Source organism: Hyla sarda, chromosome 3, assembly GCF_029499605.1.
Source record: "Hyla sarda isolate aHylSar1 chromosome 3, aHylSar1.hap1, whole genome shotgun sequence".
Taxonomy (NCBI): domain Eukaryota; kingdom Metazoa; phylum Chordata; class Amphibia; order Anura; family Hylidae; genus Hyla; species Hyla sarda.
Window position 1 is genome coordinate 134,780,653 of NC_079191.1, and position 72,089 is coordinate 134,852,741.

Below are 72,089 nucleotides of genomic sequence, written 5' to 3' on the forward strand. Positions count from 1 at the left end.
TGAGACCCCTACTGATCGAAACTTTTGATATATCACTATGTCTGAAGCCAAACTGTCTGATTTTACCTATAACAACCAATCACAGCTCAGCTTTCATAGGTCAATAAGCTTTGGTAAAATGAAAGCTGAGCTACGATTGGTTGTTATAGGTAAAAATAGACAGTTTGATTTCAGACATATTGATATATCAAAAGTTTCGATCAGTAGTGGTCTCAGTTTCCTTTACTTCTTGGCTTGCAGTGACCTCCATTACACATGTGCAATTTATTTAGTAAAAAATAGATTTTTCTATAATTTTCAGACTTTTCATAGATTCGTATCCATCCATCCATAGACAATATGAATAAGACAAACAAAATTATTAAAATACAAATGATGTAGTAAACTATAATGCTGAAAATAAAAACTGTCTAATAGAGAATACATTCAAGTAATTTCATTACATTTCTGCAGAGCATAATGAAAATATATTTGTATTTAGTCAATTTGTTTTGGGGATGGGCGGGATTATTGTAATGTGTACTTCATTAGCCAATAAGACTACCCCTTCTGTGTTTCTTTTAAGTCAGACTGCAGACAGGGAGGGGTTTTTATTAAAACCTGTGCAGAGGAAGAGTGATGCAGTTCCTCATAGCAACCAATCAGATTGCTTCTTTTATTTTTTAGAGACTTTTAAAAAAAAATTAAGAAGCAATCTGATTGGTTGTTATGGACAACTGCTACAGGTTTTTATAAATCTCCTCATTGAAACTTTAACAAAAATAATGCAATTACAATATGCCGTGTTGGCCTAAAAAGATAATTTCACTCCAGACGAACAAATAGTTTAGAATAACAAATAATGTTGAAAAAAAAAAAAGAACGAAAAGAGGATTTTAATAAAATTTAATGAAGAGAACCCAATTTTTTCAATGTGTACAAGTCTAATTTTCATTGCGGTGCATGGTCTCCGCCACCCTGCACGTCTTGGTTTTGGGTGTTAAAGGTGTACTTCAATGGAAAACATATTTTTTTAAATCAACTGGTGCCAAAAAGTGAAACAGATTTGTAAATTACTTCTGTATACAACAGAGGAAGTTGAATAGATATTTTCTGCCTGACCACAGTGCTCTCTGCTGACACCTATTTCTGTGCCACGAATTGTCCAGAGAAGCAAAGGTTTGCAGCAGAGAGCACTGTGGTCAGGCAGAAAAGAACTATTCAGCTTCTTGTGGGACATACAGCAGCTGATAAGTACTGGAAGGATTAATATTTTTAAATAGAAGTAATTCACAAATCTGTTTAACTTTTTCGCACCAGTTGATTTTGAATTTTTTTTTCCCACTAGAGTACCCCTTTGATACCTCAGGTGATCAATGATCACAGTGGTGTTCTGCCTCAGTCAGTTTGATGTGTTGTTGACCACAGCACCAGAAAGTGCAGTGCAGCAGAGACCACAAACCACATTTACTGAGGCTGTTGGAGAGTGTGGGAGGTAAGTACAGACTTTATTACTTTTAGCAGGGAGCATGGGCATATTTATGACAGATAGCCCCTTTAATACCAGATTTGAGTTCTATTTAGACATTGAGATTGTTATGTACTACACATTTATAAGGAGGAAGAAGAGGACTGCCATTGTTGACCTGGCACAAACGGAAGGGAAGGTGAGTGTACAATCTTTGTTGTTTTTACTGCACAATTATTTGTGCCTTGAAAAGCCTTACATCTACTTGTCTCGGACACTGAACGTTAGATCATAAAATGTGAAAAAGTAAATCGTTTTCTTTTTGATAAGTCCCTAGTATTGTACTTTTGAAGAATTACTTGTATTGGCATCTTGGGGCAAAGGGCTGTTTAACAATAATTATTGTTATTGATGGCTAGAGATGAGCGAACTTATAGTAAATTTGATTCATCACAAACTTCTCGGTTCGGCAGTTGATGACTTATCCTGCATAAATTAGTTCAGCTTTCAGGTGCTCCTGTGGGCTGGAAAAGGTGGATACAGTCCTAGGAAAGAGTCTCCTAGGACTGTATCCACCTTTTCCAGCCCACAGGAGCACCTGAAAGCTGAACTAATTTATGCAGGATAAGTCATCAACTGCCGAGCCGAGACGTTTGTGATTAATCAAATTTACTGTAAGTTCGCTCATCTCTATTGATGGCCATCTTTGTGTATGGAGCCCTGTATTATTTTCATATGCCCTAATGGGGTAGAATATAGTCCCTATGGTTCCACACTATGAAACAATTGGCATTTTGTGTGTTGCTGTATTGCGTATTATTAAGTGTCTGTATTATGAAATTACCCTTTCTGGGAGCCACATACATACATATTGAGCAGTCCTAGACAACATTCAAACAGACAGAGACCCAGACAATCCAGAATACCCCCCACTTCCCATATATACAAATATGCTTTAAGAAAAAATAAAATAAAAGAAAAAGAAACAGTGCAATTTACATCTTAAAGGGGTGCTCCGATGGAAAAGAAAAACTTTTTCAAATTAACTGGTACAGGAAGTTTTGTAAATTATTTCTATTTAAAAATCTTAATCCTTCCAGTACTTATCAGCTGTTGTATATTACAGAGAAAATTGTGTAGTTCTTTCCAGTCTAACCACAGTGCTTTCTGCTGCCACCTCTGTCCATGTCAGGAATTGTCCAGAGATTTGCTATGGGGATTTTCTTATACTCTGGACAGTTTCTGACAAATATAGAGGTGGCAGCAGAGAGCACTGTGCTCAGACTAAAAATAACTACACAACTTCCTCTGTAGTATACAGCAGCTGATAAGAACTGGAAGGATTAAGATTTTTAAATAGAAGTAATTTACAAAACTTTCCGGCACCAGTTTTTTTTTCCCACTGGAGTACCCCTTTAAGTCATTTGCACTGCTGTTGGCTGTAACAAAGTCATCCTGCTCTGCTTCTCTACATCAACTATTAACCTCTTAAGGACCAAGGGCATATGGATACGCCCTCTCACCCTGGGCCTTAAGGACCCAGGGCGTATCCATACGCCCTGGCGTTTTCCGGTCTCTGCCGCTCGCCGGGCAGAGATCGGAGCCGGATGCCTGCTGAAATGCTTCAGCAGGCATCCAGGGTAAACGCCGAGGGGGGCCATGTAGGCTAGGGAAATTGCCCCTGTGACCCGACCGCCCGATAATTTTGCATGATCCCGGCTGTCACAGACAGCCAGGACCATGCTAACGTATAGGAGCGAGGTGGCAAGCCTGCCACCTCCTCCGATCCCCTGCGATTCTTCGGTTAGTTAACCGACCAATCGCAGGGGGGGGGGGGGGCGGTTACTTCCTCCTGCCCTGCCCGGCCCCTGGATGTCCGGAGAGGATGGGAGGAAGACCGGAGGATGCAGCAGGGGACTGGGGAGTGCTGGGGCCCGGCCCCGGTACTTACCTCGTCCCTGAAGACCCGGATCCCGGCGATGAAGACGACAGCGGCGACAGGTGAGTTGATCTTCAGCCGCGGTCGGGCCCTTTACAGCAATGCACGTCGCCGTAAAGCAACATGCATTGCTGTAATGGGACCCTGTAAACTACAACTCCCAGCATGCCCAGACAGCCCTTGGCGTCTGGGCATGCTGGGAGTTGCAGTTTTGCAACATCTGGAGGTCCACAGTTTTGGGACCACTGTGCCCTTCCAGATGTTGCAAAACTACACATCCTCAGCATGCCCTTACTGTCCAGGCATGCTGGGAGTTGTAGTTCTGTAATATCTGGCCCTTCAGATGTTGCAGAACTACAACTCCCAGCATGCTTGGACAGTAAGGGCATACTGGGAGTTGTAGTTTTGCAACATCTGGAAGGGCACAGATTGGGAACCACTGTATTAGTGGTCTGCAAACTGTAGTCCTCCAGGTGTTGCAAAACTACAATTCCAAGCATGCTGGGAGTTGTAGTTCGGCAACATCTGGCTCTAAAGATGTTGCCAAACTACTACTTCCAGCATGCCTGAGAATGTTTGGGAGTAGTGGTTTTGCAACAACTGGAGGCACACTGGTTGGGAAACATTGTCTGTTTCCTAACTCAGTGTTTCCCAACCCGTGTGCCTCCAGCTGTTGCAAAACTATAACTAGCAGCATGCACTGATAGACTGTGCATGCTGGGAGTTGTAGTTTTGCAACAGCTGAAGTATACATTTTCTCCTTTTACTCCTCGTAAAAATTCCAAAATTGGGTCTACAAGAACATGCGAGTATAAAAAATGAAGATTTTGAATTTTCTCCTTCACTTTCCTGCTATTCCTGTGAAACACCTAAAGGGTTAAAAGGCTGACCGAATGTCATTTTCAATACTTTGGGGGTGCAGTTTTTATAATGGGGTCATTTGTGGGGTATTTCTAAGATGAAGACCCTTCAAATCCACTTCAAACCTGAAAAATTGGAAAATTGCTACTGAACTTTGAAGCCCTCTGGTGTCTTCCAAAAGTAAAAACAGGTCAATTTTATGATGCAAACATAAAGTAGACATATTGTATATGTGAAAAAAAATATATATATTTTGAATATCCATTTTCCTTACAAGCAGAGAGCTTCAAAGTTAGAAAAATGCAAAATTTTCTAATTTTTCACCAAGAAAGGATGCAAGTTACATTTTTTTTTTTAACCACTATGTTAAAGTAGAATATGTCACGAAAAAACAATCTCGGAATCAGAATGATAACTAAAAGCATTCCAGAGTTATTAATGTTTAAAGTGACAGTGGTCAGATGTTCAAAAAATGGCCTGGTCCTAAGGTGTAAAATGGCTGGGTCCTTAAGAGGTTAAGGGATAATGTGAATTAGACCTTCATTGCAGCCTAAATAACCAGGAATGCACTTATTAACCAAAGTACAGCCTTAAAATCTTAATAGTAGAAAAAATTGAAAAAAGTGCACGTATTAAAAATGACCAAGGGCCGCCATCCACATATTTTGACACAACAACCAAAAGGTGAGTACTTGTTATATAAGGCTATGAACACAAGTCAAGTTTTATAAAGTAAACACACCTTTGACCAAGGGACAAGCCCAAGGTCACTAATACCCTTATTATTTCTCACCCCTAAAACTTAGCTTTTATTAAGCATTCATAAAATGTATAGTAGAAAGTCTCATTTAAAACCACAATTTGTGTATTTAGTGGCTCACTGTTAGCAAATAAGCTTCTCAGATAAGTTACCATTAGACAACCAGTGGTCTGCAGCACCACTGATTTATGCACACACTAGGAAAATCACTGTTAAAACTATATCAATAATGCCCCCTCCACATGTTTTGTTGCTCCAGCAACGTCATCAGGAGGGAAACGGGCATCAACCAGATTTGCCAACTCACCCACTATTTATGGGCTGATGCCCTCCTCGGCACCTCCACTAATCTGCCACCTATCCAATCTAAAGTACGGTCTTAATCCACTTATTCTAACATACCTTAGTCTCCCTATCATCATCTTTCCGTCCATGTATTAATTTCATCCAATCACTCCCTGTCCTCCGGACACCTCATCAGTAGCCACTGCCTACCGTGCGCTGCCAGTGACCCTTTCAACCTTGCGCAAGCGCATCACTCCCAGCTGGACTTCTACGTTTGTGCATACGCATTTGATCAAAGTCGGCACTTAGTCTCTTACAGACGATTTCAATACTGTAACCAGCACATGCGTACTGGATCTTCTAAGTCTAAAACTCCAGATGGCATAATTAATAGCATAAAGCTATTAGGGTATTTTAGAGTGTTTCTATAGGGACTTAGATAACAAAGGGTATCAGGTTATATTTCTAGATAAGGGACAATTAATATTGTATAAGACCTTAGACTATTTGAGGATTTCATACTATGTCTACAATTTACATTTTAGGTAATATTTAAGTAATTGTCCCAATATATGCACGCATACCATTCTGAGTGACACTGTAGATAGTCTTGAGCTACCACATTATGTACATATATGATGTTATATATGACATTATACTTGATATTACAATTTGTCATTTAAGGCACTCTGCATACTTAGCAAAGAAGGAAGAAAGTCGATCCAGCAATTCCACTAAAACATCGATTTATTGGTTATTCAGCAGCATAAAATATCCTGCATGGATAGAATTCACCACACACCACCTGGCCAGTGATTCACAGCAAAATGGACGCGTTTTGGTGATCAAGAGCGCGCATGCGCTCGAAACGCATCCATTTTGCTGTGAATTACTGGCCAGGTGGTGTGTGGTGAATTCTATTCATGCGGGATATTTTATGCTGCTGAATAACCAATAAATCGATGTTTTAGTGGAATTGCTGGATCGACTTTCTTCCTTCTTTGCTACATGTGTTAAGCCAGGCCAGGCTGAGGATCCGTGCAAGACCAGTGGAAGGTGAGCTGAAGATTACTATCTTTTCCACTCTGCATGCTACATATACTAATTTATACTAATAAATATGTGCACTGATTTAACCATCACCTCCAATCTTACATTCCTACAATTGATGTTACAATGGATACATAGAGGGAAAAATTAGAGCCAATGCTACTGATAAAAAAAATGATACTTTATTGATATCAGGGTAAAAATCACATACATGTGACTATAGTATAGAAATAGGGCAATATTAAAAATGTAAGACACAAAGCAATGGGAGTATTCAGACTATTAAACCCAGTACATTGGTGGGACAGGTAAAAAAATCTAAAACTTGTCAAAAACTTGGAGCCAAAAAGTAATATCACATAAGTAATTTTGAGGTGGAACAGCAGTTAAAGGCTCCTATTGCAGATAGTGTAGCTTGAAAGGTGTCAGAGAATAACCCTCTAATGAACATCTAGCTGTAAACTGTGATCTACTGAGGGTGAATCCCCTATATACTCTAATGTATATAACATATCACAAACAGCCACCTCACTTACCCATAGTAAAAGCCTGTCTCCACCACCCCAACGTATGTTCCGTCACCCAGACTTTCTCAAGGGACGCTGATGTTAGAAGTAACATTAGTTACCATTAGACTGTCACCAGATATCCTAACATGCCATTTCAGATGACATAATTGATCATTTTAAGATGTCAAAACCTGGCTACATGTAGTGTGTTCATAGTATAATGTCTGCATTATAATTAGTATCACAGTTACAATTATTTATCAAAAACACTCTGTATGCTACATCACGTACCTATATTGACATACTTATCCATCACCTCTAATTAAAATTTGCTGATAATTTTTGTATCACCATATCCGATTGATCTATATGGACTATCCATTAAATCCCTATATTTCTATTCTTATTTTTATTAGTTTAGTGTATTTCTCTGTGTCTCAATACCGCTAAATTCACTCCTATCCGATTTTTTTTTAAATATTCCACTATCTTGTCACCTCCATTTCTCAATATCATATTATGTGTGTTATAAGGACATACCTATTTCTGAGTTTGGTATCTCTCCTGTTTATAACTATCAAAGATTGTGTATGGCAAAACAGAGATTAGAGTTCTACGGCAAACTTCTGGCATAAAGGCTTAAATCTTCCAAAATGATTCTATGTATTGATAATGGGATTTGTCAAAATGCTTATAGAAAGGCTGTGAATGACAATCCTTCATTCAGGCTATTAGGTGACAGGCTTTTGAGCCTGTAAATCCACCTAGCTTCTTGCCTCAGGAGGATCTTATTAATATTGACCTTCTTCAGGTTCAGTTTCAACAGGCACAGCCCCCAAAACTTCAAGTCCTGCAATCTTCCTTCATGTATTTCATGCATATGCCTGGCCACTGATGTATCTGCCCCCAACCTGATATTGCTGAGGTGTTGGCAGATCCATCTCCTGAATTCCTGCATGGTTTTACCCACATATAATTTTGGGCACCCACAACACGCGATATATACATTGTTTTTTGATTTACAATTAATGAACTGTCTTATTTCAAATTCCCGATGGTCTACTGGGTTTACAAATTTCTTCACTTTAGGTAGATATGGACAGTAGCTGCATTGTCCATAGCTTAAGGATGGAGTTGTCTTATTGCTCAACCAGCTTATAGGTTAATTTCTTTGTGACAGATGACTCCTCACAAGTAATTTTTTCAAATGTTATCCTTGTCGAAAGATCCCACATGGTTTTCGACTTACTGCATTCGCTATGTCAGGATCCCCTTTCAGCAAATGCCAATGGCGGCAAAAAATTTGCATGATGGCATCTGTGTGGCCGTCAAACGTACCAATACAATGGATCTTCTGCTGTGAAGGCATACCATTAGGTCCTTGTCTCCATTGCTCTTCACTAAGGAGATTGCTTCTCTGCTCTGTGAAATGCAGATTTCAGATGTTTCCTCAGATGACCTCTTTGTTGGAAACGATTATACAATTCTCGACTTTCTTTCTGATGTTTCTTCCGAACAGTTTAGTTTTGCCCTCAAGGTACTGGCCAACTGGTATACTCCTCCTCAAGGATCCTGGATGCCAGCTTCTGTAAGTAGTTGTTTGTAACTTATGGTCCCCATCCACATAAATATGGAGATCCTGGAAATTTATATCCCGGCCTCCAATCTCATGAGTAAAAGCCATACCTATCTCATTACGGTTCAGTGCAGTAACAAACTCAGAAAATAAATCCCTCTCACCATCCCAAAAAATGAGGAAGTCATCGATATAATGTCCCCAAAATAAAATGTGCTCTGTGTAGAAACTAAAAGTGTCACCAAAAACAATAGTGTCCTCCCAGCACCCCAAAAATAAATCAACATAATTAGTTGCACACAAAGCCCCCATGTCGGTGCTTTATGTCTGGTGATAGTGTTTACCATTAGAAGAAAATAGTTGTGTTTCAATACGAATTCCAAAAGTGCATAAACAAATTCATTGTGCTCCGTGAAATAAGTGCTCAAAAAATGCTTAATTACTGTTAGACCTAGCTCGTGACGGATATTGCTGTACAAGCTTTCTACATCTAGGCTGGCCAAAATCATTGTGTCTGTGATGGTGATATCCTGAATTTTAGTAAGTGTATCTTTAGTATCATGTAAGTGTGAAGGTAGTGAGGTGACAAAGGGTGCAAAAACTGAATCCAAATACATACTTGGCCCCTGTGTCAAGCAGTCATTGCCAGAAAAAATCGGGCATCCCCTCATGGGTTTATTTGGCTTGTGCATTTTGGGTAGAACGTAAAATGTGGCTAGTGTGGGGTGAGGGTTGTACATAAATTTATATTCTTGTTCTGAGATAAGTGATTTACTTCTGGCTTCACTCAACTGTTTTCTAAATGTGTCCAAATCCTCCTTTGTGGGATCTGATGATAATACCTCACATGTCCATAATTACAACGTTTCCCTCTTTGTCTGAGGGCTTGATCACTATTGAGGCATTATCCCACAGACTCTCTAAAGCCTGTTGTTCATCACGGGGTAAGTTATTCATCTCCATGTTTTTCTTTGGATGGATATTCTCAATATCATGAGTCACTAGTTCCACGAACATTTCTACATTCAGAAACTGTGAAAATTGAGGAGTCATTTGTGACCTTGGTTTTAAATCAGTGAATGGGGCCATAAATCGTAATTGGTAGCCTTCACTCTACAACCACAATTCATGGAGATTAATCTGCGTTTTTTCATCCCTTTGTAACAGGGATTGAGCATCAGAATCCCGTTGTGCATACCACTTGTGAAGTGCGAGCTTTCTCGCAAACATATTTATGTCTTTAATCCAAATTTTGGTACTGGTGTAAAAGACAACCCATGATATAAGAGTTTTTCTTCTGTTAGACTCAACTCACATGAGGAGAGATTATAAACCCGCAGTTTGTTATCAGGTTCCCTTTCTATGTTAGGTCCATCCTCTCTGGTTGTGTCAGCAAGGACAGACCTAAAAAAGTCATTCCTACTTGGGAAAGGGCCTGTGTAAGGAACATAGGCATCATAGTTTGACTTGATGCTATGCTCCCTTGTCGGGACATAAACTGTCCATTTGTGATTATTTCTCCATTGATTGTTGGTCCCACTGACCCAACTGATGATGAACCACCAACGCCACCAGCTAATATAGTTGGTATATTTGGACCCAGCGGGATATTTGAATTTGTCAGAACCTGTCTGGGACATGGCTGATGTTGTTGAATCCTTGTATTAGGTATGTTATAGGGTCTGGGTTGAAAGGCCCTTTTATTACCCTGCTGTCTACCCCTATAGTGTTTGTCCTTCCTCTTTCCTTGTGGTCTCTGCGATCCACTTATATCAGAGGAACCTCCTTCTGTACCCAATGTGTCTGATTTGGAGTATGTCCTACACAAGTTAATCTGACTTGGTGTATTGGGAGGTCTCACCTGTCCCCGATTCTGCCTTTTAAAGGTATAAACCTGATCGGAGGCAACATCTGTGTAGTCCCTTACAAGCTTTTTGTGTTTTTTCTCTTTTATTTCACTCTTATATTGCTCCAAATGAGTTTTAAGTTTATATTCCAGTGAAGTAAACTCAGGGTTTGTTGCAAAATTCTTGATCTCCCTAATGTGACTTTACAACTCCGTATTAACTTGTGCCAGATATTTCTTCTCGTACTCAAGAAGATTTGCAATGAGGTGGAGGGAGTTCTCAGTTTGTAATTGTTCCCAACCCTTCAGGAATGTGATATCCTCTCCTTGAGAGTTAGGCTTGATGTGAATCCTGAGACTGAGGAAGGGCAATATTGAAAAGATCCTCTTGAGAGAAGAAGCTAGGTGGATTTACAGGCTCAAAAGCCTGTCACCTAATGGCCTGTATGAAGGATTTTGACTCACAGCCTTTATATAAGCATTGTGACAAATACCATTATCAATACATAGAATCATTTTGGAAGATTTAATTCTTTATGCCAGAAGTTTATTGTAGAACTCTAATCTCTGTTTTGCCGTACACAATCTTTGATAGTTATAAACAGGAGAGATACCAAACTCAGAAATAGGTATGTCCTTCTAACACTCATAATATGATATCGAGAAATGGAGGTGACAAAATAGGGGAATATTTAAAGAAATTCAGATAAGAGTGAATTGAGCGGTATTGAGACACAGAGAAATACACTAAAATAAAAAATAAGAACAGAAATATAGGGATTTAATGGATAGTCCATATAGATCAATCGGATATGGTGATAAAAAAATGTACAGTAAATTTTAATTAGTGGTGATGAAAAGGTATGTCAATAGGTATGTGATGTAGCATACAGAGTGTTTTTGATACATAATTGTAATAATTATAATAATTATAATGCTGGCATTATACTATGATCACACTACATGTAGCCATGTTTTGACTTCTTAAAATTATCAATTATGTCATCTGGAATGGCAGGTTAGGATATATGGTGACAGTCTAATGGTAAATAATGTTACTTATAAAATCAATTGTAGGAATGTAAGATTGGAGGTGATGGTTAAATCTGTGCACATATTTATGTGATGTAGTATGCAGAGTGCCTTAAGTGACTAAATGTAATATCAAGTATAATGTCATAGATAACATGTATGTACATAATTTGGTAGCTCAAGACTATCTATAGTGTCACCCAGAATTGTAGACAATTGTAGTCAAATGTAGACATATTATGAAACCCTCAGATAGTCTAAGGTCTTATACAATATTAATTGTCCCTTATCTACTTCATTGATGAGGTGTCCGGAGGACACGGAGTGATTGGATGACATTAATACATGGAAGGTAAGTACAACGATGATGATAGAGAGACTAGGGTATGTTAGAAGAAGTGGTTTAAGACCGTACTTTAGATTAGATAGGTGGCAGAATAAGGGAGGTGCCGAGGAGTGAATCAGCCCATAAAAAGTGAGTGAGTTGACAAATCTGGTTGATGCCCGTTTCCCTCCTGAAGACTTTTCTGGAGCAATGAAACATGTAGATGGGACATTATCAATGTTTTAACAGCAATCTTTCTAGTATATGCAGTGGTGCTGCAGACCACTGGTTGTCTACTGTTACTTATCTGAGAAGCTTATTTGCTAACAGTGAACCACTAAATACACAAATCATTAACACACTAGGTTTTGGTTTTAAATGAGACTTACCACTATACATTTTATGAATGCTTAATAAAAGCTAAGTTTTAGGGGGTGGGAAATAATAAGGGTATTAGTGACCTTGGGCTTGTCCCTTGGTCAAAGGTGTGTTTATTATATTGATAAACCAACTTCAAAGAAGAAAGAACAGAGCACATACCATGTTGAAGATCACTTCATATCATTATTGCTTCAAGCCGGGGTGTGCGGTAAGAGGGTAGGGAGGGTGGACGAGTGTTTCAGCACTTCATCAGGGAAGGCAGGACAGCACATCATCAGGGTAAGTAAACGTAAGGGACCAGAGCGGAGCAATGTGTTGTCACTGTAGTGGGCAGTGAGGTGAGTACAGTGTAAGTTATTTTATGATAGCCCTAGCAGGCAGTTTCTTTTTAATTTAAATCAGGGAAATACTTAAATTAACTCTTTATTTGTATTACAGCCGAGTTACGAAAAAGAGCTTACAATTGTTCAGCATGTATGGAAATCCCTTCAGGACTGACATGCCCGGTTATATTCAACCTACTGTATGTGGATGTTTGATATGCAGATATTTTACAAAACATATGCTAAACAAACTCCTAATGCTGTTTTACCAATAAAAAAAGGGTTTGTGTTTGTGGATGTTTACCATGATGAAATAAAGTTGATGGTCTGACATTTGTGCTCCAGGCATTATCTATGTGTGTCCTGCATTATAGCCATGTAGCTGCTCAGCACACCGGAATATTATTTTCAGACTTAGTTAATAAAAATTACAAAGAGCTAGCATGTACATTCAGTCTGCAAACCTAAGAATTTCAGAGCTATTCAACAATGCCACATTTGAGTCTGTGACTGCTGAAACACTGTCCATTTCAAATCCAAAAGACAAATGTACCGGAATATAATTAGCCAAGGAGCTTTATGCCTCCAGCACTTGATGGCTGTGACATACAGTACAGTAGAAAGCTTTCTTACTGAAAGACTGTAAAGAGCTGCAGGCATTCACCTTAATAAAGGAACAATGGCTAAAAAAGAAATATGTCACCATAGATGTACAATGTTGTTTATTGTATCCACATATCTGATTTTCATGAATCGACTTCCACATTTATACTAGTAATTAAAATCTCTTAAAAGCATACAATAAAGGACAAAGCTATAGCCATTCCACTGACCTTTCTTGACCTCCTTGAGAAGCATTATTAGCTGGACTCTCATTATTACTCTATATAGCATTTAAAGAAAGAGTTCCCCAGCAAAACTGGTGTACATAGAGGAATTGAGGGACTTGTAAGAAATAAAGAGATCTTAATGAAATCTTCAAATAATGAACAAAATTTCTGTTTAAAAAAAAAATTATCTACTGTATTTTGATTCAAAGTAGCAACTTCCTTTCCTATGAGTAGATTAGGGTATGAAGCAGAGAAGCAGCAGCAGTGACATCACAAAGCTCCGCCTATTCTCCAAATCGGCCCTGGACCGGAAGATAGGGCAGAAGAGTGTAGGAGAACGAGAGCACAGAAGGGGACCATTGTATCATTGTTATCAGTGTCACCTTGTCATACTAATTGTAGGCCCCAAAAATGAATCACTATGTTTAATATGTTTCAGAGCATAATAGCATGATGTCGGCCATCTAAGTAGGCCACAATTCTAAAGTCCTTCTCTCTAAAAGTGCCAGTCTGAGGGAAGAATACTTAAATGTCTCCTTAGATATTTATGGCTATTTAGATAAGGGGGCTGGTTACATTCTCTAGACATTTACACATCTGTGTTAGAGAATCATCCATTGTATTATTATCTTTCCAATACATTTGGATGTCTAGTTATTGACTCTAGGTCTATGAGAATCCAGGTTTTGATTACTTATATGTGTCACGCCGATTAAATTATAGCTCCATACATCAAGTGTGGAATGTGGGTTTAAGACCAGTTATTGACAGTTCACCCTTAATGGTAAGGATGCTAATTGCTTATGCAATAGCACCCCCTAGCGTATGAATAGTTGACATTACACCAACAGGAAAGGCATTATGGGTCATCTGCTCAATGCATTCTGGGTAGTATAGAGATGTCATAGTCATTACCATATGTACACACCCAACGTACATTCATTGGGGAATTCCAATTTAGGAGGGTGTGTCTAACTAATTAAAAAGTCTGGTAAACCAGATGTTAGCAACTGAACTGTAGTGCTTTGAGCAGTAGACTGTGCTGTAGAGAACACAAAGACACAGGAAAGAGGTCCAACCAGGTGGGAAAGCCATGTGAGATTCCAGCAGATGGACTGATCACACGGTACCAGACCAATGGGTTTCCATGACGATGAGATGGACCGTCCAGCGTTCCTAAGGGCCGCAGCGAGGTCCTTACATAGACTTGGTAAGACACACAAAAATGCTACTCCATTTAATTAAGACTAATTGGGATAACGTGGATGGAATTATACCATTTAGATATGTGAATAAATTTATTAAATAAAATAATTAATGATCTCCATATTGAGAATATAGTTTTAGGATATTGTGAGACTAAATTCTACCTGCAGAAGAATCAGGACTCATAATCTATCAAAGCATTAACCCCTTAAGGACCAGGCCATTTTACACCTTAATACCAGAGCGTTTTTGCACATCTGACCACTGTCACTTTAAACATAAATAACTCTGGAATGCTTTTAGTTATCATTCTGATTCCGAGACTGTGTTTCCGTGACATATTCTACTTTAACATAGTGGTAAAATTTTGTGGTAGCTTGCATCCTTTCTTGGTAAAAAATCCTCAAATTTGATGAAAAATTTGAACATTTTGAATTTTTCTAACTTTGAAGCTCTCTGCTTGTAAGGAAAATGGATATTCCAAATAAATAAAAAAATATTCACATATACAATATGTCTACTTTATGTTTGCATCATAAAATTGATGTGTTTTTAGTTTTGGAAGTCACCAGAGGGCTTCAAAGTTCAGCAGCATTTTTTCAATTTTTCACAAAATTTTCAAACTCACTATTTTTCAGGGACCAGTTCAGGTTTGAAATGGATTTGAAGGGTCTTCATCTTAGAAATTCCCCACAAATGACCCCATTATAAAAACTGCACCCCTCAAAGTATTCAAAATGACATTCAGTCATCGTTTTAACCCTTTAGGTGTTTCACAGGAATAGCAGCAAAATGAAGGAGAAAATTCACAATCTTCATTTGTTACACTCACATGTTCTTGTAGACCCAATTTTTGAATTTTTAAAAGGGATAAAAGGAGAAAATGTATACTTATGTTTGTAGCCCAACTTCTCTCGAGTAAGCACATACCTCATATGTCTATGCAAAATGTTCTGCGGGCACAGTAGAGGGCTCAGAAGGGAAGGAGCGACAAGGGGATTTTGGAGAGTACGTTTTTCTGAAATGTTTTTTGGGGGGCCATGTTGCATTTAGGAAGCCCCTATGGTGCCAGAACAGCAAAAATAAAAACACATGCCATACCATTTTGGAAACTAGACCCCTAGTGGAACGTAACATGGAATTAAGTGAGCCTTAATACCCCACAGGTGTTTCACGACTTTTGCATATGTAAAAAAATATATATAATTTCACAAAAAAGTGCACTATGGGCGAACTACAATGCTCAGAAGAGAAGGAGTCATATTTGGCTTTTTGAGAGCAAATTTTGCTTGGGGGGCATGTCGCATTTAGGAAGCCCCTATGGTGCCAGGACAGCAAAAAAAAAAAATAACACATGTCATACTATTTTGAAAACTAGACCCTTTGAGGAAAGTAACAAGGAATAAAGTGAGCCTTAATACCCCACAGGGGTTTCACAACTTTTGCATATGTAAAAAAGAATATTTTTTTTTCACAAAAATGTGTGTTTCTCCCCAAATTTCACATTTTTGCAAGGGTTAATAGCAGAAAAGACCCCCAAAATTTGTAACCCCATCTATTCTGAGTATGAAGGTACCCCATAAGTGGACCTGAAGTGCACTACGGGCGAACTACAATGCTCAGAAGAGAAGGAGTCACATTTAGCTTTTGAAGAGCAAATTTTGCTGGGGGGGGGGGCATGTCTCATTTAGGAAGCCCCTATGGTGCCAGGACAGCAAAATAACCCCCACATGGCATACCATTTTGGAAACTAGACCCCTTGAGGAACGTAACAAGGGGTACAGTGAGCATTTACCCCCCACTGGTGTCTGTCAGATCTTTGGAACAGTGGCCTGTACAAAATTTTTAATTTGCACAGCCCACTGTTCCAAAGATCTGTCAGACACCAGTGGGGTGTAAATTCTCACTGCACCCCTCATTACATTACGTGAGGGGTGTAGTTTCCGAAATGGGGGTCACATGTGTTTTTTTTTTTTTTTTTTTGCGTTTGGCAAAACAGCTGTAACAATTAGCCACCCCTGTGCAAATCACCTCAAATGTACATGGTGCACTCTCCCTTCTGGGCCTTGTTGTGCGCCCCCAGAGCACTTTGCGCCAACATATGGGGTATCTCCGTAGTCGGGAGAAATTACATTGCAAATTTTGGGGGGCTTTTTTCCCCTTTTACCTCTTGTTAAAATGAAAAGTATAGGGCAACACCAGCATTTTAGTGTAAAAAGTTATTTTTTTACACTAACATGCCTGTGTAGACCCCAACTTCACCTTTTCATAAGGGGTAAAAGGAGAAAAAGCCCCCAAAATTTGTTAGGCAATTTCTCCCTAGTACGGCGATACCCCATATGTGGCCCTAAACGGTTGCCTTGAAATACGACAGGGCTCCAAAGTGAGAGCGCCATGCGCATTTGAGGACTGAATTAGGGATTGCATAGGGGTAAACATAGGGGTATTGTACGCCAGTGATTCCCAAACAGGGTGCCTCCAGCTGTTGCTAAACTCCCAGCATGCCTGGACAGTCAGTGGCTGTCCAGAAATGCTGGGAGTTGTTGTTTTGCAACAGCTGGAGGCTCCGTTTTGGAAACACTGCCTTACGATATGTTTTTGATTTTTATTGGGGGGGGGCAGTGTAAGGGGTGTATATGTTGTGTTTTACCCTTTATTATGTGTTAGTGTAGTGTAGTGTAGTGTTTTTAGGGTACATTCCCTCTGGCGGAGGATTACAGTGAGTTCCCTGCTAGGAGTTTGCGCTGCGGCGAAAAATTTGCCGCAGTTCATACTTGAAGCAGAAAACTTACTGTAAGCCTGCCCGTGTGAATGTACCCTGTACGTTCACATGGGGGGGGGGGCAAACCTCCAGCTGTTTCAAAGCTACAACTCCCAGCATGTACTGACAGACTGTGCAGGCTGGGAGTTATACTTTTGCATCAGCTGGAGGCACACTGGTTGGAAATCCTACAGTCAGGTTCTGTTATCTAACTCAATATTTTCCAACCAGTGTGCCTCCAGCTGTTGCAAAACTACAACTCCCGGCATGTACTGATCACCAAAGGGCATGCTGGAAGATGTAGTTATGCAACAGCTGGAGGGATCGCAACTACAACTCCCAGCATGCTGGGATTTGCAGGTTTGCAACATCTGGAGAGCTACAGTATAGAGACCACTGCAAACTGTGGCCCTCCAGATGCTGCAAAACTACAAATCCCAGCAGGCCCAGACAGCAAACAGTTGTGTGGGCATGCTAAGAGTTGTAGTTTTGCAAGATCTGGAGGGCTATAGTTCAGAGACTACCATATAGTGGTCTCAAACTGTAGCCCTCCAGCTGTTGCAAAACTACAACTCCCAGCATGCCCAAACAGCTGTCTGGGCATGCTGGGAGTTGTAGTTTTGCAACATCTGGAGGACTACAGTTAGAGACTACTGTATAATGGTCTCAAACTGTACCCTCCAGATGTTGCTAGGCAACTACTCATCAACTTCTGTAGTCTGTTCCAAAGAGCCGCACGTCATCGCCGCCCGCCAACGATCACACTACAGTTCCCCATTCTGCCCAGATTATCAAACTTTAACCCCTCCGTTGGATCCAGCGGCACGTCATTGCCGCCCGCCGATCTCCGTCGCCCGCAGCCTCCGTCGCCCGCCCGGATCCGTAAGTGGATCTTCGGCACCGGTCCCTGTCGTTTCCACATCCTGCCCCGCCTATTGTGGGTGGGCAGGACGGGGAAAATGAAAGTTAACCCCCCACCCCCTGATCTGCTATTGGTGGTCGCGTCTAGACCACCAATAGCAGGGATAGAAGGGGTGGCAACCCTGCCACCTCACTCCTATCGCTTCATTCCGTGTCACCGGGTCACTATAGACCCATTATGACCCGGAATCGCGCAAATCGCAAGTGTGAATTCACTTGCGGTTTGCGCCGATCGCCAACATGGGGGGGGGGGGGGTCTGAGGACCCCTCTGGGCATTTGCGCGGGCTGACTGCTGATCGATATCAGCAGTCACCCCGGTCTGGTCCCCGCCCGGCCCGCGGCAGGCGCCGGAATTCCCACGGACGTATGAGTACGTCCCTGGTCCTTAAGACCCAGGGCGCAGGGATGTACTCATACGTACTCATGGTCCTTAAGGGGTTAAATAATTGCTTATAAATATTGATAGAACTAAGTGTTATAAGTATATTTCCCACACAGCAAACTTGTTTCAAATTCTTCCTCCTAAAATATAGTCTAGCGAAATCATAAAACTCTGCTATTTGTCTTAATGTCTTACCAAGATCATGTATATAAAATAGTCCAGAATGGGGTGGAAGTATTCTTCCATGTTTATATCTATAGATGATTTGCCCATTCATGGAATCGTATGATTTGTAGTTGGTTAGAAGGAGGCAGGGAGTATATTTAGCATTCCATATTGAGATGTCTATGATTAGATATTGCCCATCTTAACTCCTTAATGACAAAGGATGTCATATCAGATTGGTCCCGACGGCCATCAACGGCGGGGACCCACGGCTAATACAGGACATCACCGATCGCGGTGATGCCCTGTATTAACCCTTCAGACGCAGCGAACAAAGCTGACGGCTGCGTCTGAAATGAAAATGAAACTATCCCGGCTGCTCAGTTGGGCTGTTCGGGACCGCCGCGGTGAAGTCGCGGCATCCTGAACAGCTTACAGGACACCGGGAGGTACCCTACCTGCCCCCTCGGTGTCCGATCGGCAAATGACTGCTCCATGCCTGAGATACAGGCAGGAGCAGTCAAGCGCCGATAACACTGATCACAGGCGTGTTAATACATGTCAGTGATCTGTGTAAAAGATCAGTGTATGTAATGTTATATGCCCCTATGGGGGCTATAAAATTGCAAAAAAAAAGTAAAAATAAAGTGTTACTAAAGATCATTTAACCCCTTTCCTATATAAAAGTTTGAATCACCCCCCTTTTCCCATTGAAAAAATAAAACAGTGTAAATAAAAATAAACATATTTGGTATCGCCCCGTGCGTAAATGTCCGCACTATAAAAATATATTGTTAATTAAACCGCATGGTCAATGGCGTACACGTAAAAAAAAATCCAAAGTCCAAAAAAGCGTATATTTACTGCCCTGTCCGTGGAAAAATACAAAAGTTTTAGGGGTCAGAAGAGGACATTTTTAAACGTATACATTTTCCTGCATGTAGTTATGATTTTTTCCAGAAGTACGACAAAATTAAACCTATGTAAGTAGGGTACCATTTTAACTGTATGGACCTACAGAATAATGATAAGGTGTCATTTTTGCACTGCGTAGAAACTGAAGCCCCCAAAATTTACAAAATGGCGTTTTTTCTTCGATTTTGTTGCACAATAATTCTTTTTCTGTTTCGCCGTGGATTTTTGGGTAAAATGACTAATGTCACTGCAAAGTAGAATTGGTGATGCAAAAATTAAGCCATAATATGGATTTTTTGAGTGGAAAATTGAAAGGGTTATGATTTTTAAAAAGTAAGGAGGCAAAAACGAAAATACTAAAACTGAAAAACCCTGCATCCTTAAGGGGTTAATTTAATGAGGTTCCTCTGGATAGAGTGATATGTAACCTTTTTATTGCATGATATCATAACCTAGTAGCTTTTGTTTTATTGTAACAAGTTACTTACTACTCACATGTATTGTTCTACTATGTGTAGTGTTTTTTACTTTCACCCACTCTGTTTTTTTTATTTTAGAGGCTGTGAAGAAAGAAAGAGAAAGAAAGAGAAAGAAAGAAAGAGAAAGAAAGAATATTATTAAGAAACAGTAGGTACCAAAATTGTAGTTGCAATTTCAAATAAATAATACACAGTACCACAAGAAATTGTAGTATACAGATGTTGGTACATTTATTGTTCCAAAAAAATTGATATCCTAAGCATTTATTTATGTACATACTGCTCCATAAATACGTTGGGAAATAGAGTTGTTAATTAATTAAATGTGTTCTGCATTATGAATAATGATCAAAAACATATGCATATGCAATGTGTACCTAACATAAAAAGTAATATAAAAATTAACTGGCCAATTGCTTCCAGGCATACAGCTGGCCAAAAATGCAGTATATCACATCACAAACTCTTAATATTCTTACAGAGGTTACAATGATGCACAACTAATTAAAATGTACAGCTAAATGAATACATAAAGAATGTTGTCAAGCTAAGAAAGTTTTAAATACGCAAATTAATAAAATACAGCTCAAATAGCTTAACGGGAAGTTCAAAGGAAAGTGGAAAATATTAGTTTACTGGAATGATTACAGTATTTGATTTTTTTTTTTTATAGGGCAAGTTTTAAAATTTACTGTCTTATTTATTTATTATTTTTATTAATTTTTATTTATGAAATTAGTCATCTTGTAGTCACATATAAGAATCAGTATGGGACCTGTTGCTCAGTGGTTACCTTTGTTGTTTTCTAATTCTAAGACCATAGGTTCCAATCATAGCCTCATTACCTTGGTGTTTACATGTTGTTCATGTGGATTTCAGCCAAGGCTCCACATGCTTAGGTTAATTGGTTTACTGTGAATTTGCACCTACTGTGCATTGTCTGCTTACTGAAATATTTTGGCTCTACAGTATATGCATATCAAAAGGGCGCCAGTGTCATGGAGAAAACATATGATATACAATGCGCTCATACAATTTAGAGGCAATATAATTACTCCCTAAATATCTATCTTCATGAAAATTGGTCATTCAAACAAAGCATGGATTTCAGAACAGAGTTAAATGTTTTTAAATAATTAGGTGCATTGCATTTTATTCTAACCTCATGTAAAAGTTATTCAATACGTTTAAAAACTAAAATATATTTTTCCTTTTTAGTTTCCTAATATCCATTTTCTAGCATTTTTTAGCATATTTACGCAGACATCTGATAGAACATATCTTAGGCTACCCCCAAAAGGTGACAGCTCGGGGGGCTTTACTAAGTACCAAGCTGCCGGTATGAGGGTGTATTCACATGTACAGTATGCTGCGCATATTTGATGTGCAGTATTTGAAGCCTCAGGTTTGAAGCTGTGTTCAGTCATTTAGTTTACATTGAACTCTGCAGCAAAAAGTCTGCATCTACAAATCCTGCACATCAAATATGCGCAAGGATACTGTTCTTGTGAATACACTCTTATGGTCTATTCACACATACAGTATTCTGTGTAGATTTGATTCACAGGATTTGTAACTGCAGATTAGAAGCTCTGCTCAATCATTCAGTTTACATTGAGATCTGCAGCAGAAAATCCTGTGCATCATATCCTGCACATCAAATCTGAGGAGGATACTGTGCGTGTGAATGTAGAATTAGGGTCACATGTACAGTATTCTGTGCATATTTGAAGTGCAGGATTATATACTGCAGTTTTATATGTAAACTAAATGACTGGACAAAGCTTTAAATCCTACACATCAAATCCTGCATATCAAATATGTGCATGATACTGTATGTGTGAATAAACCCTTATACAGTAAATGCCCCAAACACTGCAATCAGTGACCCTTAACCTGTGGTCAAAACTACGACTCCCAATATAAACAGACAGTCTGAGGTTCTTAGGAAATTTTGGTAGTTGTAGCTTTGCAACAGCTGTGCCAGTCGTAGTGATCTGCAGGGATGCACACAAATTGACTTAAAGGGGTACTCCGACTGTGAGAAATCCTATCCCCTATCCAAAGGATAGGGGATAAGATGCCTGGTTGCGGGGGTCCCGCCGCTTGGGACCCCCAGAATCTTTTATGCAGCACCCCGCTATCAACAGCCTTCAGAGTGAACATCGCTCCGGGTCTGATGAATCATGATCACAGGGCCGGAGTATCGTGACATCATGGCTCCTCGCCCTCATGCAAGACTATGGGAGGGGGTGTGGTGGCTGTCACTCCCTCTCCCATAGGCTTGCATTGAGGGGGAAGAGCTTGATGTAACACGGGGGCGGAGCCATGATTCATCAAACCCTGAACGATGTTCGCTCCAGAGGCTGAAGATAGTGGGGTGCTACATGAAAAATTGTGGGGGTCCAAAGAAGCAGGACCCCCGCAATCAGGCATCTCATCCCCTATGCTTTGGATAGAGGATAAGATGCCTTAGGGCCAGAGTACCCCTCAGAAAACCAGATACGAGGCAAAAATGAGCTGACCAAAGTCACTATATGACTCTGGTCGCCTCATTCAAATGAATGAGATCGGGTCCGGGTCCGGCTGGGTTTTCACTTCCCGCAACCAGATCTGGTGACCGTATCATCAAAACATAGTGTGAACTCAGCCTTGCATCACTCATTCATTGATATTAGAGTGCAGTGCAACCTTGAGTGTCTGAAGCATGGGTGCCAACCTACACTGTCACATCAGCTTGCTGAATTTAGGTTGCCATTTCTTTCACATCACTTAATCTAAGGACCAGATACACACTACAGACACAGCCCTCTCTCTTGATCTTCGCTATGGACATTATCTTGTCCCTATGGAATCTGTAATAACAGAATCATCATAACTACAGGGTCTTCTGTTGTGAAAACCCTGTAGTTACAGGGTCTGCTGTTGCTTTTCTACTGGGTCCTGCTGCTAGCAAACAGCAGCAGTGACATCACTAATCTCCGCCCATGCTCCAAGTCAGCCCAAGAATGGAAGATACGGAGGAAGATTGCGTGTGAACCAGAGCACGAAAAAGGACCAGGTAAGTATCGTTGTCATCAGTGTCACTTGCACTACTTGTTTAAACTGACAGGTTAGTGCAGGTGAAACTGATGACAGATGTCCTTAAAGCTCTTCTACTTAACACAGGACATATGCTTTGTACACAAGAAAATGTTTATGCCAAGATATTTACTTACATTCTTTGCAGCTTTATTTCTTGAGATATTTTCTGAGTTTTTAAATTGTTGTTCTTTATTTAAAATATTCAATGTAGGCATATATGCAACTGAGAAGAATCTGACAGTCATTAGCCACCACTAGATGGAGTTTCAGAGCTAAATGCATAAATTCATTGAACTTAACAGTAGATTTACTGTTTGTTGCAAGCTCCTAAGCTTGCATCACAATCTAAACACGCCATTTATATATAGTATATTCTAAAGGTAGCATGCCACAATTTTTTTATCCTTTTTTATTAGAATTTTGCCATGTTTATTTAAAATGATAAAAAAAATAAACAGGCATCCCCCTACTGAGAATACGTTTTAACTCCATCAATGTCAAATGGTAGCAGCAAGTCTGTTATGAAAATAAAAATTCAATGCATGGTGAAAAGTGACATTGATTATTAACAATGTCAGGTGTGTCAGCCTAAGGCATCGGCATCAGTCATTAACACTCCAAGTAATGAAAACTTGATGTGTGATGATCACATGTGACAATGTCTCGAAATGGACATTTTACAGGCGATAGGAACCATGTGATAAATTTTTTTTAGCTGTCTTATGGCTGCCATCAATTTAAACAATAAAGTGAGAAGCTAGTATCACATATTCTTTACTTTATTTGCCTAAGTTTCTTGAAACTCAATTAAACCATGAAATATATTAATTGCATATATATATATATATATATATATATATATATATATATATATATACACACATAGTTTTCAATACTGTGAGAACATTTACCAAACAAGTAGTCTGAAGACAGTGTAAATGTGACAGAAAAGGCAACATTTATAATCACTAGTTAAAGTGTATTAGGAGAAGAGCCCATTTGTCGCCCATTATAATGGCTTTTGTATTTGTGATTGATAAGATGGCTGGGGAATAGACAGAATATGTCCTATTAAATTGATTTACTGGTACAGATGCAAAATTTCCCGAACATTGTGAGAACTCATTACAACCAAATGAAGTTAGAAATGTTTCTAACATTGCTCTCTGATGTTTATTTCATTTGAGCAATTCATTCTTTCAATAAGCAATTTCATTTTTATAGATTACCTCATAAGAACGATAAATGTGGCGGAAAACGGTTCTCCAGAAATAAATTTTAGAGTCAATTTATTTATTGCACATAGTTGATAGTCTTCCATTTTGTACTTCAAACAGTAGAAGTTACATTTTATTGATTTTATATATAAAGAAAGCTCTTGTTTCTGAGCACCAAAAGACTTAACCAGTAGTGAAAGAGTTTTCGATGTGCATGGAAATGCTATAGAATTTATACTGCTCAAAAAAATAAAGGGAACACTAAGATAACACATCCTAGATCTGAATCAATGAACTAACCATATGAAATACTTTCATCTTTACATAGTTGAATGCGCTGACAACAAAATCACACAAAAATGATCAATGGAAATCAAATTTATCAACCCATGGAGGTCTGGATATGGAGTCACACTCAAAATCAAAATGGAAAACCACACTACAGGCTGATCCAACTTTGATGTAATGTCCTTAAAACAAGTCAAAATGAGGCTCAGTAGTGTGTGGCCTCCATGTGCCCGTATGACCTCCCAACAACACCAGGGCATGCTCCTGATGAGATAGCAGATGGTTTCTTGAGGGATGTCCTCCCAGACCTGGACTAAAGCATCCGCCAACTCCCAGGCGGTCTGTGGTGCCACCTGGCATTGATGGATGGAGTGAGAAATGATGTCCCAGATGTGCTCAATTGGATTCAGGTCTGGGGAATGGGCAGGCCAGTCCATGGCATCAATGCCTTCCTCTTGCAGGAACTGCTGACACACTCCAGACACATGAGATCTAGCATTGTCTTGCATTAGGGGAACCCAGGGCCAACCGCACCAGCATATGGTCTCACAAGGGGTCTGAGGATCTCATCTCGGTACCTAATGGCAGTCACGCTACCTCTGGAAAACACATGGAGGGCTGTGCAGCCCCCAAAGAAATGCCACCCTGCCACCCCACACCATTACTGACCCACCGCCAAACCGGTCATGCTGAAGGAAGTTGCAGGCAGCAGAACATTCTCTACGGCGTCTCCAGACTCTGTCCCGTCTGTCACATGTGCTCAATGTGAAACTGCTTTCATCTCTGAAGAGCACAGGGCGTCAGTGGTGAAATTGCCAATCTTAGTGTTCTCCGGCAAATGCTAAACATCCTGCACGGTATTGAGCTGTAAACACAACCCCCACCTGTGGACGTTGGGCCTTCATACCACCCTCATGGAGTCTGTTTCTGACTGTTTGAGTGGACACATGCACATATGTTGCCTGCTGGAGGTTTTTGCAGGGCTCTGGCAGTGCTCCTCCTGCTCCTCCTTGCACAAAAGCTGAGGTAGCGGTCCTGCTGCTGGGCTGTTGCCCTCCTACGGCCTCCTCCATGTATCCTCATGTACTGGGAAGTCCCCTGGTAGTGCCTCCATGCTCTGAACCCTACGCTGACAAACACAGCAAACTTCTTGCCACAGCTCGCATTGATGTGCCATCCTGGATGAGCTGCACTACCTGAGCCACTTGTGTGGGTTGTAGACTCCGTCTCATGCTACCACTACAGTGAAAGCACCGCCAGCATTCAAAAGTGACCAAAGCATCAGCCAGGAAGCATAGGAACTGAGAAGTGGTCTGTGGTCACCACCTGCAGAACCACTCCTTTATTGGGGATGTCTTGCTCATTTCCATCTGTTGTCTGTTGCATTTGCACAACAGCATGTGAAATTGATTGTCAATCAGCGTTGCTTCCAGAGTGGACAGTGTGATTTCACAGAAGTGTGATTAACTTGGAGTTACATTGTGTTGTTTAAGTGTTCCCTTAATATTTTTGAGCAGTGTATATAAGCCAATGCAACAGATACCAATGGTAAGATGGAAATAGATTTAGTAACATAGCAAAGTAACATAGTCCATTAGGTTGAAAAAAGACAAATGTCCATCAAGTTCAACCTATGTGCCTTCTGTGTCCCAACTTTGTTGATCCAGAGGAAGGCAAATACCTGAAACCACCTGCTCCATGACAGATGAAAAATTCCTTCCCGACTCCAATATCAGAATAAATCCCCACTAGATCAATGCTCTGCCTTATAAATCTAGTACCCATAACCTGTCATATTATTACTCTCTAGAAATGCAACCAGGAACTTTTTGAACTCTTGTTGAGTTCACCATGACCACTTCCTCTGACAGAGAGCTCCATATTCTTACTGCTCTTACAGTAGAGAAACTCCCTCTGTGCTGGTGTAGAAACCATCTTTCCTCCAGACTTAGAGGATGCCCCTTGTTATAGATACATTCCTCAGTACAGATAGATCATGGGAGAGACCTCTGTACTGCTCCCTGATATACTTATACATAGTTATTAGGTCACCCCACGATTAGCCATATTTTTCCCAAACTAAATAATGCTAATTTTGATAATCTTTCTGGGTATTGTAGTCCTTCCATTCCAAGTATTACTCTGGTTGCCCTTCTTTGAACCCTCCTCAGTTCAACTATATCTTTGAAGTTGTTTCTTAAAGTAAACCTTATGGCTACACCAAGTCCGGTATTAACTAAAAGGATATGTGGATACTAAAGTATCCTCTCATTATTAACAAGGGATTGACCCCCTCAAGGAGCTTCGGACTTAGGTGGTCAGAGCCCTAGGTCATGGTCCTTAGAGTATGATTGCTTCTTTAATGAAAATGTAATCATCAGTATACCTTTTTGAGGGCGTCACAAATGTTTGTGGTGTGTCCTGTGATCAAGTCTCTTTATAAAGAATAATTGTTGATCAAAACATTGCACACAATTTTCTGTCCTTATCAAATTTATGATGATTTACTCTGAAGCATTGCATATCTCTGAGTTTACTGGAATTTTTTTCAAGAAGGGCTGGCTGGCTCCTAATTCACACCTATTGTGGTATGGTTGTGCAGGCTTTATCCATTGTAGAGAATTGAGTAGTCAGACTAAGATATTTGTCAGAACCAGAAGATCAGTCAGGAGCAATACATTCAAAAGGAGGAAACAGAGAAAGAGTAAAATACAAGCCTTGGAGTCTAACCTGAACTGACAAAATGAAAAGAGGACAAATCTAAAAGGCAAGGAAACAGGCAAAATCCTAGAAGGCTAGCTTAGAAAAGCTGGGTCAATTCCTAGTGAAGGAATGTATAGGCTAAATATAGTGGGCAGAACAGGTAACTGATACTATGACAAGTGTCAAGACACCCATGACTGTTTTAATAGGCTGCCATTGTTTTTCTTTAAGCACTGATGCCACCAAGACACAGAGGAGCAGGGAGAGTGCAGTAGTTAAGACAGAAGATGTACAAAATACAGTGTGTTTGGAAAGTTCTCAGATCCTTTCTTTTTTTTATTCAAATTTTAATGCTACGCCTTGTGCTAAAATAGTTTGCCCCCATCATTCTGCACTCAACACCCTATAATGAATAAAGTGAAAATAACATTTTAGAAATTTGATTTTCTCTTGATCATCTTTGAGAAATTTTCTTCATCTTCTTTGGAGTCACCTGTGGCAAATTCAGCTCATTGGACCTGATTAGAAAATAACTACCCTTGTCTATAAAAGGTCTCAAAGCTGACAATATATATCAATGCAAACACCAAGCCATGAGAGGAGAAAGCTGTGAGTGTTTCTCAGGATATATATTGCCATGTCGGCGATCACTGGAAATCGCTGGTCAATTCAGACCGGTGATTTTAGGCGATTCCGGGTCATACGGGTCTCCAGTGACCCGGTGACCTGAAAAATAAGGGGGATCGGGGGTGTCCAAGACATCACTGGTCCCCCTGAAGGGATAGGAGTGAGGTGGCAGGGGTGCCATCTCTACTATCCCTGATATTGGTCGTTCAGAAGCGACCCACCAATATCAGATCGGGGGCGGAGGGGTTAAAGTTTGATAATCTGGGCAGAATGGGGAACTGTAGTGTGATCGTTGGCGGGCGGCGATGACGTGCGGCTCCTTGGAACAGACTACAGAAGTTGATGAGTAGTTGCCTAGCAACATCTGGAGGGCTACAGTTTGGAGACCACTATACAGTGGTCTCTAAACTGTAGCCCTCCACATGTTGCAAAACTACAACTCCCAGCATTCCCAGACAGCCAGTCACTGCATGCTGGGAGTTGTTGTTTTGCCACAGTTGAAGGTTAGTCCCCCCCCCCCCATGTGAATGTACAGGGTACATTCACATGGGGCAGGTTAACAGTGAGTTTCCTGCTTCAAGTTTAAGCTGCGGCAGATTTTCTGCCGCAGCGCAAACTCCTAGCGTGAAACTCGCGGTGAACCCCCGACCGTGCGAATGTACTCTAAAAACATTACACTACACTAACGTATAAGAAAGGGTAAAAGATTACATATACAGCCCCTTACACTGTCCCACCCCCCAATAAAAATGCAAAACGTATCGTACGGCAGTGTTTCCAAAACGGAGCCTCCAGCTGTTGCAAACCAACAACTTTCAGCATTTCCGGGCAGCCACCCTAAAAATTTGTAAAGCAATTTCTCCTGAGTACGGAAATACCCTATATGTGAGCGTAAAATGCTCTTCGGACAATAAGTCTCAGGAGTGAGAGCAAACTATGTACATTTGAGGCCTCAATGGGTGATTTGCACAGGGGTGGCTGATTTTACAGCGGTTGTGACATAAACGCAAAAAAATAAATACCCACATGTGACACCATTTTGGAAACTACACCCCTTACGGAATGTAACAAAGGGTATAGTTATCTTTAACACCCCACAGGTGTTTGACAATTTTTTGTTAAAGTTGGATGGGAAAAAGAAAAAAAATAATGTTTAATAAAAATGCTGGTGTTACCCTAAATTTTTTATTTTCACAAGGGAAAATAACATTTGTAATCCCATTTCTTTTAAGTAAGAACATACCCCATATGTGGATGTAAAGGGTTCTGCGGGTGAACTACAATGCTCAAAGAAGAGAAGGAGCGCCATTGGACTTTTGGAGAGTAAATATGTTCAGAATTTAAGGCCACGTGCCAGAACAATGGACCCCCCCCCCCAACATGTGACCCCAATTTGGAAACCCCTCGCAGAATGTTATAAGGGGTACAATGAGCATTTACGCCCCACAGATGTCTGACAGATTTTTGGAACAGTGGTCCGTCGAAATGAAAAATATTTATTTTTATTTTTACTGCCCACTGTTCCAAAGATCTGTCAAACGCCAGTTAGGTGTAAATGCTCACTGCACACCTTATTAAATTCTGTGAAGGGTTTAGTTTCCAAAATTGGGTCACATGTGGGGGGGGTCCACTGTTCTGGCACCACGAGGGGCTTTGTAAACGCACAACCCGCAGTGCACTTGATGTCCACACATGGGGTATTTCCATACTCAGATTTTGGGGGGCATTTTCTCCTAATACCCCTTGTAAAAATGTAAAATTTGGGGAAAAAACATTTTAGTGAAAACATTTTTTTTTCATTTACACATCCGACTTTAACGAAAAATCGTCAAACACCTTTTGGGTGTTAAGGCTCACTTTACCCCTTGTTACGTTCCTTGAGGGATGTAGTTTTCAAAATAGTATGCCATGTGGTTTTTTTTTTTCTGCTGTTCAGGCGCCATAGGCACTTCCTAAATGTGACATGCCCCCCAAAAACCATTTCAGCAAAATTTGCTTTCCAAAAGCCAAATGTGACTCCTTCTCTTCTGAGCATTATAGTGCACCCACAGTACACTTGATGTCCACATTTGAGATATTTCCTTACTCGAGAGAAATTGGGTTACAAATTTAGGGGGATTTCTCTCCTTTAACCTCTGGGTCTACAAGAACATGTGAATGTAAAAAATGAAGATTTTGAATTTTCTCCTTCACTTTGCTGCTATTCCTGTGAAAAACCTAAAGGGTTAACACATCTACTGAATGTCATTTTGAATACTTTGAGGGGTGCAGTTTTTATATTGGGGTAAATTATGGGGTATTTCTAATATAAAGGCCCCTCAAATCATCTTCAAAACAGAACTGGTCCCTGAAAAATTCTGATTTGAAAATTTTGAGAAAAATTGGAAAATTGCTGCTGAACTTTGAAGCCCTCTGATGTCTTCCAAAAGTAAAAACATGTCAACTTTATGATGTCAACATAAAGTAGACATATTGCATATGTGAATAAATATAATTTATTTCAAATGTCCATTATTTTTATAAGCAGAGAGTTTCCAAGTTCAAAAAAATGCTAAATTTTCAGATTTTTCATCAAATTTTGGAATTTTTCACCAATAAATGATACAAGTATTTACAAAAATTTACCACTAACATTAAGTAGAATATGTCACGAAAAAACATTCTTGGAATCAGAATGAAAAGTGAAAGCATCCCAGAGTTATTAATTCTTAAAGTGACAGTGGTCAGATTTGCAAAAAAGGGGCGGCGTCCTTAAGGTGAAAGGTGAAGAGCTGCGTCCTTAAGTGGTTAAACAAACTCACATCTCAAGAATGGGGGAGGGATGTGTGTATTAATGAATTAAGAACACCCCAGTGTTGCCTCTATCAAGCTTCAAAGTCATCAAGCAAATTTCCATTCAAATGTAGTTAGTAGCATGCTGCAACTATTATTCATGAATTCCATGGGGCTCTGCAAGTTACGGACATTATGTTATAGATTATTAATAATATATTTGTGTGATTAAAGCCTAAGAAAGATTTAAGCTAAATTTTTTCCACATGGTAAAGATTATAAAGCATAAAAATAATAATAAAAAACAACAGAACAATAATATAATGTTAGTCCATAAATGTCCATCAAAGTTTTTTCTGGTCCAGCCTCATTCTTACCAAACACACACCACTTTAAAGGGGTACTACCATGGAAATATATATATATATATATATATATATATATATATATATATATATAGCAACAGAAGAATGCAGCAGCACACTGCCAGCACAAGGATATAGGTGAAACATGAACATGCAGATAAAACATGGAGAGCTATACAGCTATGGTGTAATAGATGCAAATGTGAAACTATGAGATAGTGAGGCACTTAGCTCGCAAATTTGTCTCCGCCGGTGGTCAAATAGCTTGGACCGTCCCACCGCGATAAGGTGGCCTCATTGGGACGGACCCTACACTGTGAATATGCCTCTGTGTGAACAGTTCAGAAAGCATGGAAGAATCTGGAACATCCAAGACACCTTATATACACAACTGATAGAGGTGGGTGGGGTGCAAGGTCAACATGGAGGTAGCCACTCCCCCATATGTGTAATACAAACAATGAATAAGTCAGCCAGCTGGCTGAATTATTCTTTGTGTATATATATGTATTACATATATATATATATATATATATATATATATATATATATATATATATATATATATATATATATTATCAACTGGTGCCAGAAAGTTTAAGACTAGTAAATTACTTCTATTTAAAAATCTTAATCCTCCCAGTACTTTTTAGGGGCTTTATAATACAGAGGAAATGTTTATCTTATTGGATTTCTCTTATGTCACAACCACAAATCTCTCTGCTTACCTCTGCTGTTCATTTTAGGAACTTTCTAGAGTAGGAGAAAATCCCCATAGCAAACACATGCTGCTCTGGATGGTTCCTAAAATGGACAGCAGAGGTCAGCAGAGAGCACTGTGGTAATGACACAAGAGAACTCCAATAAGATAAACATTTCTTCTGTAGTATACAGCCCCTAAAAAGTAATGGAAGGATTAAAATTTTTTAATAGAAGTAATTTACAAATCTAGATTAAAAAGGGGATATGGAGTGGCTCTTTGTCCTCACCGTAACCAACAGCAACCCGGGCTACCCAAAGAAATCCCCTATACCCAAGGTGAATGGGATTGGTAATATTTAACAAGAAAGAATTGGGGCTCAGGGTAAATGATGCATGGACACAACTGGCTAAATAGGTTGAATGATGATATTTATTATTTAAATTTAAATTTATAGTAATCAAATTAGTAAGACGTGGTATGTACCGTGACTTACAGGGCCCTTGTAGAGCCACGGCACTCGATACAAAAGTATAAATAAAATATAATATAATATAGATAAAATTGCAAATAAGAATTATATCATGAATAAAATATTAATTAAAACATAATAGTACTATTGAAACCACTCAAAAACAAAATTATGGATAACCAACAAAGGTCCTCTTTAGGGTTTGGACCTCTTTTTAGATGTTAGTATCTAATAGCAACCCATGGGGCTATTTATAGCAATATAACCACAGTCTATTGAGTCTTTTAATAAATAGTTGAATAGGTTTGTATCCAGTTCGTTAAAGCATATTAGTGTAGCGCTGTTATGTCCTTTGGTAACAGAGTTAATATATCATTTGGTAGCAGAATTGCAATAATTGCCAGCAATTGTAACAGTTAGCAGAATGATACAGTTATGCTCACCGCCCTGGGACCGATACTTGTCAGGATGCTGTTGCTCTTTGGGGATACTGCGATCCCTCCTGTGGTCTCTCCTGCGGTTTTTACGGATGGTTGGAGATACTGCGATCTCTCCTGCACTTTCTCCTTTGCGCTTTACTGGAACAAACTCTGTTATCTATCTCTCTGCGGGAGAGGATACTATTGGGGGACTCTGCTGTCTCCTATGGTAGAGGTGCCGTGACCGGCGGGCTCCGAATGTTGTAGCTCCAGCGCTTCTATTCAGAGTAGCGGTTGCGTCCTCGTGGCTACAAGGCGCGCGTACGTGGCTGGCAACTGACCGGGTGAGACACCTATCGATGCAGGACTCACAAAGGTTTATGTAAGTGGTTTCAATAGTCGTATTGGGGGGGCTGGACGCGTTTCAAGACCATACTCAGTCTTTTCCTCAGCAGCAATATAAATTATGTGTGGTGTTCCGTCTCAAACTTAAATTTATATATGTTAAACTCCTCCTCTACTGGATTCGTCACTTCCAGTGTAAATAAATACAAAGTAGTAACGGAGTGGTGAATGGGAATCGTAGTAAACATATTGGCAGTGATAGTATAGCCTAAAAAGGTTGTATTAAATTATAATATTCCAAAGTGCTTGAATATATGGAATTAAAAAGAATGTAACCTATGTGCACTAAAACATAAAACATATTTTCTTACTTTAAATGATAAATAAATGTAAATATAATATAAATATTATAAAAACAATGAGTCTGGATAAATGTGCAAATTATAAAATATTCCAAATAGAGAACTAAATAATACAAAGGAAAAATATATATAAATATATAAATATGCAAAAATATAAATACATATAAAAGGAGCACAAGAGATTTAAATTGGGACAGATTGTATTACTATACATAGTGAATAAAATATTCCTATAGACTTTATACAGTATCTTTTAAAATTCATTATATTATATTGCAACATGTATATAAGTAAATAAATAGATATAATGCATAAAAGTAAATAAATAGATAAATAATTGGACTGAATTATGTGCTTGAGAGTTTTAGTCGTGTATGTAATGTATAGATAATGTAAACAAAAGGACATATGAAGAAATCAGCATATGGGGCTCAAAAATGCAAAACTCAGTTTAAAATATTAACATATACTTCATTAAAAAATCTTTAAAAAATGTCCTTATAAATTCATTAAAATAAATTATTTAAAAAAACTAACTATGCCGAAACTGCAGAAAAATGATGATGTCATGGGGAGGGCCCAATGATTCCCTTCATAAAATAATTTATTTTAATGAATTTATAAGGAAAAACTTTTTTGATTTTTAAATGAAGTATATGTCAATATTTTAAACTGAGTTTTGCATTTTTGAGCCACATATGCTGATTTCTTCATATGTCCTTTTGTTTACATTATCTATACATTACATACACAACGAAAACTCTCAAGCACATAATTCAGTCCAATTATTTATCTATTTATTTACTTTTATACATTATATCTATTTATTTACTTATATACATGTTGCAATATAATATAATGAATTTTAAAAGATACTGTATAAAGTCTATAGGAATATTTTATTCACTATGTATAGTAATACAATCTGTCCCAATTTAAATCTATTGTGCTCCTATTATATGTATATATGTTTTTGCATATTTATATATATTTTTTCTTTGTATTATTTAGTTCTCTATTTGGAATATTTTATAATTTGCACATTTATCCAGACTCATTGTTTTTATAATATTTTTATTATATTTACATTTATTTATCATTTAAAGTAAGAAAATATGTTTTATGTTTTAGTGCACATAGGTTACATTATTTTTAATTCCATATATTCAAGCACTTTGGAATATTATAATTTAATACAATCTTTTTAGGCTATACTATCACTGCCAATATGTTTACTACGATTCCCATTCACCACTCCGTTACTACTTTGTATTTATTTACACTGGAAGTGACAAATCCAGTAGAGGAGGAGTTTAACATATATAAATTTAAGTTTGAGACGGAACACCACACATAATTTATATTGCTGCTGAGAAAAAGACTGAGTATGGTCTTGAAACGCGTCCAGCCCCCCCAATACGACTATTGAAACCACTTACATAAACCTTTGTGAGTCCCGCATCGATAGGTGTCTCACCCGGTCAGTTGCCAGCCACGTACGCGCGCCTTGTAGCCACGAGGACGCGACCGCTACTCTGAATAGAAGCGCTGGAGCTACAACATTCGGAGCCCACCGCCAGTCATGGCACCTCTACCATAGGAGACGGCAGAGTCCCCCAACAGTATCCTCTCCCGCAGAGAGATAGATAACAGAGTTTGTTCCAGTAAAGCGCAAAGGAGAAAGTGCAGGAGAGATCGCAGTATCTCCAACCATCCGTAAAAGCCGCAGGAGAGACCACAGGAGGGATCACAGTATCCCCAAAGAGCAACAGCATCCTGACAAGTATCGGTCCCGGGGCGGTGAGCATAACTGTATCATTCTGCTAACTGTTACAATTGCTGGCAATTATTGCAATTCTGCTACCAAATGATATATTAACTCTGTTACCAAAGGACATAACAGCGCTACACTAATATGCTTTAACGAACTGGATACAAACCTATTCAACTATTTATTAAAAGACTCAATAGACTGTGGTTATATTGCTATTGTTACGCCTAGCGCTCCGGGTCCCCGCTCCTCCCCGGAGCGCGTACGGCGTCTCTCTCTCCGCAGCGCCCCGGTCGGTCCCGCTGACCGGGAGCGCTGCCCTGTCATGGCCGTTGGGGATGCGATTCGCACAGCGGGACGCGCCCGCTCGCGAATCGCATCCCAGGTCACTTACCCGTTCCCGTCTCCTGCTGTCATGTGCTGGCGCGCGCGGCTCCGCTCTCTAGGGCGCGCGCGCGCCAGCTCCCTGAGATTTAAAGGGCCAGTGCACCAATGATTGGTGCCTGGCCCAATTAGCTTATTGTGTTCACCTGTGCACTTCCCTATATCTAGTCACTTCCCTTGCACTCCCTTGCCGGATCTTGTTGCCTTAGTGCCTAGTGAAAGCGTTCCCTAGTCTGTTCCTAGTCCGTGTTCCTGACCTCCTGCCGTTGCCCCTGACTACGATCCTTGCCGCCTGCCCCCGACCTTCTGCTACGTCCGACCTTGCTTCTGCCTACTCCATTGTACCGCGCCTATCTTCAGCATCTTCAGCAGCCAGAGAGGTAAGCCGTTGCTAGTGGATACGACCTGGTCACTACCGCCGCAGCAAGACCATCCCGCTTTGCGGCGGGCTCTGGTGAAAACCTGTAGTGGCTTAGAACCGGTCCACTAGCGCGGTCCTCGCCATCCCTCTCTGGCACAGGGGATCCACTACCTGCCAGCCGGCATCGTGACAGTAGATCCGGCCATGGATCCCGCTGAAGTTCCTCTGTCAGTGGTCGCTGACCTCACCACGGTGGCCGCCCAGCAAGCCCGACTGATCGCCCTTCTAACCCGTCAGCTGTCGGAAATGTCCACCATTTCGCACCAACTTCAGTCGCAACTTCTCCAGCAATCTTCTCCTCCGCCAGCTCCTGCACCTCCTCCGCAGCGAGTGGCCACTCCTAGCCTCTGCCTGTCCTTGCCGGACAAATTTGATGGGGACTCTAAGTATTGCCGTGGCTTTCTTTCGCAATGTTCCCAGCACTTGGAGATGATGTCGGACCAGTTTCCTACTGAGAGGTCTATGGTGGCTTTCGTAGTCAGCCTTCTGTCTGGAAAAGCCCTGTCATGGGCCGCACCGCTCTGGGACCGCAATGACCCCGTCACTGCCTCTGTACACTCCTTCTTCTCGGAAATTCGAAGTGTCTTTGAGGAACCTGCCCGAGCTTCTTCAGCCGAGATTGCCCTGCTGAACCTGGCCCAGGGTGTTTCTTCCGTTGGCGAGTACGCCATTCAGTTCCGTGCTCTTGCTTACGAGTTGTCCTGGAATAGTGAGGTTCTCTGCGCGACCTTTAAAAAAGGCCTATCCAGCAACATTAAAGATGTTCTGGCCGCACGAGAGACTCCTGCTGACCTACATGAACTCATTCATCTTGCCACTCGCATTGACATGCGTTCTTCCGGATGGCGTCTGGAGCTTCGCCTGGATATGGACTTTGTTCGCACGAAGCGTTTTTTCTCCCCGGCTCCTCTCTCCTCTGGTCCTCTGCAATCTGTTCCTGTGCTTCCCGCCGCGGAGGCTATGCAAGTTGACCGGTCTCGCTTGACACCTCAAGAGAGGACACGATGCCGTATGGAGAACCTCTGCCTGTACTGTGCTAGTACCGAACACTTCCTAAGAGATTGTCCTATCCGTCCTCCCCGCCAGGAAAGACGTACGCTGACTCCGCACAAAGGTGAGACAGTCCTTGATGTCTACTCTGCTTCTCCACGTCTTACTGTGCCTGTGCGGATGTCTGCCTCTGCCTTCTCCTTCTCTACAGTGGCCTTCTTGGATTCCGGATCTGCAGGAAAATTTTTTTTGGCCTCTCTCATCAACAGGTTCTACGTTCCTGTGACCAGTCTCGCCAGACCCCTCTACATCTATTGTTTTTACAATAAAAGATTGGACTGTCTCGTTCGTTTCCACACAGAACCCCTCCTAATTTGCATCGGACCTCATCACGGAAAAATTGAATTTTTTTTCCTCAGGTTCTTTGGCCCCAAGAAGAGGGGGAGACCTAAGGGGGGGGGGTACTGTTACGCCTAGCGCTCCGGGTCCCCGCTCCTCCCCGGAGCGCGTACGGCGTCTCTCTCTCCGCAGCGCCCCGGTCGGTCCCGCTGACCGGGAGCGCTGCCCTGTCATGGCCGTTGGGGATGCGATTCGCACAGCGGGACGCGCCCGCTCGCGAATCGCATCCCAGGTCACTTACCCGTTCCCGTCTCCTGCTGTCATGTGCTGGCGCGCGCGGCTCCGCTCTCTAGGGCGCGCGCGCGCCAGCTCCCTGAGATTTAAAGGGCCAGTGCACCAATGATTGGTGCCTGGCCCAATTAGCTTATTGTGTTCACCTGTGCACTTCCCTATATCTAGTCACTTCCCTTGCACTCCCTTGCCGGATCTTGTTGCCTTAGTGCCTAGTGAAAGCGTTCCCTAGTCTGTTCCTAGTCCGTGTTCCTGACCTCCTGCCGTTGCCCCTGACTACGATCCTTGCCGCCTGCCCCCGACCTTCTGCTACGTCCGACCTTGCTTCTGCCTACTCCATTGTACCGCGCCTATCTTCAGCATCTTCAGCAGCCAGAGAGGTAAGCCGTTGCTAGTGGATACGACCTGGTCACTACCGCCGCAGCAAGACCATCCCGCTTTGCGGCGGGCTCTGGTGAAAACCTGTAGTGGCTTAGAACCGGTCCACTAGCGCGGTCCTCGCCATCCCTCTCTGGCACAGGGGATCCACTACCTGCCAGCCGGCATCGTGACAGCTATAAATAGCCCCATGGGTTGCTATTAGATACTAACATCTAAAAAGAGGTCCAAACCCTAAAGAGGGCCTTTGTTGGTTATCCATAATTTTGTTTTTGAGTGGTTTCAATAGTACTATTATGTTTTAATTAATATTTTATTCATGATATAATTCTTATTTGCAATTTCATCTATATTATATTTTATTTATACTTTTGTAGGGAGTGCCGTGGCTCTACAAGGGTCCTGTAAGTCACGGTACATACCACGTCTTACTAATTTGATTACTATAAATTTAAATTTAAATTTAAATAATAAATATCATTATTCAACCTATTTAGCCAGTTGTGTCCATGCATCATTTACCCTGAGCCCCAATTCTTTCTTGTTAATTTACAAATCTGTCTAACTTTCTGGCACCAGTTGATTAAAAAAAAAAAAGTTTTCCACGGTAGTACTCCATTAAAGGGGTTATCCAGGAATAGAAAAACACAGCTACTTTCTTTCAAAAACAGTACCACATCTGTCCCCAGGTTGGGTGTGGTTATACTAATTAGCTCAATTCACTTCCAGAGAACTGAGCTGCAGAATCACAACCAACCTAGAGACAGACTATGAGTGGTTTTTGAAAGAAAGTAGCTGTTTTTTTTTTATTCCTGGATAACCCCTTTAATAATAAGCCCCACACATGTAACCTTGTGAACACTATTTTTTTCAAATATGATAACCCTAATCATAGCAAGTTATGGACATCAAGTTATAGATTATTAATAATATATTTGTGTGATTGAAGACTAAGAAATATTTAGGCTCAAATCTCATTCCTCATGGTAAAAATATGGACTGGTCAAGGTCTTTTCAGGCTCTTGCTTTTGTTTTATTTTTTAAATAATTTAGTATTAAAGCATGTTTTTTACATTAAACTACTTATTTTCCACAGATGTTCAGAATGTATAGAAATCCTACATAGCTTTTAGAGACCTTGAGTTGAGACACCAATCTATTGCCAAAACAAAGAGGTTAAGGTGCTATGTGAAGCATTCAAACCCATTTGTGCTGTTCTATGATTCCTTTCCTTAGAATCCCACATCGTGTACATTATTATTACAATGCCATTGATGACTTCAATAGTCTTCTTTGATACAAAGATGTGAATTATCATTTTTTTTTTATATCAGAAACTATTTCTATTCACAAAGTAGCTAAAATGTCCCTCAAGAGTTTGAGTTTAGAAAGTGGTTGAGATAAAGGAAAATGACAAACATGATGAAATAAGTCAAAGCTGTTGTTATTTTAACATAAATGTTAGCTAACTGAGGTATGCAAGGATAAGGAAAAAGCAACATTGTAAGAGTACTTGCTTTTAATTTTTATTGCATAGAAGCAAGAAGTCAATGTAGCTCCAACTTGCCAGAGGAGTGTTGTTTGCGCCTGTGTTATTTTCTTTGAACTATACAAATGCAGATTTTTTTTTAGAACTGGCTTATATATTTTAACAGATTTTTCATACACCAGTTGTAAACAAAAATGTGTTAATGTACTTTGCATCATATCTATTAACCCCTTAAGTACTCAGCCCATTTTGGCCTTAAAGGGGATACTCCGCCCCTAGACATCTTATCCCCTATCCAAAGGATAGGGGATAAGATGTCAGATCGCCGCGGTGCCGCTGCTGGGGATCCCCGGGATCCCCGCTGCGGCACCGCGCTATCATTACAGCACAGAGTGAGTTCGCTCTGCACATAATGACGCGCAATACAGGGGCCGGAGCATCGTTATGTCACGGCTCCGCCCCTCGTGACGTCACGGCACGCCCCTTTCAATACAAGTCTATGGGAGGGGGCGCGGCGGTCGTCACGCCCCCTGCCAAAGACTAGCATTAAGGGGACAGGCCGTGATGTCACGAGGGGCGGAGCCATGAAGTCACGCGGCTTCGTCCCCTGTATCACCCGTCATTACGTGCAGAGCGAACTCGCTCTGTGGTGTAATGATAGTGCAGTGCCGCAGCGGGGATCCCGGGGCTCCCCAGCAGCGGCACCACGGCGATCTGACATCTTATCCCCTATCCTTTGGATAGGGGATAAGATGTCTAGGGGCGGAGTACCCCTTTAAGGACTTTTATTTTTACATTTTCGTTTTTTCCTCCTCGCCTTCTAAAAATAACTTTTTTATATTTTCATCCATAGACAAGTATGAGGGCTAGTTTTTTGCACGACCAGTGGTCCTTTGTAATGACATCACTCAATTTACTATAAAATGTTTGGTGCAACAAAAAAAAATAATATTTGTGTGGGAAATTGAAAAGAAAATAGCAAAATTTAGCAAATTTTGGAAGGTTTTGTTTTCATGCTGTCCAAATTATGGTAAAAATATCATGTTTTCTTTATTCTGTGGGTCATTATGATTAAAATGATACCCATGATTACATTCTTTTCTATTATTGTACCGCTTAAAAAAAATCGCAAACTTTTTGACCAAATTAGTACGTTTATAATCCTCCAATTTTACTGACCTATAACTTTTTCATTTTGCTGTATAAGCAGCAGTATGAGGGCTCATTTTTTGCACTGTGATCTTTATTTTTTATTGATACCACATTTGCATATATATAACTTTTAATACATTTTACATTTGGAATAAAATGTTAACAAAAAGCAGCAATTTTGGCCTTTTTTTTTTTACGTTCATGCCGTTCACCATTCAAGATCATTAACATTATATCTTAATAGTTCGGATATGTACGCACGTGCGGCAATACCAAATATGTTTATACATATTTTATTTTTACACTTTTAAGGAGTAAAATGGGAAAATGGAAAATCCCCACAGCAGCGCTGCGGACAATCAACTCATCCATTTTAGTGACTGCACTGCTGCAGATGCCATCATCTGTATTGATCATTAGTGTTGCTCGCGAATATTCGCAATGCCAATTTTATTCGCGAATATCGCATATTCGCGAATTCGCATATTCGCGAATATAGCACTATATATTCGTAATTACGAATATTCTTTTTTTTTTTCACAGTACACATCACAGTGATCATCCCTTTCTGCTTCCAGCTTGTGTGGTGTAAAGAAGGCTCTAATACTACTGTGTGAGACCGGTGTGCGAATTTTCGCATATGCGAAAATTTGCATATGCGAATTTTCGCAAATGTAAATTAATGTATATGATAATTTTCGCATATGTAAATTTTTACATACACAAATTTTCGCATATACGAAAATAAATTGCGAATATTACGACTATGCGAATATGCGCGAATATATGATGAATATTCGTCTATATATTCGCGAATATTCGCGAATTTGAATATGGCCTATGCCGCTCAACACTATTGATCACGGCATCTGAGGGGTTGATGGCACACATCAGTGTGATCGCTGATGTGCACCATTACTGTCGGGTCCCTGGCTGCTGACAGCAGCAAGGACCTGCCATGCATGACCCGAGCATCGGTCTGATGCTCACAGTCATGTACAGGATGTAAATGTACATCCTGGTGTGTTAAGTACCACTGCACCAGGATGTACATTTACACCCTGCATTGTAAAGGGGTTTAAAAGCTCTCCACAGCCCGTGTTCTGATCTGCTTACATCTGCATCCAGGCAAGGAAAAGTCTGGAGATACCCCTGGCACCTTCAAAAAAAGAGTAATCGACATGGTCAAATACCTCAGATAAAAGCTCTGTATGAATCCTCAAGATCAGCCTTGACACCAGTCCTGCAAGAACTGTCTGAAATGGAGCCTGCAGTTGCAGCACCACAAAAAGCTTTACATGGCCTTCCCAATGTTAGAAAGCCAAAAAAAACTGCAGGAGGAATAATAATATTTGTATAAAGGTCCTGTCAGAGTCTCTTATGCTGCAGAAGAACTAAACTCAGTGACAGCTCAACTTTTTACTTTACAGAGAGGGTCCACTATGCTCTCAGACCAAAGCTGAACGTTCAGGTTCCTCTGTGAGACATTATATGTGGACTTTTGAGTTTTGTTGGTATTGCTGTCATCAAAATTGATGGATTGTGATCCATAGGTGCAGGTCCTCCACTCCAACTTAGGTGCACAACTGTACTTGGAGTTGAGCACCTTGCATCACCTGAGATCACATCAATGTCAGTGTCTGTCATCAAAAGCCCCTCAAGAATGTGAATCCCTCATGTTTAAAAATATGCCTGTAAAGATATTCCAGGACTTTGCCACCTACACTTGGTTCTGTCTCCTGAACCCTTTGCTTTAGAAAAAAGAAAAGCACAGCCTGGAGTTGGCAGCAGCATCCCTAAGATTAAAAGACCAATTTTGAAATTTAAATTGAAGATTTAGGGTAGCTAGTGCTACCATAAAAATGTTTAAGGGCCAGGCCCAGTAGCATCAGCAACCCATATATTGGCTGAATGGCACAGCCTGCAGTTGGCTGAAGCATCAGGACACCATATAGTGTCTTAATGACACAGTCTGGAGTTGATAGCAGCATAAGGAAACACTAGGGCTTCACAATACCTAAAATTAAAAGACAAATTTTCAAAATTTAAAATGAAGATTTCGGGTAGCTATTGCTACCATAAAAAATGTTTAGGCCAAGATCCAGGCCCAGCAGCATCAGTAAACCATATATTGGCTGAAGTACACAGCCTGGAATTGGCAGAAGCATCTGGAGACCATATAGTGTCTGAATTGGCAGTCTGGAGTTGGCAGAAGCATGAGTAGACACTAGGGCTTCACAATCCCTAAGATTAAAAGACGAATTTTGAAATTGAAATTTAAGATTTAGGGTAGCTAGTGCTATCGTAAAATATTTTAAGGCCCAAACCCAGGCCCAGTAACATCAGTAAATCGTATATTGGCTGAATGTCACAGCCTGGATTTGGCTGAAGCATCAGGAAACCATATAGTGTCTCACTGGCACAGCCTGGAGTTGGCAGCAGCACAAGGAGACACTAGGGCTTCACAATCCCAAAGATTAAAAGACAAATTTTGAAATTTAAATTGAAGATTTAAGGTAGCTAGTGCTACCATAAAAAAATTTAGGCCCAGACCTAGACCCAGCAGCATCAGTAAACCATATATTGGCTGAATGATACAGCCTGGAGTTGGCTGAAGCATCAGGAGACCATATAGTGTCTGAATGGCACAACCTGGAGTTGGCAGAAGCATGAGGAGCAGTGAAATGTAAGATTTATAAATTAAAATTTTAGATTTTGAAATTGAAATTAAGGATTTGGAAATTGAAATTTCACTACTCTGACTGACATATTCAATGCGGGTATGAGTGGAGTACTTCAGTTGCCCTTCACTATGCTTAAAACAGTATTTGTCTAGAACAGCAATAGGTGAGTACTGTTGGCTGTCCTTTCACAGTATATAGACCCCTGACAGATTAACAGGTTCAAAATAGTACACTACTTAGATGTTGATATGTGGTATGCACTTATGAGGGCAAAATGTGCTACAGTACGCTTAAAAATACTTATTTTTACCTGTGTCCCAGATTCCAAAATTCCTTTATAATCAGAAAATGTCAGAATACCACCTGACATTCAAAATAAGAAAATGATACATACGTTCTCTGAAGAAAAGGATCCTTCATTAGATGACAGTATGAGTATTGTGTGTGTGTTCCAGTGACATTGGCTCATCGAAGGAACAGGAAAACATGATATATCTTAATTCTGCAACTGAAGAACCGCAACAAAGAATGAACGACTCAAAGCCTACTGGAACTGACGAACTTCAAAATGGTAAATCTATCACCTGAGATAGTCAGTCAATTCCAACAGCTGTTGGTCAATATCCACAGTTCCCTGTTTCTGCTAGTCCTTGGCAATATTCCTTTTATTACTGGTATCAACATGGCAATAATGCTTGGAGAGTAACTCAAGGATACCCACATGTTTCCTACAATACATGGTCAATATATGGAAACCATATAGTGGCTGAATGACACAGCCTGGAGTTGGCTGAAGCATGAAGAGAGACCATATAGTGTCTGAATGGCACATTCTAGAGTTGGCTGAATCAAGAGGAGACCATATAGTGGCTGAATGACACAGCCTGGAGCTGGAAGCAGCATGAGTAGACACTAGGGCTTCACAATCCCTAAGATTAAATGAGGAATTTTGGAATTTAAATTGAAGATTTAGGGTAGCTAGTGCTACCATAAATTTTTTTTAGGCCCAGGCTAAGCAGCATCAGTAAACCATATATTGGCTGAATGACAGCCTGCAGTTGGCTGAAGCATGAGGAGACCATATAGTGTCTGAATGGCACAGCCTGGAGTTGGCAGAAGCATGAGGAGACCAGTGAAATTTAAGATTTTTAAATAGAAATTTAAGGTTTTTAAATGTAGTAAATTTGAGTAGCCGTATCAGTCCAGTAATGCAGATGCACATCATAAAATGTTGCAGTATCTTGTAATACCTTTTTTATTGGACTAACAGAATTTTGTAGAGACAAGCTTTTGGGATTCCTTCCTTTATCAAGTCCAAAGCAAATCTAAGCTCACAAGTAGAAGACACATGTTACATCTCACAAATATGCAGGGGTTAAGACAATAGATGTGGAGAATTCACACTAAGATGGGCCATCAATTGTCCTGTTATGGGAACATAGACTAAATAGATAAGAATGAGAAAAAGGGGGAGGGGGGAGCAGGGGAGAGACTGATAATTAGCAGGACATAGTGAGATGTAAAAGAGAACACAGTGCAGGTTATAAGATAGTACAGTACAGTACAGGTTATAAGAAATTTTGATAATGAGATAAGAAGCTCAAATCCACATTAAGTCCCCTGTTTTTCGAGTCAAAAAACAGTATCATTTTGGCTTCAAATGTTTTTCTCTCTTGTATGTTTTTGAAGTTCCCTCTCAGTATCTTGATTGTAAGGTCATGTATGGAGTGGCCTGTTTGGGTAAAATGGTGTCCAACTGGGGTTCAGTAGTCATTTTCTTTATGGCAGTTGATGGAATGTCTGTGTAGATTCCTCCTTTCATTGAGTTTCCGGCTGGTTTCACCAATGTAGCATCCCATGTCACACTTGGTGCACTGGATCATGTAGACCACATTTGGGGATGTGCAGGAGTATAGTCCCCTAATGTTATATGTCTTGTTGTTGTGGGTGGCTTCCATCTTGGTGCAGATATGTTGGCAGAGCTTGCAGCCTGGTTTGTTGCAGGGTTTGGTCTCATTCTCTGTGTCTGTTCTTTCTGTAGGTAATTTTCGGCTGACCAGCTTTTATTTTAAATAGTATGGTTGTCTGAAGGCCAAGATGGGAGGTTCAGGGAAGATTTCTTTTAGCATCTCATCTTCCGCCAATATCGGCTGTAGGTCCATGATAATTTTTTGTATTTCTTCAAGGGCCGGATTGTATGTGGCTACCAGTGGTACGTGTGGTGATGGTTGTATCTCTCTGTATTGTAGCAGGTGTTCCCATGGTGTTTGAAGGGCGGAGTGTATTTTCCTATTGATTGTCTTAGGTTTGTATCCTTTTTGCTTGCATTTCTCAGACAGTGTCTTCAGACTGCTTCCACTCGCCCCTAGTCTGCTGCGACCTATGCCTGATGAATTTAGGCCTCTGCCACTCCTCTGTGCACATCCTGGCACTTCTCTGCATTACATACTTAGTGAGTATATGAGGGGAGTACAATACACTTCACTACGCTTAAAACAGTATTTGTCTAGGACAGCAGCAGGTGTGTACTTTTTCTTGGACTTTCACAGTATCTAGGCCCTTGACAGAATAACAGGTACAAAATACTACACTACTTAGATGTAGGTAAGTGGTATGCAATTATGAGGGAAGAAAAATGCATTACAGTTTGCTTAATAAACGTAATGGAGTAAAACACCAGCCGTGATTACTTTTGGCTGTCCTTTTGCAGTATGTAGGCCCTTGACAGATTAACAGGTAAAAAATAGTACACTACTTAGATGTATGTATGTGGTATGCACTTATGAGGGCAGAAAAATGCACTACAGTACACTTAACAAAGTATCTGAGTAAAAACACAAGCCGGTGAGTACTTTTGCCTGGACTTTCACAGTATCTAGGCCCTTGACAGATTAACAGGTACAAAATAGTGCACTCCTTAGATGTACGTATGTGGTATGCACTTATGAGGGCAGAAAAATGCACTGCAGTACACTTAACAAAGTATCTGAGGAGAAACACAAGCCGGTGAGTAGTTTTGCCTGGACTTTCACAGTATCTAGGCCCTTGACAGATTAACAGTTTAAAATAGTACACTACTTAGATGTAGGTATGTGGTATGCACTGATGAGGGCAGATAAATGCACTTCTATACGCTCCAAAAATGTTTTGAGTAAAACACCAGCCGGTGATTACTTTTGGCTCTCCTTTCACAGTATGTAGGCCCTTGACAGATTAACAAGCACAAAATAGTACACCACTTAGATTTACATATGTGGTATGCACTTATGAGGGCAGAAAAATGCGGTACAGTGCGCTTAAAAAAACATATTTTAGGAAAACACCAGCTGGTGATTACTTTTGTCTGTCCCCTTACAGTATGTAGGCCCTTGAAAGATTAACAGGCACAAAATAGTACACCACTTAGATGTAGATATGTGGTATGCACTTATGAGGACAGAATAATGCGGTACAATATGCTTAAAAAAACATATTTTAGGAAAACACCAGCTGGCGATTGCTTTTGGATGTCCTTTCGCAGTGTGTAGGCCCTTGACAGATTAACAGATACAAAATAGTACACTACTCAGTTGTACGTATTTGGTATGCACTTATGAGGGCAGAAAAATGCGGTACAGTACCCTGCAGCACAAAAAAGCTGTGTACTAAACACAAAATTTCAAATGTCAAAGACTATTAGTAATGGACTGCTGGGTATTATATGTCTACAGACTAGTATAACCAGCAGATTATTTAAGTGGAACAAAGACACAGAATTGCGCTGAAAAATGATTCCTGCCTCCTCTGCTAAGGTTTATGAAGTTGAGGTAGCTTGTTGAAACTACTTCCCTTCCTGCCTTGCCTTCCCGCCTTCCCAGCGTTCCTTGCCCCATGTACTGATATGTGGATCAGTCATTTTAGATGCCCTGGAGCCTGGACCACAGTAAATGGAGTTTAATGAAGTGATTCGAGCGTTAGAATCTCGGCGATATTCGCATTCGTTGCAAATCGAATATTTCATGAAATTCGTAACAAATTCGGGTTTGTCAGCTTCGATTCGCTTATCTCTATTATATACCATATAATATAATATTTTAATGTAATATTTTAATAGATCAGACATTTCCGCACAGTAAGTTGATTTCTTTTTTTATTTATTTTTTTTCTTTTGAATGGGAAAAGAGGGACATTTTATTTTGTTATTTGAGGAGGGGATTATTCACTTTTATTAAAACTTTTTTTTACACTTTTACGGTTTCTACAAGGGACTATTTATTGCAATCATTAGATTGCAAATACTGATCAGTGCTATGCATAGGCAGAGCACTGATCAGTGTTATTGGCAATCTACTTCTACTGCCATCGAGTAGACCAGAGAAGAAGACCACATGAGAACGGTGGAGGCAGGTAAGGAGACCTCTGGCCTCTGTCTTATCTGACCTGCTCCCTGTGGCCCTTCCGCGGGTGATCAGATCAGCCACCTGAACCGCTGTATAGCCGCAGATGCCATGATCTTTACTAAGCATGGCATCTGAGAAAATGATGGCAGACATCAGCACTATTGCAGATGTCCACATTACCAGCGGGTCCCTGGTTGCTGATAGGACCATCCAGGACCCACGGTCTATGATGCGAGCATACCTCCTGTATTCCCCTTATAGCTGCAGCAGGACGCAGGGCGTGAGGACGTGCTAAGTCTCAGGCACCCAGGGAATATCTGTATGCCCTGCATCCTCTAGAGGTTAAAATATAATGTTATTGGAGAATGGTGTAATAAAGAAAAAACACCAAATGCTAAAAAGTCCCATCCAATGCAAAATGGTAAAACTGCAATTGGGTACCAATGTGATTGTACTGACCCACAAAATAAAGATTACATGTCCATTTTACTTTCAAGTAAGTTGTGTGACAACAAAAGCTTCCAGAACTAAATTTTAAAATGATTATTCCATTCCGTACATTTTTCCTGTTTCACAGTATATTTTATGGTATATTGAAAAGTGTCATTACAAAGCAAAATTGGTCCTGCAAAAAAACAAGCCCTTATATGGCTCGGTATATAGAAAAGTTAGAAAGAAAGAAGAAATAAAAAACACAAAAAATATAATTGGCCGTTTATTAAAGGAATTTTTTTTATATCATTCTTTAACTACTTGAACAAAAAAAAACATCATATTGACGATTTTTAATTTGTAGTTGCATTTTTATTAGCTTTAGGTTATGCAAATGGATGTGTTACAGTTCTGCTTTGTATGAATTTGTAATAATGCTGCACATAAGCTGCTTTTTTCCCTTTTTCATACAATAAAACTATGCAAGCTAAAGATTAGGTATTACAGTAATCAAAAAATGCCCAAAAATTTCAAGAATTAGCAAAAGAATTGGACTTCTCCATTTATATTAACCTTAAATCCCTTATTATCGTGGTTCAATAGCAGAAAATAAGTTTCTGTCTCTTTTCTGTTTTGTCCAAAAGTACATTCTTTCATTTATCAAATTCAGACTAGTACAAACCAGAGTACAGCACGATTTATCACCCAGTGTAGACGATTCATAGCAATGATACATTCCTTCTTGACAATACAATATATGTGTGGCTTTGATCCAGTTTTTAAACTCAAACCTGAAAACTTTTAGACACCTTTATTTTTCTCATTTATATCTCGCCAACATATTCCACAGTGTTATACAGAACTTTATGGAGTGTTGTTGGAAACTGGGAGTACCTGGAAGAAACTAACACAAACATGGGGCAAACATACAAATTCCTTGAAGATGTTGGCCTTGATCAGATTTGGACACATATGGGGAGATTGAGCAAAACCTATCCAGAGGAAAAGTTGCTGAGTTGCCCATAGCAACCAATCAGTGCATTTCTTTCATTTTTCAGAGGCCTTTTCAGAAATGAAAGAAGTGATCTAATTGGTTGCTATGGGAAATTTTTCATCTGAACATGTTTTCACAAATCCCCCCATAGAGCTGCCTACCTAACTACAGAATATCTGTACCCAAGTGTATTTTAGTATAAAAAGTCTTTAAATTATAATGGAAGCATGGGGAAAAGAAAGAAAATTATCATACTTACCTATCTGGTTCACTGCAGTGCTCATTCCAGTGACTTGTGGTCTCCGCTGGTAAGTAGTGTTGCTCGCGAATATTCGCAATTCGAATATTATTCGCGAATATCGCATATTCGCGAATTCGCGAATTTCGCGAATATAGCGCTATATATTCGTAATTACGAATATTCTTTTTTTTTTTTTTTTTCTTCACAGTACACATCACAGTGATCACCCCTCTCTGCTTCCAACTTGTGTGGTGTAAAGAAGGCTCTAATACTACTGTGTGAGACTGGTGTGCGAAAATCCGCATATGCGAATATTAACATATGCTATTTTTCGCATATGCGAATTTTGTATATGTTAATTTCCACATGCTAATTTTCGCATACGCGAATTTGCGCATATGCGAAAATAAAACGAGAATGTAACGAATATGCGAATATTCGCGAATATATGACGAATATTCGTCCATATATTCGCGAATATTCGCGAATTCGAATATGGCCTATGCCGCTCAACACTACTGGTAAGAGCTTGTTCTTACTTGGAGACAAATCATCTCAGCAGGACATGCCTGGTCAGCCAATCACTGACTGAGGTGAAACCCCACTGCGTTGGTGTAAAAACTAATACATTTATATTGTACATTGTATATTGTTTTTTTTTCTGAACTACATAACCCTAATTTTAATAAACAAAAAGGTTTCCAAGCATTATGCACACATTTTGTTGTCACAGTCAATGACAATAATTATCATAATTATAAAGTGGTTTTATGTAAGTCATAAATAATGTAAGCTGAACTTTTCATGAGGTTGTTAATATTATTGTATATACTGGCAGTATGACAGAATTGTTTTCTAAGAAAATTGGAAGATTAACTGAGAAGATAACAGATGTTTTTAACGTTCTGACATAAATCCAATGCAGCTGAAATATAAGTCTACATTAACCTCTTAATGACTGCCAGTAATTAGGGGAACTTATTCTAGCCTGGTGTGTTCTCAAAGTGTGGCTAAAAGAAGGAAGCATGGCTCTAACATGCAGAGATAGCAGGAGCTCAGCCATCAATATGATAGCAGGGTTACTGCAGTAACTATTAGGCACAGAATAACTTCTGCTTATGGTAGTTAAACCCTTCATATGCTGCGGTCAAACACGGACTGTGGTATGTGAAGAGTACCGCTTAGCTGCAGCAGTAGCCAAGACGACCCCGGCTTCTCCAATCCTCTTCTCTGGTTCCATGGCAGGCAGGGGTCTTGTGAAGGCCCCCAGGCATGCCATAGTTGTCTGAGTACCCAACCATTCTGTGTCAACATTACGCTGATAGGCAAAATACACAAGACTAGAGAGCTAGTGTAGTGCTCTATACCAATGATATGGTGGTCACTGTCAGTCCCCTTGTGGGACTAGTGAGAAGTAAAAAAAAAAAAAAGTACATAAAATGATAAGATGTAAGTAAAAAAAATCTTCCCCTCCTCAAAAAAAAAAAATTTTTTTAATAATAATTAATTTTTTTTCCTTTGTATCCCTTTTTATACATAAAACATAAAAAAATGGAACAATTTAAAAGCAAATACAACAATAAAAAAATCGCTATGTGATATTTTGTCAATCCACCTCATTAAAAAAAAAATATCCAAAAGTTAAATTTAGAATATTTCAAAATAGCATCAATAAACGCTACTAATGTAGCACCATCAGACGAGAAATAAGATTTAAAAAAGTATGGATCTTGTAATTTGGCAACACAAATTATTATTTTTCTAAATGTTTCTATTCTGGCAATATAGTAAAAAACTAAGCTGCTGACAGGAGTGTTGTGTAATAGGAGTTGGTGGTGCAAGAAGCCTTCAGCTCCCTACACCATCACTTGGTGCTCCCTGTGTGCTCCCCGAATTATTAGATAACCACACTGCCCACATCCTTCCTAGGAGCCATGCCTGACTAGAAAATTCCAGAGTGGTATCTACTAAAGACAAAAGCAGAAAAGGGACAGGGAGTATGGAATAGTGGACAAGAGGGCACAGCACATTTTAACTGAATGTATGAATGTACTATGAGTTATTAAGGAGGGCACTATATATATATATATATATATATATATATATATATATATATATATATATATATATTTAAATGTCAGCAGAGGCCACATTGTGTGGTAGTATTATATTCAGAAGGAGCAGCCATGTGGTGAGGAGGCATGGCTATGCTGCTGAAGTACTACAGCCCTGCATACCTCTTCACATTCCCTCACTTTTGTGCCCTTTCTTGACTAGTGTACAGGGCTTGGTATGTAAATCGAGGATGTTCTGGGAGGTAAGGATGAGTGTGGAGGAAAGCTAGGCTGTGGCACTTGAGTAATTTAGCAACCCTCCCTGACACTTGGCTAAAAAATAGAGACAATTTAGTATTTTGGCAACCTTCATCAGCTACAAAAAAGGTACACTTTGCTTGACAACATGGATGTAAATTTTTCAATGTGATTCTTGAGATTATATATATATATATATATATATATATATATATATCCATTTCCATTGCTAAGACATAAGCATTTTTGTTAACATTTAAATAAGGCTCAAGTGCCTAGGGGTGTCCCCCAGCATCCAGTCCATGATCTGCCCATGGTTTAATATGTGTGTCCTGCTTGACTAGCAGCCAGTGCATAAAGAGAAAATAGGCTGGACTTATCTAGGCTTTTGTCATGCAGAGAAAAACCCTTGGGCATTTAAGCCTCATTTAAATATTAACCCCTTAGCCAAGTAAGCAAGTATCCAAAAACATGTTCTCTATCTGCAGGATAGGGGATATGTTTTAGATCCCGGGGGGGGACCCCCCCCCCCACACTCTTCCACCCATTGCCCCAGCTCTCTGCCTGAATGGAGTGTGCTGACCATGGCATGAAGCTGTGGCCATCCATGTATCTCTATAGGACAGCAGGAAAAAATGGAACGCCTCTATTCATGAGGAAAGTCAGGTGCCATACGGGAGCTGAGACTCCTGTGATCTGACAAGTTTTATAATACTGGATAACCTTTTTAATTAAGGAATAGTCCATTTTGCCCCTAGGAAACAGCAAATTTCCTTTTTGCATTTTTGTTTCCTCCTCACTTTTTAAAGTTATATTTTTCCATCCACATGCCCATATAAGAGCTTGTTTTTTGTGCAACCATTTTGCCACTTAGAATTGAAGATGTAATTACAAAGATAAAATTTAGCAAATTTGGTAAGGTTTTGTTTATAGGTCGTGCACTTTGAGGTAAAAATGTAATGTAATCTTTATTCTGTGGGTCGATACTATCCATGTTTATATAGCCTTTCTTTAGATTTTGCTTAAAAAAAATAAAATAAAAGTTTTTCTTTTTTTACATAATTGGTATGTTTAACCCCTTAAGGACCAAGGGCGTAAAGGTACGCCTTAGCTCCCTGGTACTTAAGGACCAAGGGCGTACCTGTACGCCCGTGGGAATTTCGGTCCCCGTCGCGTGCCAGGCGGGGACCGGATCGGGGTGACTGCTGATATCTATCAGCAGGCACCCCGCGCAAATGCCCAGGGGGGTCATCAGACCCCCCCATGTCGGCGATCGCGGCAAATCGCAAGTGAATTCACACTTGCGATTTGCGGTTATTCCGGGTCATACGGGTCTATAGTGACCCGGTGACCCGGAAAATAAAGGGGATCGCGGATGTCCTAGACACCCACAATCCCCTTGAAGCAATAGGAGTGAGGTGGCAGGGGTGCCACCCCTCCTATCTCTGCTATTGGTGGTCTAGACGCGACCACCAATAGAAGATCGGGGGCGGGGGGGCTTTACTTTCGGTTTCCCCGTTCTGCCCACCCACAATAGGCGGGGCAGGATGGGGAAACCTACAGGGATTGGCGCCGAAGATCCACTTAGCCATCGGCGACGGCAACAGGCGACGATCAGGGGCGGCATCGGGCGACGATCGGCGGAAGAAGAGGACGGTGTCGCAGCTCCCTGGATCCAACGGAAGCCGGTGAGTTACTTAGCAACATCTGGAGGGCTACAGTCTGAGACCACTATAGTGGTCTATAAACTGTAACCCTGCAGATGTTGCAAAACTACAACTCCCAGCATGCCCAGAGAACTGTTTAGGCATGCTGGGAGTTGCAGTTTTGCAACAGCTGGAGGTCTACAGTTTGAGACCACTGCACAGTGATCTCTATACTGTGCACATCCAGATCTTGCAAAACTACAACTCCCAGAATGCCCACACAGCAGTTTGCTGTCTGGGCATGCTGGGAGTTGTAGTATTTGCAACATCTGGAGGTCCACAGTTTGGAGACCACTGTGCAGTGGTCTCTAAACTATAGCTCTCCAGATGTTGCAAAACTGCAACTCCCAGCATGCCTAAACAGCAAACAGCTGTCTCTCCATGCTGGGAGTTGTAGTTGCGATCCCTCCAGCTGTTGCATAACTACATCTCCCAGCATGCCCTTCGGCGATCAGTACATGCTGGTAGTTGTAGTTTTGCAACAGCTGGAGGCACACTCCTTGGAAAATACTGAGTTAGGTAACAGAACCTAACTGAAGGTTTTCCAACCAGTGTGCCTCCAGCTGTTGCAAAAGTACAACTCCCAGCATGCACGGTCTGTCAGTAAATGCTGAGAGTTGTAGTTTAGAAACAGCTGGAGGTTTGCCCCCCTATGTGAACGTACAGGGTACATTCACACTGGCGGGTTTACAGTAAGTTTACTACTTCAAGTATGTGCTGCGGCAAATTTTTCGCCGCAGCGCAATCTCCTAGCGGTAAATTCACTGTAAACCTTCGCCAGTGTGAACGTACCCTAAAAACACTACACTACACTAAAACATAATAAAGGGTATAACAGTACATATACACCCCCTTACACTGTCCCCCCAATAAAAATAAAAAACGTATTGTACGGCAGTGTTTCCAAAACAGAGCCTCCAGCTGTTGCAAAACAACAACTCACAGCATTTCCGGACAGCCACTGACTGTCCAGGCATGCTGGAAGTTTAGCAACAGCTGGAGGCACCCTGTTTGGGAATCACTGGCATAGAATACCCCTCTGTCCACCCCTGTGCAATCCCTAATTTAGTCCTCAAATGCGCATGGCGCTCTCTCACTTCAGAGCCCTGTCGTATTTCAAGGAAACAGTTTAGTGCCACATATGGGGTATCTCCGTACTTGGGAGAAATTGCACTACTAATTTTGGGGGCTTTTTTTCCTTTTACCCCTTATGAAAAAGAAAAGTTGGGGTCTACACCAGCCTGTTAGTGTAAAAAAAAAATTTTTTACACTAACATGCTGGTGTTGTCCTTTACTTTTTATTTTCACGAGAGGTAAAAGGAAAAAAAGACCCCCAAAATTTTTCACGCAATTTCTCCTGAGTATAGAAATACCCCATATGTGGGTGTAAAATGTTCTGTGGACGCACAACAAGTCTCAGGAGTGAGAGTGCAGCATGTACATTTGAGGCCTAAATTGGTGATTTGCACAGGAGTGGCTGATTTTACAGCGGTTCTGACATAAACCCCAAAAATAAAAACCCACATGTGACCCCAATTTGGAAATGACATCCCTCACGGAACGTAACAAAGGGTATAATGAGCCTTAACACCCTACAGGTGTTTGACAAATTTTCATTAAAGTTGGATGTAAAAATGAAAAAAAAAAATCACAAAAATACTGGTGTCACCCTTAGTTTTTCATTTTCACAAGGGAAATAGGAAATAAGCCCCCCAAAATTTGTAACCCCATTTCTTCTGAGTAAGAAAATACCCCATATGTGGATGTAAAGTGCTCTATGGGTGCACTACAATGCTCAGAAGAGAAGGAGCGCCATTGGGATTTTGAAGAGAAAATTTGTCCGGAATTGAAGGCCACTTGTGTTTACAAAGCCCCCATGGTACCAGAACAAAGGACCCCCCCCCCCCACATGTGACCCCATTTTGGAAACTACACCCCTCATGTAATTTAATAAGGGCAACAGTGAGCATTTACGCCCCACAGGTGTCTGACAGATTTTTGGAACAGTGATCCATGAAAATCCATGAAAAATTTAATTTTCCATTTGCACAGCCCACTGTTCCAAAGATCTGTCAAACGCCAGTGGGGTGTAAATGCGCACTGCACCACTTATTAAATTCTGTGAGGGGTGTAGTTTCCAAAATAGGGTCACATGTGGGGGGGGTCCACTGTTCTGGCACCACGGGGGGCTTTGTAAATGCACATGGCCCCTGACTACCATTCCAAACGAATTCTCTTTCCAAAAGCTCAATGGTGCTCCTCCTCTTCTGAGCATTGTAGTTCGCCCGTAGTGCACTTCAGGTCAACTTATGGGGTACCTCCATACTCAGAAGAGATGGGGTTACAAATTTTGAGGGGTATTTTCTGCTATTAACCCTTGCAAAAATGTGAAATTTGGGGGGAAACACACATTTTAGTGAAAACATTTTTTTTTTTTACATATGCAAAAGTCGTGAAACCCCTGTAGGGTATTAAGGCTCACTTTATTCCTTGTTACGTTCCTCAAGGGGTCTAGTTTCCAAAATGGTATGCCATTTTTTTTTTTTTTTTTTTTGCTGTTCTTGCACCATAGTGGCTTTGCTCTCAAAAAGCCAAACATCACTCCTTCTCTTCCGAGCATTGTAGTTTGCCCGTAGTGCTCTTCAGGCCAACTTATGGGGTACCTCCATACTCAGAAGAGATGGGGTTACAAATTTTGGGGGTATTTTTTGCTATTAACCCTTGCAAAAAATGTGAAATTTGGGGGGAAACGCACATTTTAGTGAAATGTTTTTTTTTTTTTTTTTTACATATGCAAAAGTCGTGAAACACCTGTGGGGTATTAAGGCTCACTTTATTCCTTGTTACGTTTCTCAAGGAGTCTAGTTTCCAAAATGGTACGCCATGTGTTTTTTTTTTTGCTGTTCTGGCACCATAGGGGCTTCCTACATGCGACATGCCCCCCAAAAACCATTTCTGAAAAACGTACTCTCCAAAATCCCCTTGTCGCTCCTTTGCTTCTGAGCCCTCTACTGCGCCCGCCGAACAATTTACATAGACATATGAGGTATGTCCTTACTCGAGAGAAATTGGGCTACAAATATAAGTATACATTTTCTCCTTTTACCCCTTGTAAAAATTCAAAAATTGGGTTTACAAGAACATGCGAGTGTAAAAAATGAAGATTGTGAATTTTCTCCTTCACTTTGCTGCTATTCCTGTGAAACACCTAAAGGGTTAACACACTTACTAAATTTAATTTTGAATACTTTGGGGGGTGCAGTTTTTATAATGGGGTCATTTGTGGGGTATTTCTAAGATGAAGACCCTTCAAATCCACTTCAAACCTGAACTGGTCCCTGAAAAATAGTGAGTTTGAAATTTTGTGAAAAATTGGAAAATTGATGCTGAACTTTGAAGCCCTCTGATGTCTTCCAAAAGTAAAAACACGTCAATTTTATGATTCAAACATAAAGTAGACATATTGGAAATGTGATTTCAAGAATATATTTTCTTTGGAATATCCATTTTCCTTACAAGCAGAGAGCTTCAAAGTTAGAAAAATGCTAGAAAAGGATGCAAGTTACCACAAAATTTTACCACTATGTTAAAGTAGAATATGTCACGAAAAAACAGTCTCGGAATCAGAATATAACTGAAAGCATTCCATAGTTATTAATGTTTAAAGTGACTGTGGTCAGATGTGCAAAAAACGCTCTGGTCCTAAGGTGTAAAATGACATGGTCCTTAAGGGGTTAAAGTTCCCCTATTCTGACCTCCTATAACTTTGAAATTTTTTCCCTATACAGGACTGTATGAGAGCTCATTGTTTTGGCATGATCTGTAGTTTTTATTGATAACACTTTTGTGTATATGCAACTTTTTAATCACTTTCTATAAATTTTTTTCCTGGGAAGTGATTTACCCAAAAAAAGCTGGCATTTTGGGCTGCTTTTGATGCCGTGATCAGTTTTGATTAGGCATCAGGGTATTCGCTGATGATCGTGACGAGGTCCTGCCTGCTGTGAAATATGCACAGTCAGAATGTTCCTTAAGACATAAATGTATGTCCTGGTGCGCTAAGTACTAGGGCATCAGAATGTACAATTACATCAGATGCTGTTAAATGGTTAAAAAAAAGACCTATTACTTGGCACTGGTAATGAGCTAGAGAGGAGCTAATTTTAAGAAAAATTCAATTCGGCCGATTCGCCAAATTTTACAAAAAAATTGGATTTGATCCAAATAAATTTGGGGCAAATTTTTATTAGTAATGTATTTTAATAATGTGCTTAACTCCTTTGGGGATTAGGGGGGGAACCTATACGCTCTCAGCCCACTCCCTTTCTATAACGCGGGGCCACGGTGTGACCACGGCATGGCGGGTCAGGGATGTATAACATTGCAAAAAAAAAAAGTGAAAAAAATATATAATTTAACCCCTTCCCTAATAAAAGTTTGAATCACCCCCCTTTTCCCAATAAAAAAAAACTGTGTAAATAAAAATAAACATATATGGTATTGCCGCATGCAGAAATGTCAAAATTATTAAAAAATATTGTTGATAAAAAAAAATCTAAAATAGCGTATTTTTGGTCACTTTTCATTTCATGAAAAAAATTATCACAAAGTCCGATCAATACATAAATCGTACCGCTAAAAACTTCAGATCACAGCACAAAAAATGAGCCCTCATACCACCTCACTACTATATTGTGGCCAAACAACACATACAGAGGTATCGACACCTAACAACAAATTAACCCATAGGGGTTAAAAAAGTCCTCTTGGATATGTGTTGATAAATAATACTTAACTTTTAATGTGTATAAATAAAAAGTGAGAACAAACATTTAAAACCGCACCTCATGAGGTGACACTATTTTACTATTGGTCCCTACTATACACTAATTAGTCTAAGCGCCACTGTTAGTCCCAATTTAGGGTATGTGCCACTATATCAGTCCACTAAAAGCACGTCACTATAATAGACTCCAATTGAAGATTTGGAGTGGACGTATAGTGGTGATAACTTGTAGGCCGACCAAGGTAAATTTATTTTATGGCCAGCCCACCATTGGAGCCTGTGATGATTGACATCAACCACTGTTCAAGATAGAGTTAACCAACCCCCCACCACGCTGTGCACCGCGGGTGTGGGTTGGACGGTGGTGCTTAGGTAGGAATTAGTTATTTATGTGCATTTCACTCTTTAGGTCACGATGAGGTGCAAATTTAAAATAAAATGCTGTCACCCCGACATGTTTCACCCCTCACAGGGCTTTATCAAGGAGACAACTGACAGCAATGAGTGTCTCAGTGCTTCTGAGCTATTTATACCATTTTTGGGAGGGTCTAGTGTAGACCTCACCAATCAGAAACCGTGTATATCTCTGCCAATAAAAATGACACACAGCGCTTATTTCCAGCCAATCACCATACTATCTACTCTATTGTTAACTTACTAACCAATGTATCACTTACACATCACACGCCACCGCACTTCTAGCCAATCAGGATATGTGAACGTCATCTCTATACACAATGAACATTTGCCCAATCGCAGCATTCCGCAACCGACGAGCCTCCTCGTCACCATGATACGGCTCCGCGATTGGTTTCGTTTTCATGCATCTGTGATTCTCACTGGGACTAAGATGCCTCCTACCAATCACGCTGGTATCCGCTCACAGTATCCTTCCAGCCAATCACGCCGGCATACTGCCGTTGTTTACTCACGTGATCCTGGCCATGTGGTACCTGGTCAGATGAGCTGCGCCTGTGTCTAGAGTTTGTTTATCCGTTGGTATGGAAACATCACAGTGCAGGTATTGCCTACATACTGTGATAGAGCAAGACAGTGTGCTTACGAAATAGCTTATAAGCAAACAGGTAAGTAGATGTTGTCACGATGCCAGCTGGCAGGAGGTGGATCCTCTGTGCCAGAGAGGGATTGGCGTGGACCGTGCTAGTGGACCGGTTCTAAGTCACTACTGGTGTTCACCAGAGCCCGCCGCAAAGCGGGATGGTCTTGCTGCGGCGGTAGTGACCAGGTCGTATCCACTAGCAACGGCTCAACCTCTCTGACTGCTGAAGATAGGCACGGTACAAGGGAGTAGGCAGAAGCAAGGTCGGACGTAGCAGAAGGTCGGGGCAGGCAGCAAGGATCGTAGTCAATAAGGTAATAGCAGGAGGTCAAGTACACAGTATGGACAAACACAGTAACGCTTTCACTAGGCTCTAAGGCAACAAGATCCGGCAGGGGAGTGCAGGGGCAGAGATCAGATATAGTCTGGGAGCAGGTGGAAGCCAATTAAGCTAATTGGGCCAGGCACCAATCATTGGTGCACTGGCCCTTTAAGTCTCAGGGAGCTGGCGCGTGCGCGCCCTAGAGAGCGGAGCCGCGCGCGCCAGCACATGACAGCAGGGGACGGGAACGGGTAAGTGACCTGGGATGCGATTCGCGAGCGGGCGCGTCCCGCTGTGCGAATCGCATCCCCGACGGCCATGACAGTGCAGCGCTCCCGGTCAGCGGGACCGACCGGGGCGCTGCGGAGAGAGAGACGCCGTAAGCGCTCCGGGGAGGAGCGGGGACCCGGAGCGCTAAGCGTAACAGATGTTATTTACATGTCTATTTACATACAATCAATATGCGATGGGTGTGTGATCACAAAGCCAGCTATGGCCACCCATCCGTTATATAGGTGCATATATCAAGTGTTTATATACTGGGGTGCATATATTAAATACTAGGGTGACCACGAATCTAATTAGGGTCATCCGTCTAATCATGTAAGTACATATACTATAAAGTGTATATATTATGTGCTAAGGTGCACATATATATATATATATATATATATATATATATATATATATATATATATAAAATTGTGAATTAAATAGTATTATTTATTAATAGAATGTTAAAATATTATGTTGGTGAGTTCATGATACAGTGCCAAGTAGAATGTTGCAAAAAAGTACAGAATGTTATAGGATGCCACACGATTGATTATTAGTGGATCAGTGGGGAATATTAAGAACTGGTAGATCAGTGGGGAATATTAAAAACTGGTAAGTATATTATGTTAGTAAGTATATGGTGATTCATAGTTAAATGGCTGGTCCACTCTTTTAATCAGCATATGGCCATTATATATGTGTCCGCTGTTTTAATGCAAAGTAGCAAAAATAAATTTCTTTTGGCAGGTATCTGCTATTCCTTAACTCAATCGACACGTTACTCACAACTGAGACACAATTAATGTTCTCTACTATTTGATATACTAATTAAAATAAAGTCAATTTACACAACACGGATGGCTGGTAAGGCCTTTTCTGAGCTACAATAATTACCAAAACACATAAGCACTACGTACTGCATAGGTCATATCACCTGCAATACTACGTGCAGCGTCACGTACACTACATCCTACAATCGCCTCTGGATCTCCTTCCCCAAATCATTCCATTTGGGGTGAGGGGTTATAGCACAAAGGGGAATCATATAAAAGCTGTATAATTGAAACCCTCATTAAGGCCCAGCGGGTTCAACGTCTTCAAGCGGAAAATCCATTTTGATTCCTTCCTCAGGAGGATATTGTCTAGGTTCCCGCCTCTTGGTCCCAATTTGATCTTCCTTAGGCCCCAAAATTTAAGGGCTTTTGGGTCATTCCCATGTGTAGCTCTTATATGACGGGCAATAGGTGTTTCTGCTCCTGTCCTGATGCCACTTATATGTTTTGAGATCCGTCTTCTGAACTCTTGCACGGTTTTCCCAACATATAGTTTGGGGCACGTGCAAGTACAAACGTATACGATACCCGTACTCTTACAATTTATGAAATCGTACAATTTATATTTTCGGTTGTCTGCAGGATTGGTAAATTCTTTACGTCTGGGTACATATATGCAAAAATTACAACCTCAACACGGGCAAGTGCCCATATTCGGGTTTTGTAGCCAGGTCTTATTAGTAGCTGTATTGAAGTGGCTATGGACTACACGGTCTCTCAAATTTGACCCCCTCCGATAGGTGATACTAGGATGTCTATAGAGAACATCTTTTAGATCCTCATCTGCCCGCAGAATCGGCCAGTATCTCTTGATGATATTAGCTACTTGGTCCGATCTGTTATCGAAGGTGCCAATACACCGAATCTTTTTATTCAGGTCAGATGTTGGTTTAGGTTTGTCCCGTAGTAGGTCTATTCTCATTGTTTTTTTCGCTCTTTGGAAGGCTTTTTTAATATGTATCTTAGGGTAACCCCTATTTTCAAATTTTTTTATGAGTTTCTGTGATTCTTCCTGAAAGGAACTCTCCTGTGAGCAATTACGTTTGATTCTTAGAAATTGACCAACTGGTATTCCACGTTTAAGTGGTGTGGGGTGCCAACTCCCCCACTCTAACAAGCGGTTAACGGCTGTTTCTTTACGAAACATTGATGTTTGGATGCAACCGTTTACGTCGATCCAGATCGTTAGGTCCAAAAAATTAATTCTCTGATCACCGAATTCTGAGGTGAATAACATCCCTATAGAGTTATTATTAAGTGTAGAAACAAAATCGTGAAAAAGTTCCCTACCACCATCCCACAAAATTAAAATATCGTCGATGAATCGACCCCAAAACAAAACGTGTTCTGTGTACATATTATTGTCCTCTGTGAAAACTATTGTGTCTTCCCACCACCCGAGAAACAGATTCGCGTAAGTGGGTGCACAAACCATGTCCATGGCCGAGCCTTTGATTTGGTGATAAAATTTGCCGTTGAAAGTGAAAAAATTATGGGTGAGGACGAATTGTAAAAGTGATAAAGTGAAGGAATTGTGTGCGTGATACTGGGTGCCCTTAGTGCTTAAAAAATGAGTAACTGCCTGAATTCCCAGCTCATGCTTGATGTTGCTGTACAGGGCCTCCACGTCCAGGCTAGCTAGACATGTACTACCCTGCACAGCAACATCAGTGAGCTTACATACCGTATCTTTGGTGTCTTTCAAGTAGGAGGGTAAACTCTCTACAAATAATAGTAGAGTGTGCTCCATGTTGGGAGCAGTATTACCTGCAGTTGAGGAAAGATCACAGCAGGTGTCACTCCTGACACCTGCTGTGATCCTCCTGTATGCATGTATAGATGCAGGAGTGACACCAGGGGCGATCTGTCTATTATTACAAGTACTACAGCTCCCATTATGGAACAGTCTGTTTCATGCTGGAAGTAGTAGTACTACCTAAAAAATTTTAAAAATAGAAAAAAAAAGTGAAATACACACTTTATTAAACACAATATTAAAATACATTACTAATAAAAAAATTAAAAATGTATTATAAAAAATATTTTATTTTTACATTTAAATGGCCCCTTTCTACCTTTTTATTATTGTCGGCTACATTTTTAGGTCCCTGCCTGCCCACATAAATTGGTCCTTGTTTAAAAATTAACATCAACATTTTTTTTTTTTTGACTTTCAATTTTCAGGAGCGGGCAGGGACCAGAAAATTCAGCACTCAATATTAAAAATGAATGAGGAGTCCATTTCATATTTTTTTTTCTAGTATTCATTCAAAATTATAATTTTTTTTTATTTTCACTTTACTTTTTAAGCCCTATTTTTTTTATTTTTTCTGGCATTTAGATGTGCTGCCATGAATGATTACGGGGGTCAGAGACATGAGGAGGACAGGGACATCAGTAATATGTATAATACAGTAGGGAAAAAAATGCTGAGTTTCCGTAATTTACCATAAATCCATGCATTTACAAAGGTCTTCCATCAGAAATTCAAGATACTTCAAATTGTAATTTGCGGAGGCAGATGGCCAGGACAATAATGTATGTATGTATTTAATCTTATTGTGAAGGACAATGTCATTGTAATTATACATTATGAGCTGGATTTAAATGTCAAACTACTGCAAAACTCTTCTTGTAATTCCAATGTCTCTGTTTATGCAGGAAGACATGGATGGGAGCTATAATTTCAGTAGGATGGAAAGGGCATTTTTGGTTGCTGTAAGCTGTAGAAAGGAATATGTAACCATGTATGTGGGATGTGGAATTACCTTTTTATATATGTGAACAATCTTTTAATTTAGGCCAATTAAGGTCAAATAGGCAATAGAACATCAAAGGAATGTAGGTCAAGTGGTTTGACCTTAAATGGCTGTGGTTTCATTATTCATTTAAGGTCTTTCCCTCCTATTTCCTGCTCTTCATTCATTTGTCTGCTGTGTGAGCGAAACGAAAAAAGAAAAATATATACAGATATATGACTTAAATATCTCTCTCTCTCTCTGTATATATATATATATATATATATATATATATATATATATATATCATATATGTGTAGAAAGATATTTTTTTCGCTCATGCAAATGTAGATGCATACTTTCACAATATTATATATATTTATATATATATATATATATATATATATATATTTGTCAGAGAGAGAGAGAGAGAGAGAGAGAGAGAGAGAGAGAGAGAGAGACATATAGATATATGGATAGCTATATATATGACAAATACATCTATCTATATAGATAGGAGTAGCCGCATTAGTCCAGTGATGCAAAAAGCAAAATCATCGGTAGTTGCAGTATCTTGTAATACCTTTTTTATTGGACTAACAAGATTATGTAGAGACAAGCTTTTGGGATTCCTCCCTTTATCAAGTCATAAGCATTTCTGAGCTCACAAGGAGAAAACACACGTTATATCTCACAAAATATGCAGGGGTTAAAACAACATATGTGGAGGATGGACATTAAGTTGGGCCATAAATTGTATAGCTATAGGATGATAGACTACAGATAAGGATGAGGGGGGGGGGGGCTGGAGAGCAGAGGTGAGAATGGTGGTTACGCTGGTCAGAGGAGAGAGGACAATTTTACTACAAGACCATAGACTGAAAATAAGACTTAGACAGGGGAGGGGAGAAGGGGTGTAATGGTGTTAGAGCAGGGAGAGGGAAGACAGTTTAGCGAAGGTTATAGGAAATTTTGATAATGGGATAAGAAGCTTAAATCCACATTAAGTCCTCTGTTCTTGGAGTCATAAAGAACTATCATTTTGGCTTCAAATGTCTTTCTTTCCTGGGTGTTCTTGAAGTTTCCTTTCAGGATCTTGATTTTGAGGTCCTGTAGGGAGTGACCTGTTTGGGTGAAATGGTGTCCAACTGGGGTGCAATAGTCCTTTTCTCTATGGTTGTTGATGGACGATCTGTGGAGGTTCATCCTTTTATTGAGTGGCTGGCTGGTCTAACCAATGTAACATATTGGCATATTGTGGTGCCATCCTGGTCCCCATAGCAGTTCCCATCATCTGTAGGTATATTTCACTGTTGAAGCTGAAGTAGTTGTGTGTGAGAATGAATTCTATTAGTTTGGTGATGATCTGAGGGCTGTATTTCTGGTTGTGGGTCTGGGAGGAGAGGAACAATGAGCAGGCCTCAATTCCATCTCTGTGTGGGATGTTACTATACAGAGATTCAACATCCATTGTTACCAATATGAAGTTGGCAGGCAAGTTCGTAATCTGACTCAGTTTGTTAAGAAAGTCAGTGGTGTCCTGTATGAAGCTGCTGGTGCGTGTAATAAAGGGTTTTAGTGTGTTTTCTACCAAACCAGATATCTGTTCAGTTAGTGTGTCCATACCTGTTATTATTGGTCTGCCAGGGTTTCCAGATTTGTGGATTTTTCAGAGCATGTAGAATGTCCCTGTTTTGGGATCGGTGGGTATAAGTGTCTCTAATCCTTTTTGTGAGTCCTTTGGGAAGGATTGAATCAATTTTCTTAGTTCCATACTAGCAGAAGATGAGGTGTTAAAGCAAATCTTTCCTGAACCACCCATCTTGGCCTTCAGACAACCACCCAACTTAAAACAAAAGCTGGTCAATAGGAAACTACCCACAGACACATCAGATACAGACAATGGGACCAAACCCTGCACCAAACCGCGCTGTAAACTCTGTCAACACATCTGTACAAATTCTGAGGCCTCCCACAACAACAAGACATACAACATCAAGGGACAATACTCCTGCACCACAGAGAATGTAGTCTACATGATACAATGCACCAAGTGTGACCTGGGATGTTACATTGGTGAGACCAGCCAGCCACTCAATAAAAGGATGAACCTCCACAGATCGTCCATCAACAACTATAGAGAAAAGGACTATTGCACCCCAGTTGGACACCATTTCACCCAAACAGGTCACTCCCTACAGGACCTCAAAATCAAGATCCTGAAAGGAAACTTCAAGAACACCCAGGAAAGAAAGACATTTGAAGCCAAAATGATAGTTCTTTATGACTCCAAGAACAGAGGACCTAATGTGGATTTAAGCTTCTTATCCCATTATCAAAATTTTCTATAACCTTTGCTAAACTGTCTTCCCTCTCCCTGCTCTAACACCATTACACCCCTTCTCCCCCTCCCCTGTCTAAGCCTTATCTTCAGTCTATGGTCCTGTAGTAAAATTGTCCTTTCCCCTCTGTCCAGCGTAACCACCATTCTTACCTCTGCTCTCCAGCCCCCCCCCCCCCCCTTATCATTATCTGTAGTCTATTGTCCTATAGCTATACAATTTATGGCCCAACTTAATATCCATCCTCCACATATGTTGTTTTAACCCCTGCATATTTTGTGAGATATAACGTGTGTTTTCTCCTTGTGAGCTCAGAAATGCTTATGACTTGATAGGAGGAACCCCGAAAGCTTGTCTCTACATAATCTTGTTAGTCCAATAAAAAAGGTATTACAAGATACTGCAACTACCAATGATTTTGCTATATACATATATATATATATATATATATATATATATATATCTGTATATATATATATATATATATATATATATATATATATATATATAGATATATAACAAAAAAGCTGGGAACCTTTAAAACATTTAACTTTTATTTCATCGCTATAAAAAGTTTTTTTTTTTAAACATTTACACAATTATTAAAAGTTGATATTGACTGCCATCAGTATAGTCAAACTTATTTTCTTACTAATAGTGCTGTGTACTTCGATTGTCACAATCACTTGCAAAGAGTTCATAGTAGGTTAATGTTCACACTTCCCTGTCATATCAGTTCATGAAATTTATTGTGAGAATAGGTTGCTCCACCCTTCTGGTCTTGTTGTAATGTGCGTATTCACATTAGTGGATTGTTGTATGTCCGTTATTTACAGAATTAAGTTAGTTGTATATTCTCCCTTCTTATGCACATGGATGAATGTGTACAAGGTGCGTTTGTTACTTTAATTCCATAAACGGGCTCATTCCACAGTGATTTTACTTAATTTGATTAGTTGTTATCCATACGTTAATAGATTTCAGAAGTTTTATTCTCTTCCGTTCTATTCACATTGGTGAGTTTATACAAGATGGGTAGGTTACTTCCGCAGAAGTTAGTAGTTATACATGTGTTAGTGAATTGTCTGTGCGGTTGCACTAACGGGTATAGTATACATTGTATTTGGATCAGACTGCATCGTTAGGGAATCCCTTGTTATTATTTATTGCAGTACCTTGAGATAGTCCGTTGTTGTTGCACCTTCAGGAATAATTCACTTAGTGCTTGGGTTTATAGATGCTCCTGAAATCGCAGTGACTTCCACTTATTACTCTTTTTCCTTGGTCTATATGATATTAATCACATTCAGTGGTGTTAGCCTTACTGATTTGTCCATGTATCTACACAATAGGCCATCAGTGTCGGACATCAAAATACACCTTGGATAACAGCCTGGAAAAGGTTCCTGAGGATTTGGCAAAAGAAACGCGTCAAACCAAAGAATATGAACTACACCTGGAATCAGCATCAGGTTTTGCTCAAAAATATCTCAAATTGAATGCTACCAAGCAAACTGTTAAACTATTGATAATTACAAATAGACTGTTTAGCATACTAAAGTAACAGTGCAACATAATATGATAGGCCCGTGATATCCTATGGAAAATAATAGCTACATGTAATCATGCACTCGTAATGGTAAGATATTATGCCTGAACTCATGGACATGATGTATTATACTATAAGGCAATCCACAAAGTGATATATTCAGTATGCCAGAAAGCAATATACCTATAAAATACACTGCATAATCTGACGAATGGTAAAAAGTTATGCACAGTTTCTAGGATAATCTACAATAGTGCATCAAGAGTTACGTCCATATATCCTGGCAACTCACTGAATAAATATATCTACTGCACCGTAATTACGATTACTAACATATGGACAGTACTAGTAATGAGCGAAATCTACTATGAGTAACACATCCAATATGTGGTGATGTAATACATTTTCTATAATATGCATATGAAGTGAAAACGCAACTGTAACCATTTGGTAATCTGAATAAGGTTCAAACGAGTAATATACTCCCCTGGATGTGTTAAACTAGTCACACCTCGATCCTGCTGAAATAATTATGCAGATGTGCCTAATTAACAACTATGGAGTATGACTGAGAACCTGTGTGAGTGTATGTCTTTACGTGACTGGTAGAAAAAAAGATAAAAACAAATACTACCAACTTGGAAATAATGCCAATGATCAACATTCACTTATAGCTTTATATAGGAGGCATTCATATGCTCACCTATGCAATCTGTAATTTTTGTATATATTGCACATATGATATGGGGAGCAGGGGATAGTTGGAACATACACGAAAGCTGCTCTAAACATATATATTGCATATAACATTTAAAGGCCTACTGCTACATATACGGTTCAAGCAGATGAGACGTCATGTTGTGTGAGAGCAGATGCATTATTGAGTACTCGCAATTTAAAAAGGTGTGATAAATCTTATCCTGTAATAACTAAAAAGATGGATTGTGAAAACAACGCCTACATTTATAGCAAATGTGGATTGTTACCAATGGACTATACAATTGATGGACTCTGAAAAACCGTATCAGTCCACCATATATGTGCACATTAATTAGTGAATTGAAGTGTAAACTATAATCTATACAGTTGAAAGAAAATATAGAGTATAATTCACATTGAAATTGCACAATAACTTTATTGTGTAAACAGTACACAAAAGAGATCAGTTTGTGTGAACATCTATAGTCCAAGGGTCCCTGAGTCAATAACGCAAAGTTTATACTATCGCCTATCGTGTAGATACATGGACAAATCAGTAAGGCTAACACCACTGAATGTGATTAATATCAGATACACCAAGGAAAAAGAGTAATAAGTGGAAGTCAATGCGATTTCAGGAGCATCTAGAAACCCAAGCACTATGAATTAATACTGAAGGTGCAACAACAACGGACTATCTCAAGGTACTGCAATAAATAATAACAAGGGATCACCAAAGATGCAGTCTGATCCAAATACAGTGTGAATTATACCCCTTAGTGCAACCGCACGGACAATTCACCAACACATGGATAACTACTAACTTCTGCCAGGTGTAACCTACCCATCTTTTATATACTCACCAATGTGAATATGACAGAAGAAAATAAAATTACTGAAATCTATTAACATATGGATAACAACTAATCACAATAAGTAAAATCCCTGTGGAATGATCTCATTTATGTAATGAAAGTAACAAACGCACCTTGTACACATTCATCCATGTAAATAAGAAGAAAGAATATACAACTAACTTAATTCTGTAAATAAAGGACTTACAACAATCCACTAATGTGAATATGCACATAACAACAAGACCAGAAGGATGGAGCAACCTAGTCTCGCAATAAATTTCATGAACTGATATAACAGGGAAGTGTGAACATTTACCTACTAAGAACTCTTTGCAAGTGACCGTGACGATCGAAGTACACAGCACTATTAGTAAGAAAAGAAGTTTGACAATACTGGTGGCGGTCAATATGAACTTTTAATAATTGTGCAAATGTTTTTTTAAAAAAAAAGCTTTTTATAGCGACAAAATAAAAGTGAAGTTTTAAAGGTTCCCAGCTTTTCTCTTTTTTCAATTTTCAATATTGGGAGACCTAACCCTGTACAGTGGTTATTACCACGTCACTTCACGCCATTTACAGTAGCGGAAAAAAAAGGATATATACAGATATATGATTTATCTATCCATGTATATATATGAAAGAGAGAGAGGGAGAGAGAGACATATATACATATATATGTATATATAGATAGATAGATAGATCATATATCTGTATATATATATGCATTTGGCATATATATATATATATATATATATATATATATATATATATGTGTATATATATATATATATATATATATATATATATATATTTATTTTTCTTTTTTTTTTGCAGCTACTGTATATTTCAAAACTTTCTTTCTTCCATTCATATGGTCCCAGTGACTTCCTGCCGGTCCCAGCTGCAACCACTGTGATTGCAAGCAGGGACAACTGGAATTCAAAAATTACAACTACCATCATCACCTACATAAAAAATAAAAAAGATCCCACATCCCACATCTATGGTTAAATGTTCCCTTCTACAGCTTACAACAACAAAATGTCCTTTCCATCCTACTGAAATTATAGCTCCCATCCATGTTTTCCTGCACATGCAGAGACATTGGAATTACAAGAAGAGTTTTACAGTAATTTGTCATTTAAAAACCAGCTCATACTGTATAATTACAATGACATTGTCCTTCACAATTACATTAAATACACACATGCATTATTGTCCCGGCCATCTGCCTCCGCAAATTACAATTTGAAGTATCTTTGATTTCTGATGGAAGACCTCTGTAAATATATGGATTTTTGGAAAATTAGGGAAACTCAGCCTTTTTTTTTGCCTACTGTATTATACATATTACTGATGTCCCTGTCCTTGGCTCGTCTCTGACCACTGCAATTATTCATTGCAGCACATCTAAATGCCCGAAAAAATAAAATAAATGGGGCTAAAAAAGTTAAGTGAAAATATATATTTTTTCATATTTAATATAGAGCTAAACCTAAAAATATAGCCGACAATAATAAAAATGTAGAAAAGGGCCATTTAAATGTAAAAATAATATATTTAATAATATACAATATATTTTAATATTGTGTTTAATACAGTGTGCGTTTCACTTTTTTTCAACTTTTTTCAATTTTTTAGGTAGTACTACTACTTCCAGCATGGTACTACCTATAACCTGTACTAATAGATCGCCCCGGGTGTCACTCCTGACACACAATGCGATCATCCTATCTATTGCAGAGATGGAGCGGCTTTCTCCTGCACTCGCATCTCTGTACTATACTCCAGCCGGCCAGTGATGTGAATAGAACTTACATCACTTATTCATATTTCCCTCAGAGAGCTGTGATTGGCAAGATGGTTCCAGCCAATCACAGCTCTCTGCGAGAAATATGAATAATAGGTGTATATATGGCAAATACTCATACTACAGTGGGACCAGAGAAGAGCGGCGAGCCACCCGCATCTATACATTATACAGGACGAGTGCTGCTCAGGACTGATCTTTCCTTACCTTCAGGTTCTACTGCTCCCAACATGGAACACAGTCTACTCCATTCTGGGAGCTGTAGTACCTGCATTGATAGAAGTGACACCCGCTGTGATCTGTCTATTAATGCAGGTACTACTGCTCCCAGCATGGAGCAGAGTGTGCTCCATGTTGGGAGTAGTAGTACTTGCAGTTAAGGACAGATCACAGCATGTGTCACTTATGACATCTGCTGCGATTGTCCTATCTATTGCAGAGATTGCGAGCGCAGGAGAAAGCCGCTCATATCAATACATTATACAGGATGATCGCAGTGGGTGTCGCTAATGAGGAAATTCGTTATTTCGAATCGAGTCGAAGTTCGGATTTGGTCCGAATCAAATTTTTCATGAAATTCGTAATGAATTCGACTTCGTCCGATTTGATTCACTCATCTCTAGAAAGGAAAATTGAGAGGGAAAAAACGCTATGGCTAGAATCATGATGATAAGCCTTATATAGTAATGGTCTTATTTACACCCCTGTGTTCCCGCTGACAGGTCCGCTTTAACTTGCTGTCATTGCCTATGACCCTATTCTGTACGGTTGCTATCACACTATAAAAATACCTCCGTTATAAAATCCCAAACTTGCACACTATAAAAATACCTCCGTTAAAAGCGTCCATCATAAAAATCTTGAAAATTGTCCGTTAAACAACCATTAGAAAATCCCTAACAGGCAATAACCGGTTAAAATGGCTATTAGAAAAATCCCATAGACTATAAGACTATGGGATTTTTCTAATAGCCACTTTAACCCGTTATTGCCTGTTAGGGATTTTCTAATGGTTGTTTAAAGGACAATTTTCAAGATTTTTATGATGGACGTTTTTAACGGAGGTATTTTTATAGTGTGAAAGCAGCCTATGAGGGGACCATGGTCAAATACTTCCATGTTAGAAGATTAACATTTTTATACATGGGTCTGTTTAGCTCTAACGTGTGAACCCATTGATATAATAATATTTCAGAATATTGACTGTAACTGATTTAATTTACTACTTGCTTCCCACTTTTTATTATTTATTTTATTTTATGCATGAGGATTTCTATAGTTTAAAACATTTTTAAGGAATGGTAGCAGTTAAGAAGTTGTACCACGCTTAAAAGTAAAGCCGAACTTTTTCTTGGAGGTGGAACAAGGTCAGAATCATTTTATACATTGTAAAGAACCAAAGAGCAAACTGGCAGCATTTTTATAAGGTATATAAAACCTTGCTGTATATTTTAACCTTTGCTGGAATTTCATGACAACAACTGCAAACACAATGATACTGCAATA